The sequence below is a fragment of the Podarcis tiliguerta genome (genome assembly GCF_965153285.1).
Source record: "Podarcis tiliguerta genome assembly, chromosome: 1".
NCBI lineage: Eukaryota > Metazoa > Chordata > Lepidosauria > Squamata > Lacertidae > Podarcis > Podarcis tiliguerta.
Genome location: NC_139534.1, coordinates 39,824,298 through 39,896,386, shown reverse-complemented (window position 1 = coordinate 39,896,386; position 72,089 = coordinate 39,824,298). Strand labels below are relative to the sequence as shown.

Below are 72,089 nucleotides of genomic sequence, written 5' to 3'. Positions count from 1 at the left end.
CTTCTTTGAAGGTTTCCAGTATTATCCCAGAAAGAAAGGAGGAAGTTATCCTGCTCGTACATTTCAGCTGAGAATAGAATATTTCAAACACAACATGTGGCATCAATTGCCTATTGTTCTGGAGATGCTGGCAAAAAAAATAAATATTTCTTCATATGGTTCCAAGAAATATTGTGAACGATTACGCAAAGGCTCCACAGCGGAGCCAATTGACCTACCCAGCCTTAATAACTCCAGAACAAGGCAGATCATGGAAAAGAGAGGCAACAGTAAGCAAGATACAAAGCCCCCAAGAAATAATATTGGAGAACACAGCCTTGGAAGACCCACTGAACAACATCCAGCTGTCAGCTTTGCTGGATGACACTGAACTCATCTTTGGTTACACTGCAGTTGGCAGAAACTTAAAAACTTCTGGAAGAAGCTTGGAAGAGAGCAGAAAAGGGAAGGGGGGATGACTCAGTGTAGCTTCTACTACATGCACACACAAATCTGGAGTTAAATGGGATTTATGGGGACATTTGTTCTGAAAAGCTATGTCTTGCAATATTTGCTCTTCATTCTTCTGTTATATTGTGTACCTTTTCCATGTTGTCCACAAGTTGTGTTGATACCCTATGCATTTTGGGGCAAGGTAGAATAATTGTACCACTTGAGCATGTTGTGGTTATAGCTGTATCAGTAATATGACAGATGTTGAAATTGTTATTATACAACAATAATCACCCGAAATTTCCCATCGTGGGTCACGTTCATCACTCTTTCTTCTTAAAAAATCCCAACCAATCCCCTTGCAGACAAAACAGGATATAAATGCCATTTCCCTGCTATTTATCCCTAGCATATTATAGCTGGAGCTGTGCTGTCTGAGCATAGAAGCTATTTTGCAGCTATCGTGTATCTATGGCTAGCAGCCACAGCTACAAATAGATATATTGCCTGCGAATTTACACTGACTTGGACTGAGAGTTGCATGAGTAGAAGTCTGCTTGCCTACCAGACAACTTTCCATTCCCTTCCTCCCCATTCCCTTAGGGAGAAGAGGAGAAATAAGCTTGAAGAACTGTCACCATCTGGCTCCCAACTTCCTCCATACCCTGCAACTGCCACCACAGGGGCATCTGAGGGAACATTTTGCCCTGAGAGGAGGAGAGAAGAAGAATTAGACCCACTGCTGTGCAGTGTTGGACAATTTGGCAGGTCTTCAGTACTGCTGGCATGCAATGACTTTTCAGCGTGATACCAAAGATTAACCGTTATCAAGTTCAGAACAATGAATGATGGTTTATATGTTGCTTTTATTGAATTTAGCAGCTAAATGAACAACGTACAGCATCAAAAAAATGATATCCATGTTAATGTCCGGTTTATGAGGCTCTTCTCCCCTGATCCCTCCTCTCCAGTCATTGTTTCTCAATGAATTAGAATCAGTTTTGAAAAGGATAAAAATAATTTTATTATTTTACTACTAATATTAAGAGGGTGGTGGTGAGAAATGAAAAAATTCTAAAAGATGGAGAGGGGATTTGGGGAGAGATGGGAAAATTCCAGGAGAATATTAACATACACTTATATTGTTCCCTAAATCCATTCAGCTCTAGTCCATATTAGCTAGGCCTGATAGCATCTAAAATGACTATTGCTGATCAGATGAGACAGTGAAATATCTTACTAGAGTATTTTTTGAGGTTCAGAGGCAACTAGCATCATCAAGGAGGGCCAGCCTTCTGGAATATACACACTTGCTTCTCATCGTACTAAGATTCTGCTGAATGAAGTGTACCTACCTAGATCCACTGCAAATCTGCAGACGATGAAAGCTCATCCTTAGAACTAACGTGTTACACTTTGCCTCAAGTTAACCTAAGCACCCCCTCATCAATACTGTTAGCATCTAATCCACTGCTTTAATGCAGACTTTTGCAATCTTTTTTTTCTTTTAAGGTATCCTTATTTCTAGAGATGACAACATCTTTTCTTTGGTGTGGGCTGCCGTTAGTAATTCAAAAACTAGTTCCGCTAGCAATGATATTGCTCCCTTGTAAGTTTTTGTGTTGAGTATCTGCTGAGAAGATTGTCATTTTTAAAATTTTTTTTTTTAAAAAACTACCTTCATTTTTAATTGCAACAGCTACCCCATTCCCTTACTGCCTTTCTTTTTTTTTTTTTATAATATATTTATTGAAGTTTTCAAATAAAGCATATATTAGATAAGCACAACTTGTCATTGTCCATTTAACATCTCTCAATTGTTACATGGGACTCCCCCACACCTCCCGCATACACTTACATCATTATTAAATTAATTTCAAACAAATTATCATTTAACTCATCTTAATTAATAATCTTAATTTGGTTTGACATATAATTCAACCTTAAATCTAATTTAATGGTAGACAATTATCTGCACTGGCATCCAATTCAACACTCAGCCAAATTACAATATTTTTGTAAATAAATCTTAAATTCCCTCCAATCTTCTTCCATCCTTTCTTCTCCCTGGTCTCGAATTCTGCCGGTCATCTCGGCTAATTGCATATAGTCCATCAGTTGCATCTGCCATTCTTCCACAGTGGGTAGCTCCTGAGTTTTCCAATTCTTGGCAATTAATATTCTTGCTGCTGTTGTTGCGTACATAAAGAATGTTCTGTCCTTTTTTAACACACTCTGGCCGACAATACCCAGGAGAAAGGCCTCTGGTTTCTTAGTAAAGGTGTATTTAAACACCTTTTTTAATTCATTATATATCTTCTCCCAAAAGGCCTTCACTCTAGGGCAGGTCCACCAGAGGTGAAAAAATGTTCCTTCATTTTCCTTACATTTCCAACATTTGCTATCAGACGAATGGTATATTTTAGCCAGTTTAACAGGGGTCATGTACCATCTATACATCATTTTCATCACATTTTCCTTCAACGCATTACATGCAGTGAAGTTCAGCCCAGAGGTCCACAACCTTTCCCAATCTTCAAACATAATATTATACCCAATATCCTGCGCCCATTTTATCATTGTTGATTTTACCATTTCGTCATGTGTGTTCCATTTCAGCAGCAAGTTATACATTCTTGAAAGTACCTTAGTCTTAGGTTCTAACAGTTCAGTTTCTAACTTTGACTTTTCCACTTGGAATCCTAGCTTTTTATCATTTTTAAACACTTCTTTAATCTGAGCATATTGTAACCAGTCTCGCACTTTGTCTCTCATCTTTTCTAAACTCTGCAATTTCCAGTTGTCACCATCCTTTTCTATTATCTCCCAATATTTTGGCCAGTTGGCCTCCATATTGGTTCTTTTCCAAGCCTTAGCCTCCAGGGGTGACAGCCACCTCGGAGTTTTATTCTCCAGTAAGTCTTTATATTTTGTCCAGACATTAAAAACTGATTTTCTGACAATATGGTTCTTGAAGGCCTTATTTATCTTAGCTTTATCATACCATAGATATGCATGCCATCCAAACGCATTATTAAAACCTTCCAAATCCAAGACATCCGTATCTTCAAGAAGTAACCAATCTTTTAACCAGCAGAAAGCTGCAGCTTCATAATACAACCTTAAATCTGGCAGGGCAAAGCCCCCTCTTTCTTTCGCATCTGTTAATATTTTAAATTTGATTCTGGGCTTTTTGCCCTGCCAGACAAATTTAGAAATATCTTTCTGCCACTTCCGAAAGCACTCTGTCTTGTCTACAATCTGCAGTGTCTGAAACAAAAATAACATTTTTGGCAATACATTCATCTTGATGGCAGCTATTCGGCCTAACAAAGAAAGATTTAGTCTTGACCAACTATCCAAGTCTCTCTTAATCTCTGACCAGCATTTTTCATAATTATCTTTAAATAAACTCAGGTTTTTTGCTGTTATGTTTACCCCTAGGTATTTAACTTTTTTAACCACATTTAGTTCTGTCTCTTTCTGAAGCTGTTCCAACTCAGTATCTGTCAAGTTTTTCCCCAAAACTTTAGTTTTTTGCTTGTTTAACTTAAATCCTGCCACTCGACCAAAGTTTTGAATCAGTTGTAGTACTCTTTTCAAACTAGACTCCGGCTCCTGTAATGTCAGAACTAGGTCATCTGCAAAAGCTTTAAGTTTATATTGTTTCGCTCCGACCTGAATCCCTTCCACCAACCGGTCCCCCCTAATCATATTCAGGAGCACTTCCAGAACCGAAATAAACAGTAATGGGGAAATCGGGCAGCCTTGTCGTGTACCTTTTTCAATTTTAAACTCTTCTGTAACCACATTGTTAACTATCAGTTTAGCCTTTTGTTCTGAATATATTGCCTCAATCCCGTTCTCAAACCCCCGTCCCACTCCCATTTCTTTTAAATTCCCCTTCATAAATTTCCAAGATATGTTGTCGAAGGCTTTCTCCGCGTCTATAAAAATTAAAACTGCTTTAGTGTTTATGTTTGTTTGTAAAAGTTCCAATATGTCTATAATGTTCCTCGTGTTAGTAAACATATGTCTGCCCGGGAGAAAGCCTGCCTGGTCTTTATGGATTATCTCACTTAAAACTTTCTTAAATCTTCGTGCCAAAACATCTGCAAATATTTTGTAATCCACATTTAAAAGGGAGATGGGACGGTAGTTCTTGAGTTGTGTCTTTTCAGTTTCTGACTTTGGAATCAATGTGATAAATGCTTCTTTCCACGATTCAGGCGCCTTCTTCCCCTCCATTATTTCATTACTGACCTCCAACAAAGGTTGTATCAAATAATCCTTCAATGTCTTATAGTAGTTAGAGGTCAGTCCATCTGGCCCTGGTGATTTGCCCTGTTTCAGACTCTGGATGGCCTGTTCAATCTCTTGTCGTGTTATTTTGCCATTCAAAATTATTCTATTTTCTTCTGACAGCTTTGCTAATCCATTTCTCTCCAAAAATTGTGTAATCTCTATTTCATCTTGTGGCCCTTGAGTGTATAACTTTTTAAAATACCTCTGGAAGCACTTTCTAATCTCTCCCGGGTTCTGAATGTTCCTTCCTTCAACCTCTAAGTTTGTTACTGTATTTAATCTTTGTCTCCTTTTCAACTGCCAGGCTAGCAGTTTCCCACATTTATTTGCCGATTCAAAAGTTTTTTGTTTCATTATTTTAATCTTCCATTCTATTTCCTGATTTATCAGTTTGGAATATTGTGCCTGATAAAGTTTAATTTCTCTCAGAATCGGTTGGGACTTCGGGTTAGATCTTAACTTCTTCTCCAACTCTTGGATACTTTCCAGAATTTTATCTTTCTTTTCATTTTGCAGTCTTTTCTTTAAAGAATTCTGTTGAATCAAGAACCCTCTTACTGCCTTTCTTGAGTGGCTTGCGGCTGTGAAGATGCGTCATATCAATTACAGCTCCCTTATTAGCTAAAATCTGTTAGAAGCATCCTGCAGCACAAGCCATTAAAAACTAAAAAGCACAAAGGAAGTAAATTATTCAGAGATTTGGGCAAGTATGAATAATGATTGTTTATTCACAATAGATGCCAATTATTTTGGTACCTTTGCATCCTATCTTTCTCTACATGCAGGGCCAGCTCTAGAGGGTGGTAAGATGGGGCATTTGCAAAGGTCCCTAGACCTGCAGAGGAGTTACTGTTCAATAGCACTACTGTTTCCATTCTGTACTGGAGACCAGCTGCAGCCTAGCAGAATTCTCAATTGGCATGTCCTGATTCTTCCAGGCTATAGGGGCTCACTGAGGGCACCATGTTTGAGGTCTCCCCAAATCCACAACACTTAGGGTGCTATGTCGGAGGGGCCCCACTGTCTCTCTCTCTCTCTCTCTCTTTCTCTCTCTCTCTATATATTCATTCATGCTAGAGATAAACAATCACTATCTATGCAAGAGAATCAGGGGTTGACACTGTCATTGTGAAGGTCCCCTGAAAACCCTCAGAGGGCTCTGACCTTGCTTGTCCTCTTCCTTGCTGCCTATTCATCTAGGAAGTTCTCCTGGTGCTACTATTGTCATCCTTTTGGATGTTTTTATTCTTCCAGGCATTTGGGACTTAATATCAGGGCTTCCCCCCCCCAGCTGGAACTCCCTGGAACTCAGTTCCGGCACCTCTCAGGTGAGCACAATTGCCATTGTAAGAGAACAAGGGAAGCGTTTGTAGTGAGTTCAGGCATCTCTTTTTCTAGAAAAATAGCACTGAATATTATGCTTTTTGTGGCCATTCTGATAGGATCTAGGTTTCATCCTGTTATTAGAAAGGGGAATATATTTTTGTAATTGATTGTGGATGAACATTTTTACAGTGTTGGACTCTCTCATGTCCAGTGTAGGGCTATCCCATCTGTGCAAGGATTTTCATGTGCACAGCAAGACTTCCCACCCTCCTCCCCTAAATCTGTTCTGTGGGTCCTCACAACCCTCCGGAGCAGATGTAGAGAGGGTGCTGGGTACATTGTCCAGTTATAAATTATTGTGCAGAGGAGGTAGTTGCTTAGCACTAAAGTGGATGGAAGTCATTGTTTTAAATTGATAGGTTTGCTATATATTGAATTTTCTTTTTGTGTTTTATTACTGTTCCAAGTAGTAGTAGTAGTAGTAATTTTATTATTTGTATCAAAAGTTCTTCAGAGGTAGATAAGGACAAATGGAATTAATAAAAATAGACGCAAGGAGAAGGACCATCAGTCTCAATGCATCCTGCCTTCTTCCATAGGGAGCAATGCATATTGGGCTCAGAACAACAGGGCAACAGCAGGAATGATCCTTTCCCTGACACCTTTAGCTATATTTGCTCACCAAAATCCAGATGCACCATCTAATGAGATGTTAGCAACGCTATTGTAGCAGGCAGGCAGGTTATAGGAAGAAACAAGGAAATGGTACACGTTCATTCTGTGATGAAGAACAAGTGAAACTGGGAGCTCAACAGCAGCTTCGCTACAGCTTTCCTGGAAAGGCTTCATAGGCTGAGCTGAAACAACACATTGCTCCCCACATTCTCTTTATGTAGTGTGAAAATAAGAATAATAATACAAAAGGTAGTACTGTATACCAAACCAACCAAACTAAATATGACTTCTATACACTGTGGTACCTTGGAAGTCGAACAGAATCCATTCTGGAAGTCCATTTTACTTCCAAAATGTTCAAAAACCAAGGCGTGGCTTCTGATTGGCTGCAGGAAGCTCCTGCAGCCAATCAGAAGCCACAGAAGTTGTGTGGGACGTTTGGGTTCCAAAGAACATTTGAAAACTGGAACAATCACTTTTGGTTTTCAATCGTTCAGGAGCCAAAACGTTCAACTCCCAAGGCATTTGAATACCAAGTTACAACTGTAGAGTATTTTTTACAAGTTTCTGTTATATATGGACATTGCAGGGGTTGAACTAGATGACCCTTGGGGTCCCTCCTAACTGTACAATAATAAAAAAAAGGATTGAAGAAAGCTTAAAATGAGCACACTGCTACACTACATGCTGAAACTGCAATGTGGGCCATGTGTAGGCTCATTCATTTGTGGTTTCTGAACCATTAAATACGTTATTGACCAGTTTAGTTGAGTTGTATAAGGATCTCTGTACGTTCTCCCTCTTCGGTGAAATTATAAACCAGAAGCAATTTTGTGCTGCCATGTTAATAATGTTTCTGCAATTATTGTCAGCACATGAGTATATATAGCACACAAAAAGGCAATTGATTGCTGGATAAAGGTGAATAAGGGGTCTCTTAAGCCTCCAGGATATGACAGGAAAGGAAGGAGCTGATCAGCATCCGGGCTGAGTCTCTATGTGGCAACATACACCAGAGAGGAGAGGTTTCCTTCTGATCCTCACCTAAACCCCACTCCAATAGCCTTTTGGCTCAGCCAGTTGGCTGGGGAAGGGTACATGCATCATGGCATGACCACCATCGCACAAGAGAAGCATCATCACTCAGTGGTGCTGTGCACAGCAGCCAGGAGTGCATCAATGGGGGGGGGGGCGAAAGTGTGAGCAGATCCTGCAATCGGGCAGCACCCTGCACACATGCATTACTAAATTATATAAAGTGAGTCAAATCAGAGGTGGAAATAAGCCAAGGGAAATCTATGAAATGTAGTTAGGGGTGCCAGAACATGATCATATCACTTTTGGGTGGAAAAAGATTTGAGTAGGCATGGGGCCTATCCTTTGCCACCGAACCCATCTGTTGTGATTTGCAAATGACCTTGCATCAGAGGAAGGGGCGGGGGGGGGGGAGAGGCAGGAACAAACCTGAGAAAGGAGCACAGCAGAATAGCAATGGTAGGGGACCACATCAAAAAAGTGCAAGCCAATGGTTAATTTGTTCTTAGAGTTCGAAAACTGCTAGTAGGTGCAGGAGCAAGGGTCACTCAGGGTGAGCTGAGCAGCCTTGGTCCTGTCCAGAGAGACCTGGTTGCAAACTGGGCTCACAAAGGAAGGGATTGCTTGGCAAGTGGGTGGAGCCAAGGACGTTTCCTTCAGCCTGGGGCTTTTAGCAAGGCTAGCATGTTCTGTATATGCTAACCTGCAGTACTATTTTCATTCTGTTAGATACACAGGCACCGTCTCCTTGGGGCCGGGGCAGTTTCAGCCCTCCCCCAATGTTCTTTTTGTGAGGGGGCCAGGCCGCCTCAATGCTCAAAGGGTGTTTAGCTCTGCCCCTTTGCTCCTCATGTCTTCACATGCACAACGTCCGGATGTTCATATCAGGCACCCTCACCTAGAAAAGATGGCACCTCTGGTTAGAAGCCTTGCTCAGCTCGCTGTCTGACTAGCTAACTATGTTTGGTACACTTATTTGCAGCAGCTTCACTGCTCCAGTTTTGTTCTGCCTACCTGTTTATAACTCAAGTAAAGTTTGCCAAGCTCCTTCCTTTCTGGATTCAGCCTGCTTTATTTAGCCACTTCTGCTCCCAAGGGAAAGCTGCGGCTATCATGTCTACTATGATGGAAGTAAAGATATCTAAACATTCCCCAGATTGTGTCCTGGCAACCCTAAAGGAAACCTTTCATATAGGAAGATTTGGTCCAATGGATAAAACGAAGGGGAGCACTTACCTCCCCCCCCCAAAAAAAGTAGCAAAATATATTTGAAAGTAAATTGCTAATGCCATTATGAGGTAAGCACTGTATGTGATTTGCCAAATGGTACCAGCAGAGATAGGTACTCAAGGCCTTCTCCAGTGCAATTTAGGAGGTCAGAAATAAGCCACAATGCTGTATTAGGCATGTGTATTATTTGGGCGGGTTTTGCTGGCAGCCTAGATTTTTGCATTTTCCAGGTGAGTTATGCAGAGACTGAACTGAGTATGTTCAGAAAATGAGCTGGGCATCATTTCTGCATTAGTCTGATAACTATACAAACAGATCCAGATGCCCACTTTTCATCTCATGCTGGAGGCATGCCTCATTGGTTGATCATTGCATGAAAAACAAAGATAAGCATTAACTATAATTGCAGAGAGGTGTTTACTCTGCTACAATTAAGGGGCTGTCACTGTTTCTATTAACCTTTATGTTGTTTGCATTTTCCATTTGCTCCATCTGTATGGAATAGATGAGAAAGCAGATGAGAAAAATATCCACCACCTAAGGCTGCAATCTGAAATATACTTACTAAGGAGGAAACCTTACTGAACATGGGGCAGGAAAGTTACTTCCAAGTAAGCAAGCAAGTGTATCCCAGAGGGTCTCTTGTCTTGTTGAACCAGAAAGAAATACAAAGCTGCAAGTAGTTATTTTATAATACTGTGTTTTAACAGTATTTGATAATTTTATGTTTGCGAGCCACCCAGAGAGCAATATTATTGGGTGACTTTATATTAACAAATTAAATATCATTGTATTGATTATTATTTATTTATTTCGTTCATTATTCGCTTTCCATGCAGCATCCTGAAGCAACTGACAATAGCAATTACATATATAAAAGTGGCTAAAACAACTGCACATATAAAAACAATTGAATGAAATAAAACAATTATTAAAAACAGTTTTAAAAAGCAGCACATACATAAATTAAATTCAGACCCGGGACAGTTTCCAACTGGGATAAAGACTGTAGTTGCTGAAAGAGGAATGACTTCAGCAGATGCTGAAAAGACAGTGGAGAACACACCTGTCTGATATGCAATGAGAGGGAGTTTCAAAAGGGAGGTGCCGCCACAGTAAAGGCCTGATTCCAGCACTGTGCGGCATGGACCTCCTGATATCTGCAAGATTCCCTCTCCTGCAGAATGCAGTGATTGGTTGGATAAGTAGATGAAGCAGTCTTTTAGCTGGCAAGCCGTATAGGGTGTTGCATGCCAATACTAGCACTTAAACTTAGCCTGGTAGCTAATTATTACTGTACATATTATAGTATGGACATAGGAGCCAACTCCTAGGGGCCAAAGTCCCTTCACCGCCACCCCATAAAAACATTAGAGGGGGCCCCAAAGCTGATGAGCATTGCCATTCAAATTGTGTGCGCACACTGTATCATGTGACTGATTGTGTGGGGCAGAGCTTACCTCCCTGCCCCCCCATATTTTATTCAAGTTGGCACCCCTGAGTATGAATGAGGAGAAGTTGAATAGAACGAGTCCTTGGCTCGATCCCTGGGATCTCCAGTTGAAAATATCACATAACTGTTGACGGAAACAAACTGCCTAAATACCTTGATAGTGCTGGACAGTGCTGGTCTGAATGGATGACTAACCTGACCTGGGTTAAGGCAGCTGTTGTATTCTATTAAGCAGAGCTTTCTCTGCTCTTCACTTTCGCACTTAAAAGGCTGCCTTCATTGTTTACTTACCTACTTTTAACCCGTCAAATCTCATGCAAGCATTCTATTCAATTACTACCCATCTCTCATTTTCTCTGCCGCCACCACCAGCAACTAGAGATAATAAAGAGATGGGGCATTTCTAGCAGATAGCAATACGGTGGAAGGCAAAACAAAGGTAAGCACCGAAAAATGATGTTTGCACATACTGCCTGCATTTACGGTAATCGTTATAATATTGTTGTGCATTGATGATTTCTGAACACCTTCAAACTGAAATGCGTATTTCAGAAGCGGTTAGTGGAAAGTTCCCCGCAGAAGCAGAATATCCTATCCCAAGAGAGAATTTCTCACTCTTTCTTAAAAATGAGAGGAGGTGGGGAACTGCCTGTTGTTTCTGCCTCCTATACATATTGCTACTTAGGTGCAATGACAAGAATGAACTCCTGCAGCGATGTAATCAAAAATTCTATTTACTGTGGTGAAATGAGAGACTGATGCTACTATATCCAATGACACAATAAATCCCATCACCTCCGACTGCTTGAAAGAAATGAAATAAGGGACGATTTATTAAGGAAAGAAAACATTTATTTTTAAAAATTATAATAGAGTACTGGTGAAACACCACCAAGTCTTGCCGCTCTTCTTGTTACAAGATATTAAACATTCAGCGCCGAGTTCTTTTAAAACTTGGAATTGGGGATCAAGTGTCTGATAAGCTGAATGATGGGTTTTCAAACCAATCACATCTCATGTGAAAGACAGTAATAGAGGGTGGGGTGAACAGCTTACGGGGAGGTCATTGTGCCATTCTAAATGCTGGTATGGGAAGGAGCAGGTGGGGTTTCAGATGCTCACATGGATGGAAAGTCTAACTAGCACAGTCATGAGCCTATGTGGCGGTGATCAGCTACTTGCAGGGGCTGGAACTGAACTCAATATGGCACTTTTGCCCATCTGGATTATCTTTTCTGTTATTGCATTGATTACATATTTTCCCCACCCTTCCTCCAAGGAGCTCAGGACAGTATACCTGGTTCTCCCCACTCCCACCAATTTCATCCTCACAACAGCCTGATGAGAGTGGTCATCCAAGAGTAAGTTTTGTGATGGAGCAAGGATTAGAAACTGATCCCTGAGTCCAACACTCCAGCCCTGACACCAGAGCAGAAGCTTTCCTTCTTTACGTGTGCAGCCTCTGTGCTTGTACTCCAGTTGCCCATTTCTGAGCAACTTCTATATGACATCTAGAACATGCTTTCCTGGACATTAACCAGCCAAAGTTTGGCACTTGTCCCTCTGACGTCAGTGAACAAATGGTGCGTCCGTTAACTTGCTTATGTTGAAGTAAAGGGGATTCCACAGTGTTGAACTTTGGCTAGACAATGCTTGTGGTTTTTAGGACAATCCAACAAGAGGTTCCTTCCATCGCATGGCTAATAACACCATTTCCTTTGAACTGCCTTCCATAGCCTTTTCCAAGCCAACACCCAACCCTGCCCCCCCCCCGAACCCATATGTGCTATTCCACTTGCTTTCAAATTGATTTTTTGTGTGTGTGTGCTGTGCCAGATTGAGGGAATACACATCACACGGCTTGAAATTAATTGAAAATGAAAGGCTTCCAGTTAAAGGCAAATTGTTTAATGAAACAAATTGTTTTAAAAAAGCATAGCTTCTGGGCTGAGACTTTAGATAACAAGTTTCAGCCCAGAGTGAAATTTTATGCCTGAGTTGTAAACCTCTGGAAGGTTTAATGGAGATTCAAACAGACTATTAATTGTAACGGTGCCAATATATTACGTAGAACAAGAAGTGTGTGTGTGTTTTTTAAAAGCATTTAAGAGAAGCAACTTCAATTCTTCATGGCTATTTTTTAGGGGCTGATACTTTCCCCTGGTGCTTCTGTGTATGCATAAATGAGATAAAATGTACTAATATTAGCATAATCATTATTAGCCCATTTCTGCCATATGTACTTATGCAAAACTAAGTGGCTACACACCCATCCTGGCCCACCATTTATAAGTCTTTCGCCCTCCATCTCAAGCACATTTCAACTGCATGGGAAAAGCGAGTGTGTGTATCTAGCAGCATGCCTGTCTCATCAGTCTTACAGAGTCAGGGTGCAGTTTAATGACTGGAGGCATTCAAACAGAGGTGGGACTGCCATCTGTCAAGGATTGTGTCCTGCACTGAGCCGGGGGGGGGGGGTTGGACTGGCTTTTCTTTCAAATCCTTTTCAACTCTTAACACATCCACACCATGCATTAAAAGCATATGGTTCCCCCCCCCCCCAAGAATTTTGGGAACTATAGTTTGCAGCTCACAAAGCTACATTTCCCACCACCCATTACAAGCTGCAGCTCTCAGGATTCTTTGGGGAAACCACTTGCCTTAAATATACAGTATAGATGCAATTCCATGTTGGTAGAGCAGAACTTATTGTAGGGCTCAGTTATGGAGCACAGTAAACAAGAGTGCTCCTGAGGAGATGCAGAGTGCATTTTCATTATCACTTACTAACTACCAAGTCCCCACACTCCAAGGATTGCGGGGAGCAGAGCATTCAGACTGGATGGGCGCTGGTCTTTCCGGGCAAATCTTTTGCTGCATGTATTAATATCCTACTTGGAAAGCATGAGAAGTGATGCTACTTCAGGTTTGTTGGCGTGCTTAGAAAGTTTGAAAACAAATACTTCTTCCTGTTTGAGCAATGTGTTTCCATTACTGTGTGGAGAAGATTCTATTAGCAGGGTTATAAATTCTCAGATCATACAATCCATTCAAAAGCTTCTCTTTAAGGTATTGGGATCTATTCTTTTTCTATGACATATTGAAAATCTCATGTGCAATTTGTCTTATGAATGTGACCCTGAAAGATGCCTGCTTACATTTTTCAAACAAAGTGAATAACACGGCCTTAGCTTTTCCTTTTTACCCCCACTGTGAAGCTAAGAGCATTTTCTTTATATAGTTTTAATGTTTGCCAAGCTACGATTATAATTGCCCGTTCTGTTACATAGCTGTGAGCTATGTCATAACAGAACAGCAACGCAATACTAAAGCCTGCATAACTTTAATACTCCTGTAATCAATTCAGTGCTATTCTAGATAACCCTTATTTTAGTCAGGCACATAGTTACCTAGGGTTGGGCCAAACCACACCATGCTTACGGGATATCAGCAATCATGACATCTTGTGAATGGGCAGATTTGGCTAGTCATGTAAAATGGCTAGCAAGATCTGCCACCAAGTTTAATTTCCACATAGATTAGTTCACTTTCTCTACAAGAATGAGTGAAGAGCTGGTTGCGACAAGCCTTTCCGAAGATGAAGAAGAGTTTGGATTTGATATCCCGCTTTATCACTACCCGAAGGAGTCTCAAAGCGGCTAACATTCTCCTTTCCCTTCCTTCCCGACAACAAACACTCTGTGAGGTGAGTAGGGCTGAGAGACTGCAGAGAAGTGTGACTAGCCCAAGGTCACCCAGCAGCTGCATGTGGAGGAGCGGAGACGCAAACCCAGTTCACCAGATTACGAGGCTACCGCTCAACCACTAAACCACACTGGCTCTGCATGAGATGGAAAAACCTAATGCGGTATATTGTCTGGCTACTGTCAGATCAAGTGGTTTTTACCACTGGTCAGCAATGAATGGCTTCTTGGGTCTTATGTCTCGGCAAGCCTGGACATGCAAAGATGTTGCTGCTTATCTAGATGCGATTGTGTCTGACATCAGAGTAAACCTAGCAGGGACCAAACCTTGGAGGAAGATTACATTGCCTGTGTAGAAGTTGTTTGAATGGCTCCAGATCTATTGAAATGATAGCCAGCCATATTTTTAGCTCAGAGTCCCTTTGAATTCAAGAGTTGTCACTCCAAACAACCCTTATGGATGCACTCTCACAACCAGCCCATGTGTAATGAACACAATTAATGAGGAGTCATACCAAAGCAATAATATTTTAATTTTTTAAGAGAGAGAAAAATATTAATTTCAGAAGCGCACTCAGCTACTACTTATAAAAGCTTTAAAACTAGTTCTCCTAATTTGTTTTCCAGGATAGAAGTAGTTCTTCTTTTGATCACTGCTTGGATGAAACCTACATATCAAATCAGAAGTTTTCTATCAAGCACAGTTTGGATTAACAAAACATTTTCTTTCTTTCATGTTAACAGTTTTTAGTTTCATTTCTGTAAGTGTCACTGGCAGTTATGTTTCTCAAAATACATTGCAATTGAAGTGTTTGTAATTGCAGCGACACTGTAAATTGCAGCGGCCTGTCATCAGCACCTCGTATCCTTGGAGAACTTAGAATCTTGGAATTGTAGAGTTGGAAGGGGGCCCAGAGGGTCATCTAGTCCAACCCCTTGCAATGCAGGAATTTTGCCCACAGCTGATCCTGGGTGGGCTCGAACCACCAACCTTCTGGTTAACAGCCAGATGCACTGACCCACTGCGCTCCTGAACCCTTAAAAATGCTTTCCCCCAGCCTTGTATTCTGAGCAGCATCTGGAAGTTGGGTCTGGGCTCCACATTAACTTCCCATAATGCCCCAAAACAATGCTACATAAGAGGTATTGGGCTAAATGAAAATGGTGTCCAGGCCCAGTTGACTGGCAGTAAGCCTCCAGGGAACAAGGGTTGTTCACCAGAGACCACTTTGCCCATGACCCCTCTTAAACCTGTATATGGATCCTTCAAACCACCTTATCCACATATCTCCCTTTAAACTATCACCATTCTCTTAGACCTATTCCTGAAATGTGTCTGTGGTGATGGAGTTTGCACATTTTTTAAATGAATCTTGCCTGAATGAACATATGTGCATAGTTCACACCTAACTGCTGTGAGGGCTAGGCTATGGGCAACAGTTTCAGATGCACTAGGATAAAGCCAGGACTTGAGGACAAAGCATAAATCAAGAGATACTGAGAAGCAAGCTGGGAACAAAGGATACAGGAATACCCAGGAGCTAAGGAAGGCCTTGTTGATCAAGGCAGGCTTCACTGGAACAGGAAGCTCTCTTATCCTTCTTCTCCAGAAGGATATAAAGACAACTGTGGGTAAGTGGGCTCAGCCCAGGCGCTGAGGCTGCTAAACTGCCTTTACAGCTGCTGCAATACACAGTGTGGTGGGTCACCTCATTGGGCAGGTATAGGTGTAATAGTTTCCGGTTTGAGCCACAGAGGCTCTGGATGGTTGTGCATACGGTTGTATGTGTGAAGAGCCTATTCTCACTTTGTCTGGAGGTTCAGCGATCTGGGTTCAAGGCAGTGGGAATGCAGAGAGTGAAGAAGGGCCAGCCAGCATAATCTTACTACTTCTGTCAATCAGTGAGAACACGGCTCTATGTGCATATCTGTGTACAACTTTGTTAGCCAGAGCACAAAGACAGCAGTGTAGTGTTGAACACGTTTTGCTAATCTTTGGTGGTTTGGTAGCATTTCCTGTCTGGCTTTTTACACCTGCTCCTACCAGGCTAGAGCTGTGTTACAGGTACAATTTTCATATATTCAGAATACGAATCAGGCAGTTCTGTTGAGTCAATAGGAGAATTATCAAGTACTGCTGCCTCAAGAGCCCAGCTGTGAGTTCAACTGTAGAAGGTGGCCAAAACTATAGTTTTTATTGACATCTGGTAAAGGACATAGAAACCTGGGAAACGTCACTGGAATGGGTTCACATTCTAAGGTCCTGTAGAAAGCTTATACAACATCATATTTTTCAACATTGTAACACCCTTGTTAATTCCACTGTAATTTGTTTGGGGGCTTTTTCATTCAGTTTCACTTATTAAATACCCAATCCTTCAAGTGTGTGTGTGTGTGTGTGTGTGTGTGTGTGTGTGTAACAGAACAACAATGCATGAGTGTGCAGACCAGTTTTCAGCTGATAGAGTTGGAAGGGATCATAAGGGTCATCTAGTCCTACCACCTGAAATGCAGGAATCGCAACAAAAGAATCCAAACCCGATGGATGAATATGCAATCCTGATTGTCCTATATTATTATTATTATTTTATAAAAGCTTACACACCTTCCAATTCACATCTTAGGCTCAAACTATGCTTCACATTTTTAAGTTCCGACAAAATGAAGTCCGAAAGCGCAAATGGCATAAGGTTTTTTTATTGCTTTTAGGCAGATGTTACTTTTTCTCCCAAAAAGAAAGATATATACAGTACTGTATATGTTAGGGTTGTGTGTGGCCCCCTCTGATCTGGGGCCCAAACCAGGACTTCCAGCCACTTTTGCCCTCTCATTTTTGGTGAGTAGCAGCAATGCAAGGCTTTGAGAAGCCAGGTAAGCAACGTTGCCCTCTACAACCACCCTGCCAGCTGCTACTGCACATGCAAAATAAAATGGGCTTACTTGTTAAGAAGAATACATACAAGCCGTCCCTACTCCCCCCCACCCCCAACTCGCATTCAAGAAGATCTAGTGCTTTATTATTGCAGGTTTCTTCCCCTCCTCCACATCAGCACTGTTCATGGAAGCTTTCAAAACATTATATTCTCATTATTTATGCCTGTGATTAAAACGCACTTGACATTACTGGAGCACTACAAGATTGAAAGCATGCTGTATAAATTTCCCCCAACTAATTAGCATTAGGAGCATTCAGGAGGTTTGGTGACACACTTGAGAGAAAAATAACTAAAATGAAATCTTCATCTAGTTACGCTGTCTTGTGGTGGTGGTGGTGAATCTGTGATGGAGCTAACATCGCTCCTGAAGCTCTGCCAGCTCACTATGGCCGGGGTGGAAGAGAGCTGAGTTCAGTTCTTCCTTCTTTCTCTCCCTACCTCCTTCCATTGTAGTTAAAGGGAGAGATTGAACTATGCCAGATACACGTGTTTGTCTCTATTACTTCTTACTGTATGTTTGTCTTCCATACAGAATGAAACAGAATAAAACTGAATAAAAAGTATAAAGTGCTTTTCCTAAATGTGTATAAGGACTCAGCTATACAGCTGCAAATAAAACGTTTTAAGAGTGTTTTAAGTACAATATACAATGTGACACTAGATGGTGATGGTGAGCCTTATGGAAAATTCAATGTATTTTTAAAAATGTTTTTTTAAAAAAGTATTTTCAGAACATTTATACATATGTGGATTCCACCCAAGTCTGCCTAATGAAATTCCTTCTTTCCCATTAGGGAGGCTGTTCTAAAAATGCCCACCTCAGGATTTCACAGATGGCCAATGAAAGTGGATTTATGAAACCTTCAATGTTTTTGTAGAAGAAATATGCTTTAGTAATTCCAGATTCAAAACCAGCCTGCAGAGAGCCCCTCCGGAGCTCAGTAAAACCCTGTGAGAAATTCTTTGGTGAATATTCTTTATGTCACATCATTTCAAGGAAGCTTTCCTTATAAGTTTCCAGCTCATCCCAACTTTATTGTTAGTCATGGAAATTAAACTTTTCAGTTTTATATTGAATAATCAATACTTTCAATTACTCCTTCCTCCTCTTGAGCTTTCAATAGTTTCAAATTATGATTATTATTATTATTTTAAAAAACCTCTCTCATAGGAAATAGCATTGACTCTTAGTGGGAACCGAAGGAATTGGAATCTGAAGGGATACTTTTCTAAAAGTTATGCTCATTAGCAGACACAGCTTATACAAAAGGTCTGCTGAATCAGATGTGGAAAGTGCCACAATGGAAACGGGATGTCAGCAGCTACAAATGAAAGTCTGTACAGGCACTGAACCTATGAAGCTCCTTCAAGTTTAGTGTGGTTTACATGTATTCCTTATTCATTTGGCAGGGTTCCTCCCTCCCCCCACCTCCCATAGCTCAGATATGATAATTTATTGCATCTGTTCCCTGCCAAAAGAAAACCAGGCCAGTCCACACAAGTCCACAAGGCAAGTGGCCTGAACAACAGTCCCTTCCTCTCCCAATTTGCAGGCCCTGCCTCTTAGGGTTGAAATTTTCAGTGGTTCAGGGAATCAATGGTGTCGAATGTGCCCCGGAACTTCTTTATCTCATAATTGAACCTCATAAACTGCATACTGTGAGTTTGCTATTCAGCAATCCCATGTTTCTCATTGGTTTTGAGATAGTAGATGAAGCTAGTGTCTTCATGGTCACCACAATAAACTAAAGGTGATTCCAGATAACCTGTTTATTGAACATTTGTCCTGATTTGTTTGCTGGGAGGTTAAATGGCATTGTGTTAAAGCGAATGTTATCACACAACTTTCCAATGCATCTCCCCATCACTTTCCTTATTGCAAAATAATAATAAATCCAATATTTTGGCCAAGTGGGCATGTTTTGCAAGACATCCCAATCAACTATGATTGTGCAATATGAATTTGCCGGCATGTCACTGAATTCCACTCCGAAACAGCAACAGCCTGGAAGTGCCCTAAATGCCTCCTCTAATAACGGCAAACTGCTTATGTTGATAAGGGCTACAAATCTGTTATTTGAAAGCTGGTGGAGCAGTTGAAATCACAAGTCTTTGCTTCAGCTTTATTTTGATGAGGAAAGGAATCTAGAAATTGGTTAAAGAATCCTCAAGGATTAGAAATTAAAAGAACAGTGTCAAACCATGTTACTGATTTGAGGAAGGAAGCAGAGGGAAACAGTAAAAAACCCCGGTGTGGTTTCCCAAAAGTGCAAAAAACAAGAAGCCATAAATGAAAGGAAGAATGAGTCATACGTTAATCACTGAAGATAGAATTCCTAAAGTAAGTTTGCAACAAGAGTAGTGAAGTGTTTCAAGAGTAGATCGCAACCTGAGAAAGATACATGCAGCAAATAGCATTGAAAACAGTTATCCAACAGCGCCCTTCACCCTAGCTATTTCCCTGGGATTCCTCCTCCACCATCACTTCTCCCAGACCTTCCCACCAACAATTCACCCGTTCTTACCACCCTGTGTCTTGGTCATTTCCTCCTAACTCTGCACAGTCCTAACTTCATTCAAATCTCACACATATGGTGTTTTCTTCCTTCTTCTGTTTAGCATTTATTATGGGGTAATGGAGTGTGAAGGTGCGCAGGTGTCTATGCGATACGGCTCAAAAAGAAAAAGAAGAAATAAATCTCATAGTCCTGAGAGGAGGAAGCACCTGCGGAGAGGAAATGCATCAAGAGGAAACTGACAGTCAAACCAAAGCAAAAGAAAATGGGAAGAAGGAAAGCTCAAGGGTGTTACTGCAGACATAAACAAAGTGCCAGGGAAATTCCCCCAACCCACCCCGCTCGCCTTCTTTTTGCTGGTCTCATATTGTGGTTGGAGTAGCAGCCAGAGCAGCCTTAACTGAAGTCATATGAACACTTATTGGGTAAGTAATGTGTCTTAAGTGATTACGTTGAATTGCCTCTCTTTGACTGGTGTTGCTTCCTTACTTGGTGGACCATTGTTTAGATAATTATGTGGCTGTTTACACATAAGTAACTCTCACTGTGTGCAATGGGACTTACCCCCTGGTTTGTGTTTAAAATTACAGCCTTCAGAGTTTGTGCCATATTTTCGGAGAGCCCAGACATGGTGAACAGCGAGCACTTAGAGAACCCCTGAAATTGACCAGGGAAGCTGAGCTCCCTGCCTCCCAGGGATGCTCACATGAAAGGACTGATGCTTCAATAGCCAAGCCTTGACTACAGCAGCAGTAGAGGAAGAGTTGCACCACGATCTATTTAACCAGCAGAAAAGGCAGCTGCAGAGAGTGCCTGTGGCAGATGACCCTTCCTCCGAAAAGCAAAGTGTGGTCAAAATTAAAAGGTTCAGGAACCCAAACCAGACCAAATTTCATAAAATCATACACAGACTTTGCTAAAACAAAACTCTACAAAAGTGAAAAACTCCAAATAATTACACAGGTTAAAATAATTCAGAAGGTAGGAAAGCAACAAACACTAACTAATCCAGCTAAATAACACAAAAACTTACACTTAAATCTGAGTAGGCTGAGCAACGGAACAAGATGCTGTCAAAAGAGCTCCCACCAATCCAGGCTATATGGGAACTTAGACCACAGGTGTTCACCCCTTCCACCCAATTACCTTGAAGTCTTAACAGGAGACTGGTGTATGTGAGCTCATTATTTCTGAGGTTCTAACCCATTCCCATAAACCAGTCTTAAAGGGGTGATATCAGCTAGGTAGTGTCTGTGGTATCACTTGAATCCTGAAATCCTTGCCTTGCCTCATCTTTTACTTACTTTGTCCTGCCTTCCTCTGCCTGCCCAAACGCGAACTCTTACCTTGGGTCAGAACCCCTTTGCTGCAGAAGCAGTGGTTCAAAGCAGAAGAACCCCATGCTGCTGCCCATGAAGCTCAGGCCTAAGATGTGCTACAATTCTCTTGCTTACATGACAAGTTAGGAACCCAGACGGAACTTATTCGCTGCTGTTTTCTTTCTACAAAGTTTACATTTCTCTTTTGTAAATTATGCATTTTACAGCAAACTCCTTCTCTGGCTCCCCATTTCACACAGTATTCAGCTCCACAACCCAGGGTTTCATGTCCCATGCAAACAAATGACCTTAAACTCATGTAAATGCAGGGGAAGGAGAAAATATCATTAACTTACGAAAGCATGGAAAATTGTTTGTGCTTGCAAGACAAAATAGTAATGCCTGTATAAAGCTGGGAAGCTCTTGAGTCCTGTATCCTATCATTTTGAATGACTACAAAGGGAAGAACATGGCAAGGATGTTTCTGCAACCCCCACCCCAGAAGTGATCAGACATGGCATTCAGTTAGGAAAGTGGAAAGCTCATCTATAACTCTGGAAGAATATTGTTGCATGCCACTCCAATCTCCAAGCGGTGTTCCAGGCACTTACCCAGGGTTCGTGTTTCCTTTGCGAATGTAATATATGGTTTATTTACACACACATATATAACTTGAGCCTGCAGTGGAGGGGTTCACAGCATTAACACCCCCAAAGGGTCTTGTTTCTCCCATAGCCACAGCCTTGGGTTAAAAAAGAAATCAGTCATTGCTCTCTCTCTTTGCCTGGCCAGCCTGCAGCTTTTCTTCCAGCTTCTGGCTCACATAACTCAACTCTCCACTCTGGTCTTTTGTCTTTCTAGCTGAGAGACAGTTGAGGGAGGGAGGTCCACACATTTGACATCTGGCAGAGAGCCACTTCCTTTGTTACCTTAAAGGCCCATACAAAGCAGGCTGGCCTGGCTATTCCAGAAATTGATCTAGGAATTAGAATAGGGATGGGGGGGGGTAGGCTGTATGCCCCAAATTCATAACAATGTCTTCAAAAAGCATATTTAGATATTCAACTAAAATAAAACAACTTTTTAGTTGTTTCTATAAACTCCATTTTCCCCCCTGGAGATGAAAGGAGGGGAAAGGAATGAGAAGGTCTACTTTGGATTTTCACTGCCTTTGATACCATATTTCATCCCACCCCCTCATACAACTGCCATTATAAAGATACTCCACCCCCCATTAAAAAAAACCTATTATGCAGACACTTATGACAGATATGAAAATAATTTGTTCAAGGAAAAAGGATTCTAACCTTCTATTTCTAGGTAACTTCTTTGGCGATCACTCATAGCCAAGTAAAATCGTCTTCCATGAACACAGTCTTAACAGTGAGTCTGTACGTGACTGTGGAGGCCAATTCTGGAGCCATGCATCCTTCCACAGTGGGGACATAGGTTTCCAGGCAGGAGTTGATCAAGGTGAAGGTTTGCTAAACATGCCTTCCTCTTAGCGTGTTTCTTCCTTGCGTCCTTAGTTCAAGCATCTTCAAAGTCCTTCAGTAAAGGTTTTTCTTCAGTTGGAGAACTGCAGGCCAATGTTTCCCAATTGTTGGTGTTTAGATTTACCTTGAGAGAGTCTTTAAACCTCTTTTGTTGACCACCAGCATTACGCTTTCCATTTTTAAGTTCGGAATAGAGTAGTTTCTTTGGAAGATGATAATCAGCCATCTGAACAACATGAATAGTCCAAAATAGATGTTGAAGAATCATTGCTTTGACACTGGTGATCTTTGCTTCTTCCAGTACACTGGAATTAGTTCGCCTGTCTTCCCAAGTGATGTGTAAAATTCTTCAGAGACACCGTTGATGGAACCCTTTGACCTTACCACCTTGGGTGACCCTGCTGGGAGTATGAGATTCCTGACAGCTTCGTTCACAAGGGTCATAGGAACGTGCAAGCCCACTCACCATGACAAGGTGATGATCCAGCAAGTGCGTCTCCAGGTAGCATGGTAGATAAGGCTGGACCAGTGAGTTGCAAGGAACAACCACTATTCTGCCTTTTGCTACCTCCCTCTGCTGGCTGCTGCTAATGGGAGTTGCACTCCAAAACATTTGAGGGGCACCAGGTTGTCAAAGGCTGCTCTACCTGCTCTCTTTGGGTCCAGCAGGCCAGCCAGAATGAGCAGAAGCTGCTACTGCCTGTACTTGGCTGGCCTCTGCCAATCTCTGTGCAGTGCAGAACTGGGCTTGTCTAGGCTTGTATTTAACAAGGGATGGGAACAATTCTGAAAGGCTTGTCGCCAAGTAAAAACATACCTGTTCTATAGGGCCTTTGGAGGAAATGAAGTCATGCAGCCTGCCTAACATTTTTAGGTTTTATTTCTGCACAGCTGTATTTTACTAATGACTTGTTTTAAGTTTCGTATTTCAATGTAATTCTATGTTGAATGTAATTTATCTCGGAAATTGCTCCAAGATCACTATGGGTAATCATGAAGAGTGGTCTACAAATACACTCGTTGCCTGGTAGCAATAGGAATTATATTTAGGTGGGTGGGCTGTTGGTAGACGAAGCATGTTTGATTTCCATGTTGGCTGTGGAGGAAGAAAGCCTGTCCCCTCTGCTCAGCCCCTCCCCTACCTGCCAGTTGGTAATGGATTTTACAAGTCTGTGCTTGCCACTATGCTCAGTGTCCATTATTGTGCCAAAAAAAAAAAAAAAGAGTCAGAGATGGTGTTGCACACACTTGCATTGTATACCCTCCTTCCCTCTGCCGGCTGAGCGCTCATGGACAGCTGAGCAACGTGGGACCAAATCTGCCCTTCATGTTGCCCAGGGCAGGATAATTCTGTGATCAGCCACAGTAAAGGTTTGTGAAGCCTAAAAGACTAAATTTTATCATGGCCTAAAAGCATTTGTCAACTAGAGCCCAGTTCATCCGATGAACTCTAACTCTCACTTGGTGGTTAACAAATAATAATAATAATAATAATAATAATAATAATAATAATAATAATAATATATTCTCTCTGTGTGTATGTGTAAACGTGTAATTTGTGCGTGTTTGTATGTATGTGTATATATATATATATATATATATAAACACACACATATATGTATGTATATACAGTATGTGATACACACACAGGACTGTATTTGCTCCCAAAGGCAAGTTCCTATACGGTAATATGGAATTGGGCACGGACTCATACAGGCACCGACGTTCTTCCCTCAGCAGAACCGGAGCTTCCCTTGCAAGTACCCGGATGGAGGCGTTCAGGTCATTTTTTAAAAAATTAAAAATATTATAGTACTTTTATTTTTCTTCAAATAAGCCCTCCTACAGTACAGCGCAGCGCTTTTTGGTGGGAGGGGGGAACCACACACTCCACAAACGCGCCCGTGCCCCGGCTGCGTCATGACGTCACACACACGCCGCGTCGCTCCCGGAAGTGAGGAAGCGGCGGCGGCAGCAGTAATAGCAACAAGCAGCTGCCTACGGCCGCCGCCGCCGCCGCCGCCGCCTCTGTGAGGGTTTCTCTCTCGCTTGCTCTCTCCCTCCCACCCCCGTTTCCCTCCCCCCTCTTTTTCTTCCCTGTGTACGGGAGCCGAGAGGGGCCCCGCGCCCGTGCGCGAAGGTGGGCCGACCGGGCTCCTCGCTTTCGCTTCCCCACCTGAGGGGTGGCCGAGGAGGCTTGTGACGGGAGGAGAGAGAGAGGGGGAAATGCGGCTCCGCCGCCAGCAGCTCTGCCCGGACGCGACGCTTCCGCCACAGCCCCCTCCTCCGCCGTCTCCTCCTCCTCCTCCCTCCTCGCCCTCTTCCCCTCACGCCATCGTCAGCGGGGGCCACGGACTAGCGGAGCCCCCTCTTCCAGTCCCGTCAGTATGAGGCCGGCCGAGACCCCCCGCCAGCGCCGAACTCCGGTAAAAGGATCCAGGGGGGTGATGATTCAGTCTGGGTCGGTTATGGGGCAGCCCTTCTCTCTCCTCTCTGTGGGCGGGGGCTGCATTGGCACTCGGGTAACACACTTCACACACTTAGCGCTCTCTCACACATTATGCACACACGCACTTCTCACGGGAGGCTCCTCTTACTTCCTCCCCATGAAATTGTTACTGATGATTCTGCCCCCCCCCACCCCAAAAAAGAGAGGTTGGTGCCCAAGAGAGGTGGGTGGGGGGAGCCCTCTTCTAAGCAGGGCCTTTCGCCTTGCCAACCCCAGGGGCAGCCTGGGATGTTTCTGCACCTTTTCCGGATACTTTTTTTTTGGGGGGGGGGGAATCCCAGATGCCTTTGCATATTTATACACTTTTCTTTTATCGTATGCTTTCTGGTAAACAGACACACACATATATATCAAAGCTTCCTTCTGATGCAGTGCTGTCATTTTATGTCTAATTCAAACCTCTTTGGGAACGTGATTCGTTGGACAAGAGCTTTCTCTACTTGCTACTCTATGAGTCTTCCTCTCAATTTCTGCCTCTGTTTATCTCTCTTTCTCTCACCCCCCACCAACCTTCTTCCTGTAGTGTTTTGCTCTCCTCTTCATGTTTGTTCAGAAACTAAATATCAGCAGGACTTACTCCCCCTGTAAGATTGCAGCCTTAGAGGCAGGGTCAAGATGTCATTGTAGGTGTTTCGTGGCCGACTTCCGCAGGGTTTTAATTATAGGACAGTCCTAATCATTCTGTTGGAGAAGAGTAGTTGTGAAAAATACCCGGTGATCTTGTGACACCTTAAAGGCTAACAAATGTGCCTTAGCATAATCTTTTGTGGTCTGAGAACATGTGTCAGAAAAATCTAGACCCCAGGTGCTGCAAGAGTCTCATTGGTTAAGGAGTTGAGGCCTACAGATCTCACAGATGACTCCCCCCAAAATCCACACTTTGGCAATGCCTTTATTGGGACCAACCATAATGTTACAAAAGTGTGACAAGTTTTTGAGTTCTCCGGAGCTTGTCATCAGGCAGGATGTTCTGTAGAACTCAAAAACGTGTCATGCTTCTGTGAAATTTTGGTTCGTCTCAAAAAAGGTACTGCCCAAATGTGGATTTTGAAGGGGTTTTTTTATATTATTTGAAGGCATATGCTGCAGTATATTTGTCAAACTTGAAGGTGCTTTAGAATTATTTGTTCTTTTATATTTTGCCACTCTCCATTCTTGGTACAATATTGGCAGGTATTCTTGGATTTACCAAGGTATTTTGCTGTGAATTTTTACTCGCACTTTATTTCAAATCCTGACTTGTTATAAATTAAAATTCACATTGGTCTCTGGTGTTATTTTTCGCATTTGTTTCTTTTGAGGTCCAGCCTTCACTTGACCACCCTGTATTTCAGATGGACATGTTTAACTAGTCACTGTGTTTTGACTATTGTGTTTATAAAAGGGAAGTCCCTTAGAATATTGCCTGATACAGTTTTCTTATCATAATTTGAGCACATGCATTAGTCATGCTGGCCACATGACCCGGAAGCTGTACGCCGGCTCCCTCGGCCAATAAAGCGAGATGAGCGGCGCAACCCCAGGGTCAGGCACGACTGGACCTAATGGTCAGGGGTCCCTTTACCTTTATCCATTTTTTGAAGGAAGCTCACCTTGAAAACGTGTGCAGGCAAAGAAGACTTTTTTTCCCATTTGAGGCCTTGGAGAAATCTCCAGTCCCAAAGTACAGTACTAAACACATCAGCCTAGTTTATTCTTCCATAAAGTACTATTGATGTTCTTCTCAATGAGATGGTAGATACACTGATGCTCTGGATGGGTCTCTCTCTCCCTCTCTTCCACCCTCTCTCCCGCTTTCCCCTCCAGTGTGGTATTGACATTTTTCTGGTAAGTAAGTGGTTAGTTGAACAGGTCTTCTTTTGAACATGTAGGGGGGAAACTGAAAGACCAGTTCCTCACCCATTCCTGCCTTCTGTGTGTGTACTAGTAATTTTACAGTTAGCCAGCTGACAATCTGTATATGTTTTAGTTTCAGGGCCCAGTTGTTTAAAGTACTTAAATAAAAAATTGGCTGCGGTAGTTCAGCTCATAATTCTTTGTTGTGCATATCTCAGGAATATGGGTTTTCTCTACAATGTTCTGATGGCCTCTATTGGTTAGAATCTAATTTAGAATATATGCCTTGTAATTTAGTAAACAAAACCCATGCTTTGTTTACACATGCTATACAAATGTCTTGAGGCTTTTCCCCTCGGTAACTAAAATTAAATCAATTAAAATATTTGATTAGAAATAATATATTTCCCTTATTCTGTCCTTGTTTGCATGCAGTGCTTAACCATAGTGTATGAACACTTGGCTCTTCCCTTTCTGCTGACTGTAAGGGATGAAACAAGCCTCATTCTGGCTTGTCATAATGGGCAAAGCTGGCATTTCTACCTTTGTGTTTGTTTGGAGAGAAATAGCCATGAGCACTCATTTGCACAAGCAAACCCTGCTCAAGACAAGCTTGACTCTTTCTTATTTCTCTCCCTTTGCATAACAAAGACAGGAGTAGGGAAGCAAAAGCACTCATACATGTTAACCTATAGTTTATTTGTATTTGAAGTTGTGGTTTCACAGTGTTTACAAATCTGGGAATTATTTACATTTTATGGAAAGTTTTGAGGACTTAAACAGATGGTGTAATACTATTAGCATGCTTAAAGAATGGTACATTATATCTGTTTCTTGAGGGACAGTCAACAAAAAAAGTTGTTAATGGCAACTTTTGAACTTCCTAAATTGTTGTAATAATTTAGTTACTATAAAACTGTTTTTATAATAAATTCCCCAACGCCCATAGATACCTCTCCACCTTACTGGCATTCCTTGCCTTTTCTCATTATCGTTCTTTTAAAAATGCTTGAATTTTTACAGCAGTCTTTTACTCTAGCAAACGTTTTAAGCAGTGATCAGGAGACCTTCTCTGACATTAGGCCTGCGTTGAGTTCTGTAGCTCATGCATTTAAGAATAAATAAGAGACTGAGAACAACATTTGAAATAGCCTTTTATTTCAGAGGACTGTTGACTAAATCCGTCAGAATTAAAATGATGCATAAAATAGTTAAGATGAATGCTTGACTTTAAATCAGTTTGGTTCCAGTGATTTCAACAGAATTAAAGGCATGAGGCTGAAACTGCAGCTTTCTATCTATAAAACTGGTGCACCTTCACTCCCCTACCACTGTGGTGCTACTAATGAAAGTAGGATATTACAGTGCTCCAAGTAAATACAATAATTTTGAAGATAATTTGATCCCAGAATAATACAGGAATACAAAACTGACCTGCTTTTAAAAAAATGTGTATCTTCTAGTTATATTAAAATTCAGCTCTAGCTGGTACAAAAATGAAGGGTGATATCTAACTAAGCTTTTCTTAGAGTACACCTATTGAAATTGGTATAAGTCTATTGAAATTGGTAGTCTAGTGAATTCAGTGAGCACAATTTGAGTATGACTAACACCAGATATCAACCAAACAATTTTAGTTCATTTTGCACTATTAAAGAGACTTGGTTTGTATGTGCGAGAAGCTGTATGTCAGGAATCCCAAACTTCATTTGCAGAGTCTATGTTTAACAGTACAAAATTGTACAGTGCTCAGATACACAGTACTCACACAATACATGGATTGCATTTTGTTAAAAATATTTTCAGACCCTTTTCCTTTTTCATTGCTTTGAAGTGGACTGCTGTGTTTGCTATGTAACTCCTTGAGAGTGGAGAGGGTAGGGCTGGCCCAAGACATTTTGGCACCTGAGGCAAACCACACAATAGTAACCTCCTCCCCACCAGGGAAGAAGTGGTGAATGAAGATCTACATCATGAGCAGGGGGTGGGGTGGGGTGGGGTGGTGATAAAGATCTATATTGGGATCTGCTGCCCCTATGGGTCCTGCTGTCAGAGGCAGTTGCCCACCTTGCCTCATGGATGGGCCAGCTTTGACTGTGGGTATGGATTTGGAATGTATTTAACCAGACATTGGGATATGCAGACATTATGTTACTGGGTAGTTTGAAGTAGTCTAATGTCAGTTTTAGCAATTATCTTTAAGCACCCCCAGTCCTAAATGTATTTTTCAGGAAACCAGTTACATTGTTCAGCTGGAACTTCAGTGCATTTTGTTTGGAGCTTGAAACATTATTATTTATTAAATTTATATCTTGCGCTTCCTGTAGTGGAATCCAGCCCAAAGGAAAATGTGTGGCTCAAATTAATCTGTTTTGACCTTCCTCTCCTACACGGGAAATGAATTCCTATTGCTATTGGCTGCTTACACCACTGTAGTCATGCTGTAGTAAATGAATCACTCTTGTTTACTACAAATTATGTGTCTCCACCTTTCTGGCATGGAGGCCTGGATCTCTCAGTGGATTATTCTAATAAATGCTTTTTATATCCACTAAGTATTTCAGATTGCATTGCATTGCTTTGTACTCTCAACATAAAGGGAGTTTGTGTCATTTTGGAAATAAAATTCTCCCTCCAAAATTGGTATGTAAGTATGTAAATACTTAGTGCATCTGGCTTTATGTTTGTGAAGGGATTGCCAATTGCCACCTCCTAATGTAGATTGCTTAACAGGTTTCCTTTATTAACAATGTTAACCTTGAAGATGGTTTGGAAGCTGCAACTGACATAGAAAGCCACTACCTGTGTGTTGTCAGGGGCAATGTCAGAGAGATATGGCAAGCCGAATTCAAGGGGTTGGTACTAATATATAAAGCCCTAAACAGCTCAAGCTCTAAGTATATAAAGGGTCAATGCCTCCCAGTACCAGCCAACCAGAGTTTAAGATTTGAAGTGGGGAGAGGCTTTGGTACTAGTGCTGTTGATGTGTTCTTGGGGCAACCACATGAAGCAGTGCATTCTCAGTGATGGTACCCTGCTTATGGAAATTTGTCCATTTAGAAATCAGGCTGGTACCTACACTAGTTTTGTTTAGGTATCAGGTAAAAACTTGTTTATTCCTACAGGTCTCCAGCCTTATGATTGAAGACACTTGAAGTTAACACAAAAAAAACCCTGAGTAAAGTATTAATCTATAAGCGAAATGGATGTTACCTGCATCACCTGCCTAAATTGCTGTGTTATACCTGTTGCAATATATTCATTGGGTATTTGTAGTTTTAAATGTAATTTTTAAGACATTTTGTTAGCATGGTTTTATTAGAAATGTTAGCCACCCTGGGAACTTTCAGAAGGAAGAATGGCATATAAGAAAACAACAACAACAACAATAAATATGAATGTCTTCATTTAATAAGACATAGCAGCTTAGAGATAAATTTACAGGACTAAAATAAAACCCAAAATTTGGTCAAAAAGGCATAGACATGTATTTCTCTAAAATTTTAGACTAAAACCGCTTACAGCTCATATATTTATTGAAAGGTTTTTGCTATCCAGCCATACCTTGGTTCTCAAACAGAATCCGTTCTGGAAGTCTGTTTGACTTCTGAAAACATTCAAAAACCAAGGTGCAGCTTCCGATTGGCTGCAGGAGCTTCCTGCACTCAATTGTAAGCTGCGTTGGAGGTTCAGCTTCCAAAAAACATTTGCAAACAGGAACACTCACTTCCAGGTTTGTGGCATTTGGGAGCCAAAATGTTCAAGACATAAGATGTTTGAGAACCAAGGTACAACTGTATACCGCAAAACCTGGAAGGATCGAGCATAGCAGGCGTCATTTGAAGGGAATTTATTACATGAAGGGTGGGGACTGGATTTGGCCAGCAGGCTTGATTCTTATCTATCTTATCCCCCAAATTTGACAGATAGACAAGGCCATCCACCTGTCAGTCACATGATGTGCCAATGGAATTGGGTGACAGTGCTTTGAAGTCCCAAAAATCAGCTGATGGTTTGGAATTCAAAGCAAGGTGCAAAGAAAGCTCATCAAAGGAGAGACCTGCTGCTGATAAAAACTGAGCTCCCTTGAAGACAGCAGCATTCAAAGCAAGGTTTCTCTTGTCCCCAGACTAAGTGGTGGTTCTCATGCTTGATCTGTCTGAATTACTGTATTTTTCGCTCTATAACACGCACCCGACCATAACACGCACGTAGTTTTAGAGGAGGAAAATCCATAGGCATGCCACCTGTAGGCATTTCCTCCATAACATGCACAGACATTTCCCCTTACTTTCTAGGAGGAAAAAAGTGAGTGTTATGGTGCAAAAAATACGGTAATTCTGTACTCAGGATTACTTTTTGGTAAACTTCAAGCGTCTTCAGTCATATAATTTTGGGAAGTGCACCTGTATATGCTGCACACACAGGTTTGTCCTATTCATACTTGACATAATCTAAAAGTTATAAGAAGGAAGATAATTAAGTGAATTAGCTGCTACTATGAAAATAAAACTTGATTTGCTTCTCCGTCTCATGGAGTTGGTATAAGGGTCAGATGACAGAAACCCATATAAGCTGCCTTCAGTGTCTGGGAGATACACACACACACACACATATATAACCTATCTCACCTGAGAATGATATACAAAATCCAGTTTAAAAAAATCTTGTCTAATTTGGTAACTTGGTACTCTTATCTGCTCAGTTGCTTTGGCACTGTAGCATTTCTCTTTGTTCTGAACACAAACTGAACTGTGGTTTGACTGCCTTGAAGAAATACTCAGGACAATGTATTCTGCACACAGCTGTTTGTTGTACACTCATTAAAGAGAGGAGTAGGGATTGTATTGTAACCCTCCACTCTTTGTAGGAGGTCTCCAGGGCAGCATTTCTGTGAAAGAGGTAGACATTTAGAAGTGCAGTAATCCACTTGTTCTCCCTTTCCTGTATGTGTATTATGATTGCATGGATAAAAAAAGGGAATGCAAACTGCTGAGGTGAGTTTTCTGTTTGCTACATGCAGCACTAGGAGTTCTGTGTAGTTCTGTGATAATCTCAACAGTTTTTATTGGGTTAGATCTAGACATCACCATCCACAAACGGAAGGACTTCTTCCATTCATGGAAGAGGCTGAGATCCAGCAGAGGCTGTTGCTAGAGCAGGGGATGATTTTAACTGATGCCCCTGGCTCTACTTCCTGTAATGTTTTGGAAGCCCCACGGACCCTCCCAGAACTGCTTTTATGGAAATACAGAGGGAATGAGAAATTGGTATGAATATACCCTTCTTCCCCCCTGCAGGTAGTTTGGTTCCAAGTAATTGTGTGATATGATCTTATGTGGCATTGAATATAGACCTTTAACCATTGGACGAGGGGGAAAGTACTGTCATGTGACTAAAACAGTATGACGGTGTCACTTCATTGATCTCAGGGCTCAGTGATATAAATGTTTTCTCAAGGTAATTTTTTTTAGAGTTTTTTGCTTGCAAGGTTATTCCTTTGTAGTTTGGTGAGGGAATCTGCTTATTAGTACTTCATGTGTGTTGTGTAGTCCTAGTTTACTCCTACAGTTATGAGGAGTTGGAAAAGCACAGCAAACTCCACTACCCAAAGAAGGCCCCTGAGTTAAGTCTGTAAGAAGCTGTGTATGTTAATTCCTAAGCACCTGTAATTTAGCAAGTGCTAAGTCGGGTGAAGCTTTTTCTAGATACTGGTATACCATGGAAGCGCACCATATTATTTTTGTCTTTGGATGATGGATGGCAAAACGCAAATTTGCAATTAAGGTGCATGATGCTGTCATATTCATCTGGCTAATGCAGCAGCCTTTCTTATTTTGCCTTCCTGGATCCTAAGTTCTTGATGGTGCTACAGAGTTATTTCTTACATTGACACCACTCCATAAATTCTTATTGGCCAGCTAAAATTCGTTGCCAAAAGGTAACTGCATAAAAGCGGTTGCTTTTCAATACTGGATCCGTTCACCTGCAGCGGAGAACTATGGTTTGAATATTCATGTGCAACCTTGGGCTCCTGTGCTTCTTTTCCCTGCCCTGGATGCACCTGTTCCAGCTCTCATTTCCTGGTTTGATCAAAACATAGTTGGCTGTTGTGTCCAAATTAGGCAAAATGTGGCCTCATCAAGTTGGAAAGTGAAAAAGGGAATTTGCCCAGAGAAGGGACAGGGAAGTGCGTAAGTTCAAGGCTCTGGCATGAATATTTAAATTTTAAAGTGAGAGAATTGAAGGATATGAAGTGTAAGCCCAATATTCCAGCACAAACAGCCAAACAATTGTTTTGCATTATGTGTAAAAGGGGGTGTAAAGCCTGCTTGGTTTGATTGTCTAGGGCCAAGGTGCTCTGCCCCCCTTTACAGTGCCATGACCAAATAACCCTTAGAGCTGGGAAAGAGGCAGGGATTGCTCTGCAGCTTCCAGGCTACTTCCCAACCACTGCTGTAGCTTCCAGGTGAGACAGCTGGGGCTCATCACACCTGCCAGAGGTGGCGGTACACTCACCAAGGCAATAAGAATTATGGAAGACAGTTGCTAATGCTGTTTGGTTTTGGTAACTGTATAAACTTGCGTAATGATGTTTGGTGGCAGTATACCACTGTCTGGGGGGAAATGGTTTCAAAAAGCAAGATGAACTCTGATTATCAATTTATTTTGTAGTATGTTGATGATGATGATGACGCATAAGCAAAAATCCTAAGAAAATAAATATGACTCAAATGTGTAGACCAATTCTTTGACAGTTGACTTGAATTTGTACTAACTTCATTTGTCAGTTAGCACCTTTATGTTTTTTACACCAAGAGATATGTCTGTGTCTCTAGAGTTCATAACCTAGCACAAATCTGAACTTGACTTACTAAAAACAATCCAACTATGATCCTCTTGGCTTTGGTAAAATCCTAAAGCTAATAAAGTAGAGCTGTTTGTGATTAATACATCTTTTGCTCATACATTACTGAAACAGACTAAATATTTTAGTTTGATATGCAATTCATAATGCCTTTAAATTGGATTTCATGATCTGTATAATTATGTGCAGTAACTTGCTGTAGTGTTCATGGAGTTAACTGTGTAAGATGAGGCTTGTAGACTTGGCTAGATCTCTTTATCTGTATTTAAAAGATTGATCTATTGAAGTAGAACGTAAATAAGGTTCAGAAGTTTGTACTGCTCACTCTTTCAATTAAAATAAACATGCCTGTTCCATTTTGCATGTATAAACTTGCAGTTAACCTGTTGGAACAGCTTAACAATTAGAAGCGGGTATCATATTTCTCAAGATATGCACAGAAAAGGGTGCAGGTGGAGATCAGTGATCAATATTTAGGACTTTTAAATGATATTTCTTTTAAATGATAACATTTATTATTATTTCTATTTGTAGTGTGCTAGCCTAACAGTTAACCAGTGCCTCCCACCAAACCCAAGAATAAGTACCAGTACTTGATCATCTGGTTTAGCAGAATGGGAGCGTTAAGTGGCTACACCATCAGTATTACTCTTACATGTTGCTACTTGTGGTTATTAAATTAGATTAGTTCTGGAAATGTGCCCTTGTGATAGGTCTGGGGTGGGAGCAGATGCCCTTGGACTCTTCTCTCCCTTCTTGGAAATTTGGAAGGGTTCTTCTGACAGCTGCTACAAGGCACAGTGATACAGCCAAGTGCTTCCCTCCCAATTCTGTGCATGCAGAAGACTCTACTACTGTATATCTATACCTACAGTTTCCTAATTTTAGAAGTGTGCTAGTGGTTAGTGCATTTGTTCCTAGGTTTCAGAAATAGGATAGAATATGGATGGATATCTTATAGACAGATGTTTGGCTAAAGTTGACATTTTGTAAACCAAGTTTAAGATTGTTCTATTGCTTTTATTCTTCCTTGAACCCCTCAAATTGTTCCTTGTGGGCATGAGATGCCTGGAGAAAATGTTGAGTTGAGTATGTATATTAGAAAGGTTTGTTTTTAAGGAAGGTAGCATAATACAATATTAGTGCAAAGGTAAGAAGGAACTAATTTTAGTAGAAGTCCTGGTGATTAATATCATATGAGAAATCTGTGTGCACACACCCCCTCGGTTTTCCAGCTACAGCTGGTCATCTTGAGCAAACTATTTTCTTGCTAATGAGACTAGATCACTTCATTGCTGAGTGACAGTATCCCAGTTTGGTTTTGCTTGTAGAACAAAAGTTTGGCCTAATACTAAGGAGTCTTCCTCATTATACAACTAATTACATAATTCAGCAAATGCTGCATCTTTAGCCAGAGCTCTAAAACAATAAAGCTGATTCTTAATTTGTTATTCTTTTTAAATATATTTTAAATAAAGCATTATAATTTTTTTAACCATTAAATGTGTTAAAAGAAGAGCACAATATTTTATATTGGTGTTTAGCAAAATTTAGGAAACAGGATCTGGTGGTAAGATGTTAGCTGCTGTCCTAATGATACTGTTGAGTTTTATGTGCATTTCTGCATCTTTCCACCTGCATTTGTCTGCTTTATCTTGAGCACTGAGATGTTTGCAGCTGTGCCCATTTGATCAAACTTCACAACAAGTTTCTTCCTGTTCCCAGGGCACCAAATGCATTGAAGTACTTCATTGTAAACATATAAAAAGCGGATGTTATGTACCTCCTCAGATCAGATCTATCTTTAACAGCTTCCCTGTGCTGTCCTCTGAACCATGAAAGAAAGCTTGACAGTAGACAATTGTGAAGTGCTCTGACAGTTATTCATCTTAATCTTACTGTTACCTTGTCTATGTGTTTTGCGCTTCTGGTGTATATTGTCTTTGATCTTGAGTGGAGAAGACGTCAGTCATGCACAACACATAGCACAATGGGACTGCTAAGCATTAATAATGCTAGCACAAATTTAAGAATTAAGGTAAGAGACCACTTGAGGACAATTCAGCTTCATCTTTGAGGCTCTGGGCTGTTTGCTGCAAACAGAAGTGGCTAGATTTATTTTTGTTTTGTGAAATGAGCAACCCATACTGAACCTATGCTTTAGGAGTTCCACTGATTACATATCTACAATTACTTTTTGATAACTTCTGCAAGCAGAACATTAAAAAGCATAGCCTGTAACTACCAACAGAATTTCCATAGTGATTTTAGATGTTCGTACACATATTGCCAAAGCTTCAGTTTAAAGCTGTACTCTCTCATTCTTTCTGATAATCCACACTGTCATAAATCCACACTGGGCACAATCCAGCCAAAGTTAAGCACTTTTAGATCCCATTTATTTAAATGGAAGATGCTCAATGTGTACTTGAATGCTCCATAGAAATCAGTGAGATTTAAGCTGCAATCCTTTATTAGGAGCGAGATCTATGGAATGCAGTGGAACTTTCTGTTGAGTAGACATGTTTAAGAGGATGTTATAAATTGTTTAACTTGGCTGGGTTGTGCCTATTGTATTAAGCTTTAAAAAAATATATTTCTGAAGTAGATGGGACTATTGTTTCTTTATGGGCAAGGATAGAGTAGAAATTATTTTAAAACTAAAATTATTAATGCAAAGGTTATGGTATCTATTTTGCTTGTAACACAAGCTATATGGTTTGCAGCATCATTGGTTTCCAAAATATATAAACAACTAGGAGCCAATGGGCTCAGATTCTTAAAGCACAGATATTTGTATTACTACCAAATTGAATGGCCAAAATTTTGATAATATTTGACACTTAAAAGTTGTCAAAATATGTGCTGCTGTGTATTGTTATAAGTATTGTTGACCTTCCTTAAAAGAGATGGTGACTGGCCCAAAGTTACCCATTGAGCTTCATGGCTGAGTGGGGATTTGAACCCTGGTCTCCTAGGTCCTAGGTCCAGGGACACAGGTGGCGCTGTGGGTAAAAGCCTCAGCGCCTAGGGCTTGCCGATCGAAAGGTCGGCGGTTCGAATCCCCGCGGCGGGGTGCGCTCCCGTTGCTCGGTCCCAACGCCTGCCAACCTAGCAGTTCAAAAGCACCTCCGGGTGCAAATAGATAAATAGGGACCGCTTACTAGCGGGAAGGTAAACGGCGTTTCCGTGTGCGGCTCTGGCTTGCCAGAGCAGCGATGTCACGCTGGCCACGTGACCCGGAAGTGTCTTCGGACAGCGCTGGCCCCCGGCCTCTTGAGTGAGATAGGCGCACAACCCTAGAGTCTGTCAAGACTGGCCCGTACGGGCAGGGGTACCTTTACCTTTACCTCCTAGGTCCTAGTCCTAAACACTACACTACACTAGACACTTTCTTCCAATGTATTTTGCAGTAGGGTATCCCAAGCAAAGCTATGTGTTGCATCAGGAAAAGCACACTTTCTTCCTAAGCTTCCCTGGATTGATTTTCACTTGAGAAATCACATGTCCATCTTTTTTTAGCCAAGATGTTAATTCATAAACAAAATTTAAGAAACTTGACTGTTTTAGGGAGTATTTTTTGTTGGATTCCAAGCCATTATCAGCAGAAACTGGCAACTCTCCCAGGCACCCGGCTTGGAGTCCTGTTGACCTCCCGGTCTGCTCTCCCGGCAGGGACCTGGCAGAGGTCGCGATAGGCGATCCTTCTCAGCGTGAGAAGAACACACCACTCTTTCCTGCCCCCCCGGCAGGGGAAAGAGATAAGACAGAAACGTATTTACATGGCTTTATTCCTGTCTCTGCAGTGTTACAAAAATCATGTCTGCTCTCATCAACCTCCAGCAGACGACTCAACAAGCACTTCCTGTGCAGCTCATATTACACTCTGAGCTAATTCCGGTGCTGTCTGTTTCCCACAGACACTCCCAACATCACATGACTTTTCCAAGCAATCAGCTTGCAGCATCATTGCTTCAATATCGTAACATACTCCCCCATTTGATTCAATGTGTGCTGCGAGCAAAGCTTGACCCAGAGAAGAAAACAAACAGTTGTTATACATATAACACTCCCCTGTTGTTTCAGTTCCACCCTTGGAACTACCCGCCACTGGTTTCCCCAGTGTACCTCTCTGGTTGTCTGATTTCCAAGGAATGAGTGCATCTGCATTACCTTGGCTAGGGAATGTAGTGTTACGCTTAGCAACTCCCTGTTGTGTCTCTGTCTCTGACTTAGACACAGCTTTAACCTGTCTTGAGTTGTCAACAATAGTAACACACGCTACAGCTGAGTTAGCAAACTCAGGACTCTTTGGAGAACCAGTTCCAATAGTAAACAGTGGTTCATCCTTCACCTGTGAAGGTCTAGCCATTGTGTGAGATTTCCTCTCAATGACTGTGTCAACTGAGCTCTTTGAGCTATCACTATCACTCTCAGTACCACTGTAATCAGTAAAATCATCATCATCATCTGAACTGTCCTCAGTGGGAAATGTGTGAACAATTACTCTCTCCTGTTCAGGAACACTCTCTAGAAATTTTGTGAGAATCACCTGACCAGATTCAGACAAAATTACTCTGTAGAGACCCTTTTCATAACCCACAAAAATGCCTCTGGCATTCTTCACCCCATCTGGAGTTTCCGTTCTGATTTGAGATCCAAAAACCTTAAAATGCGTGACAGAAGGTTTTCTGTGGAACAGCTTCTCAAAAGGAGAACATTCCATACCTTTGGAAACCTTTCTCACCCAACAGTAACAATAACATGATAGAGCTTCAGCCCAAAACTCATGTGGCAAATGTGAACTCAGCAATTGCGCCTTCATCCCATTTTGCAATTCTTTGTTCACTTGTACACAGACACTTCTGTTCCATGCATCTGCTGAAACAGCAATCTTGTGCCTTATTCCTTATGCAGGAAATCCTGAAAATCCTGTAAAAGAAAAACTGGCTTTTCATCTGTGAAAAGACAATCAATGTTAGCATCATGAATACTCTTAACCTTGCCACAAAACTCTTTAAACCTTTCTAAGGCTTCTTGTGGTTTGTTCAATGTATATATCCAGACATAATGAGAGAAATAATCCACACACACAAGATAAAATCTTGCATTGCCTCTAGAAGGTGCTAGAGGACCAATCACATCAGCATACACTCGCTGAAAAGCTTTGGTTACTCTCGTAGTCTTCGTCGTACCTGCAAGAGAGATCATGTTAGATTCAGAAGCATTACATTTTATGCAATCACTTTCATCAAAAGTCAACAAATACAGTCCATCTTTCTCTCTGGCAGAAAGATACAGCTCTCCATCTTTGAAGATTTTGCAGCTTTCTTCATCATAGGACAATTTCAGTCCTTTCTTTGTGATCTGCGACACACTCAGCAGATTGTACTTTAAATCAGGAACCAAGTACACATTGTTTATAGTCAAGTTCAGACTTTCAAGATACACAGTTCCAAACCCGATCGCTTTCAGCTCCTGGCCATTGGCCAGTTTCACAGTGAAGCTTTGCTTCTTAAACGTTGAAAACAGTCCTCGGCGCGACGTCATGTGTTGCGTGCAACCCGTGTCAATAACAAAAGCGTTCTCCATTGAAATTTCGGCTTTTGTTGACAGCAATGCTTTTCCAGGTTTCATCTGGGACTTGGTACGACTTTTGCCTGACGCCTCAGGCTTTGCAGAGCTCCCCTTAGCTCCTTTCTGTTGACGTGGCTTCTTACAGTTCCGCTGTAGATGCCCAGTCTGTCCACAATTAAAACAACGGACAACGTTCAAAGCAACAGCCTGTTCTTCACTTGCAATAGCAGTGGGGGTGTCAGAACTCTGAGCTTCTCTCCCCCTGTCTTTGACATCTATTGCGGCAAGTCTGTCTCTTTCATTCAGAACGACTGAACAGATTCTCTCCACCGTTAGAGCGGCCGCTGGTAGGGAACCAAGCTGACTTGCAACGGTTTTATAAGTCCGATTAAGGCTGTTAATAATCATGAAGCAGAATATCTCTTCCTGTAGAGGGAAATTGCGTTGCGCCATCTGCTGGCGTAAGAATTTCATCTCTGTCAGATGCGCTTGCACATCTCCATCAGGCGCTAGCCTCAGATTGGTTAGCTTTTCAAAATGCAGCAACGCTGAAGAACCAGCATCTCTTTGATGTATTCTACGCAGCGTTTCCCAAATCTCACGTGCGTATTCCAAATCCTGAACATGCACGAGTTGATCATCTGAGACACACAGAATTATGGCCGTCCTGGCTTTAACATTCTGTGAATTCCAACCTGGCGTTGGTGCAGGAGGAATGGGGTTATCAATCACCCCAAAAATCCTCTGATTCTGTAGCAGGGCTTTCATCTTTACTGACCATGAGGCATAATTGTCATTAGTCAGTGGAGGTGGGTAAGGTAAGCCTCCCCCCTTCTTGGTATCCATTTTGAATCCAAGCTTCAGCTCTCACTCTCGAGCCTTGTAAAATCCAAGAGTCTATTGGCACCTGGCAGCTCTGGAAAGTCCCTCCAAGAGCAGTTAGCCAAAGACAAAACAAACGCTGGAATGTTTACCCAGTGTTTTTCCAGCCTCTTCACAGTCCCAGCCTCTTCCGGTGGCCAGTGAATTTCCACTTCCTCTTCAAGCTAACTATCTCCGAAGTAGCTGAAAAGATTGACGTCTCGTTGCTTAGCAACTGGACATTCCAAGCTTGAACAACAAGCTTCTTATCTATGCCCTGGTATGCGAAGTATGTGGCTCTCTCTCAGTGCAGTTTCTAATCCAAGAAACAGCTCTTGTGAACCAGAGAATCTTCAATCTGCGTTCACCCTTTTTGCCCATAAAATCAGCATACCTTGGGGGTTCCGTTGCTCGGTAGCTTATCAGCAAAACTGATTGCTCCGGTGCTCTGCCGGTCTTGCAGTTTCCATCCGCCCGCTACCATATCTTCCCTTATCTTTTAGCAGAGGATGAAGTTACGATCCACCAACCTCTTTCGCTGCTTTCATGGAATGAAACCATCGGCTCTTGCTACCAGATGTTCGATTCCAAGCCATTATCAGCAGAAACTGGCAACTCTCCCAGGCACCCGGCTTGGAGTCCTGTTGACCTCCCGGTCTGCTTTCCCGGCAGGGACCTGGCAGAGGTCGCGATAGGCGATCCTTCTCAGCGTGAGAAGAACACACCACTCTTTCCTGCCCCCCCGGCAGGGGAAAGAGATAAGACAGAAACGTATTTACATGGCTTTATTCCTGTCTCTGCAGTGTTACAAAAATCATGTCTGCTCTCATCAACCTCCAGCAGACGACTCAACAAGCACTTCCTGTGCAGCTCATATTACACTCTGAGCTAATTCCGGTGCTGTCTGTTTCCCACAGACACTCCCAACATCACATGACTTTTCCAAGCAATCAGCTTGCAGCATCATTGCTTCAATATCGTAACATTTTTATATCCCAAGGTGATTGTATATAAGGGTGAAAAAGTGTCCCAAAATAACACTACATTTGGGTTGAGTTTTGTGAGTTTTATTTGCTCTTCTTGGGATGTGTTTTGCTTCAGCTGCTTTTTTGTAAGTTTTATTTGCTCTTCTTGGGATGTGTTTTGCTTCAGCTGCTTTTTATTTACAGAAAGAAAACTGTAAATGATAACTGGCTGAAACTTCCATGTAGTTGACAATAAATTAAACTACTTTGTGGGTCTACTTTTGTGTAACTTCTATACTGAAAAGTCACCCTGAGTGGGCTACAACCCCATTTTCCGCATGGAATATTCATTTATAGGAACAGTAATGATCACAATGCAGCATGCAGAAATATGGCAAAGACATAGTAAGCAGAGGATAGTGTTTGAAGAAGCAATTATAGGGCTGAGATGCTGTTCATTTCATTTCTGCCTTATTTGATTGATCAACTAACAGTTTCCACTAGATGAAGTCTAGAACACACTTGTATAAATGCCACCAAATCTTTTTATGTGGTTATCTGATAGTAATAGCAGGAGTGGAAGCTTCTTGCTCCCCAGCCCTAGAGGAGTCATGACCTCTTCAGGGAAATTTTATCCTTTCTTCGCATTTAGCTTAGCTTTTAATGAGCATGTGCAGGCATCTTTGAACAGTAACACAATTTAGGGCAACTTGTAAATATGCCCTCAAAAGTTACCAGTAGTAACTAGTTACTAGTTGCTAGTTTGGAAACAAGCTAGTATTTTGTGTTTTCATCCTGGCCACAGAGGAGGCCAACCCCTCTCCTACAAGCTACTAGCCTTTTAGAAGGCTGTTTAAAAGATCTTCTTCTAAGCACATTGGCAGAAAAGGGTTGTGGCAATTTTTCCTTCCTCTGGCAGTCTGCTCACTTGTCTTCATGGAATTTCATATCCTTATATCCATGGAATTCTGGTCTCTTATGACTACCAGGCAAGTTGTTAAATACAAGACTGGTTTAGCAGAATGGAGGAATAAATAACACTGTTGAACATCACAGTAGCCAGGTTACGAGTGCCCAGGAGCCTGAACTAACCAATCATTTGCATTTAATAAGAGGTAGACTCTCCATATTATGTAGTGTGATGTTCTATAAAGCTTCTTGGAAGGTGTGAAGTCCTAGGAGGCAGCTTTTAAATAATCAAAACAACTGGCTGTGCTCTTACTATTATTGTAAATTGGGACAGGAAGGTTATTCATGAAGAATTGGTAGTACTGGTTGGAGTGTATAGATTTTGCTTTTTTGCTTTAAGACAATAGCAAATTACCTTGCTTTCAATTTGGGATTGTGCCATGTATAGACATGGCAGCCATCCTATAATAAAAAGTAAAGTCAATTTCACATAGCAGAACCTCTGAACTGAAGGGTACTTTTCAGTCAAGGACAGAGTAGAGAAGAACTTTTGGATAGACTTCATGAATGACTTCAGGTAGAAATATCTACTCTGATTCAGCTGCTGTAAAAGCCACCTGCTTTTCAAAAGATAGTCTTCACAGAATTTCTAATTGAGAAGAATAAATTTATTCTTCTATAGCACACATATAACTTAATCAGCCTCCCACTGATTTCACCCCCCCCCCCAGAGTAATACAGGTTTACTAATGTTTAGACAATCTCACTTTGACTGTGTCCCATCTGAAAATTGAGGGATGTCCTCCCTGGGGTACTAAAGCACAATATATCTTTCATTTACATGGGTGAAACACAAACTTTTGTTGGTCTTTGATAGCTGGTCAATAGACTTGTCTTACAATTGCCCTTGATATTTTTTCAGTAATTTATCTAACGTCTACCGTAAGTAGTTAAAGTAATACCTTAATAGTGAGTACTTGGCTGTACTTTTTCTAAATACTAATGCATTGTTTCATCTTAATTTTTGTAGGAAGAATACTGACAATTGAATTGCTGCCTTTATACTGTAAAAAATTGCAATAAAGTGGGGATGTCAAGAGTCTCCACTCCTCCACCACCTGGAGAGATGTCCAGTGGTCCTATAGCTGAAAGCTGGTGTTACACACAGGTAAGCCACATACCTGTATGTATATGTGTGTGTCCAGGTTTTGTTAATGGAATGTTTAATAGTAGGACACTTTCAGATGTAGCTTCCAACAGTAATGCAATGTGATACCCAGAATTCTGGTTCCAAGTAAAAGGAATAAGAAGGCAAAAAAGGTAATATAATAAAGAGAACCAATCAGAAAATGTAAAAAATAAGGTGACGGGTGAGATCAGCAATATAATAGGCAAAAATCAAATACTGAAGGTGATATCCAGTGATTGGGAGGATTTGCAAGGGTGAGGCCATCCATTGAGAAACATTCATTGTGCAAGCTTCCTTCTATTTGTACAGCTATTGAATACAACCAAAGGTTGCTGAGATGTAGGACAAATGAATTAACCACCTAAAGTCTACAATAATTCAACCTGTGGCTCTGAAAAAGCCTGCAGTTGCTGGTGGATAACTGATCAAATAAGGGGCCCCTAAGGAATGAATAAGGGGACGCGGGTGGCGCTGTGGGTTAAACCACAGAGCCTAGGACTTGCCGATCAGAAGGTCGGTGGTTCAAATCCCCGCTACGGGGTGAGCTCCCGTTGCTTGGTTCCTGCTCCTGTCAAAGTGCAAGCACGTCAAAGTGCAAGTAGATAAATAGGTACCGCTCTAGCGGGAAGGTAAACAGCGTTTCTGTGCACTGCTCTGGTTCGCCAGAAGTGGCTTAGTCATGCTGGCCACATGACCCAGAAGCTGTACGCTGGCTCTCTTGGCCAATAAAGCAAGATGAGCGCCGCAACCCCAGAGTCGGCCATGACTGGACCTAATGGTCAGGGGTCCCTTTACCTTTACCTTAAGGAATGAATCTTCCTCAAATGTCATACGTTTGTAGCTTATGGAATTCTATTCTGAAACTGGCTTATGGAATCCTATTCTGAAACAAGTGCACAATATAAGCTGCAGTGACTCCTTAATTCTATGAGATATCCCTCCCCCCAAAAAACCAATTTAAACCAGTTGAGGTTATTTCTTCAATAACTGCTTTAAAAAAAAATTAAGATGAAGAAAAGTGAATCTGGTGAATTTACGTGATTGTCTGCATCTCTTATTCAGGTTAAAGTTGTAAAATTTTCTTATATGTGGACCATTAATAACTTCAGCTTCTGCCGAGAAGAAATGGGGGAAGTTTTAAAGAGTTCTACTTTTTCATCAGGGCCAAATGACAAAATGAAATGGTAGGTATTAGTCACTTGTCAGTGGCTTCTCACTTTCTTTTCTTTAAGCATACGGTCTCTTGAGAATCTGTGAATATGTCATAAATAAAATGACATGTATGGTGGTTTATCCTCCAGTCTTAAAACTGTTTTTATTGTTGAAAGTGGGGCAAACTATCACTGATTTTCTGCTACATTACAGAGATCCGAACAGCTAATGGTTTGAAATACTATATAGTTTGTGGCAAAATAAGGCAAGATGATGCAATGTGTTGGATTAGGGCCAGAGAGACATTGGGTTCAAATCTCCATTTGTGAGGTTACTGAGAGCAATTTGGGCAATTCAGGGGCCCACTTTGCATGTAATACTAAGCCAAGCCAAGTTCGCAGAAGAAAGATGGCTGCAGCTTTGCTGCTCTTTCATTGCGGCTCCTGCCACAGTGCTGTGAGCAAAGCCATCGTAGCCAAGGTTAGCTGAATGACTTGCTGCCTTGTGACTTGTCTGGAGCAAGAAAATTATGGCTCAGCTCACATCCATGTGGGACTAGCAGGGTTCCCTATTTGTAAACTGCCCTGTGATCCTTGGATGAAGGGTGGTCTAGAAATGTAATAAACAACAATAATAATAATCTCATTTTGTTCAAGAGGGCCCCACCCTTCTGGAGAAGCATTTCAGGAGAACACCACTGTATATATGGTTGCTCCTTGGAGTATTAAAAGGTGTGACAGCAGGAGAAGAGCAATAGGGATATATAGATATGAGCAACTGGAGGTCATGGGTGTTGAATACATATGTAAGTTTAAAAAACTGATCTCCGGAACCCAGGGGACTTATTGTGTATGTGTAAAAAATCATATCACAACAGTACTCCAATTTTTAAATATCTTAGCAAGTTAGGCCTTTATGGATTGGAGAACAAGTTGATGTTTCTAAGACTTGCTTCTTATGTTCTTTATTTCAGGTGCCTGAGAGTAAACCCCAAAGGACTGGATGATGAAAGCAAAGATTACCTTTCACTGTATTTACTTCTAGTTAGTTGTCCAAAAAGTGAAGTGAGAGCAAAATTTAAATTTTCTCTTTTAAATGCAAAAAGAGAAGAAACGAAAGCAATGGGTAAGTGGATTTTAAAATGCTTCAAGAACAAGAGGTAGTTTTCAGTTTAAGGAGTAAAAGTTCTGTCAAATCAGATATTTATTTATTTATTTATTTATTTATTTATTTATTTAAAAGCTTGTAAACTCAGATTTATTATTTTGTGTCTGTACAAGTTCAGTCACAGTGTAATCGCTTCCTCTGGTTTTGGTCAATGGTATAGTTTGCAGAATGGTATAGTTGGCAATTCAGAGGCAATTCAGTTATTTAAATCTAAATGAGATTTGACTGTCTTTCTTTTTGTATGCATTTCCTATTCAAACATGATTACATAAGCTTTCCTAATGTTTTGTGGTATATTTATTTATGATATAATTTTTCAAGTTGCCATGACAAATATCCAGCTGTTGCCTGGGGAAAACAGAACAAAGAGGGACTATTCACTGTTTGACAAGTTCTTTAAAAATAAAATCTGCTCCATAGGGTGGGGGGGGGGGCTGGAGCACATGGAGTGGGGACAAAGGGGAGGAGGAATAATCCAGAATGCTTCCCTCCCCTGTTCTGCTGGTGGATACTTTCTTTCAGAAGGGGGGAATGTGGGAATATTAGCTTTTATCTACAAAACATTTTTGCATTTTAGCCAGCAGGGGTTAATGAGACTACCAAGTGTGTTTTGTCGTTAAAAATCAGTTGTTCTGTTTTACATATCCTGAATGAAACTGACTTCTGTTTTTCGAATCCCACTTTCTGAAGTTTAATTTTGTCCTAAATTATATCTTGCTAACTTGAACTATTATCACAAGCAAGAGAACAGAACCTGCTGTGCAATTTGGACATTGTGTGTCCGTGTGTGCGTGTTTTCAGCCATACTGAAAAAGAGTATGTATTGGAGCTGGTCTTGTGTGTGTCACCACATCTGGAATGAAACATGTGTCCTCTAGTATATGATGCGGCCTTGAGTATATGATTCAATAATAGACTGGTTCAGATCCTTTTCATTATAAACTTACTGAAGAAAGTGAGGAAATTGGCTGTTGCTTAACTCTGTATCATTCAATTATGGAAAAATATATTCTGCCCTTAATGGGATAAGGTTTGTAAATTGTTCAAAGCACTAAAATGCTCCTAAAATGTAACATCAGCAGCTAATTGCAGGAAAAATCCATTGTCTTTAATGGTCCAATTGCTGCTAACATTTGTTTTTAAAAAGTAATACTGCATTAACTTAGAACCAGTATAATGGGGGGTACCCTGTGCTGCCTTGGTGCTATGGGAATTTCACATCCCCACTGTAGCTCCCAGAAAATTTGTGGTAAGTGGGCATAGATGTGAAGTTGGAGGTTGGAATCATGTGGGGAAGGGGGAGAGGGAGGAATAAATGGAATTATATGAATTTAGCCATCTGCAGTGTCTCTGACATCAGTGGTTCCTCTGCTTCATCTGGGCTTATGAGAGATTTTGGGGGTGATTTTTGTACTTCCAGCTGAAACGTGTGGCTAGAATTCTACTCTTGCACTAATCTCCTGTACTAAAAGGCATCTCAGAAAAGAAAATGGTAATTCCACGAAACTGAACACAGTAGTCAGAATTATTATTATTATTATTATTATTATTATTATTATTATTATTATTATTATTTATATCCCACCCATTTGGCTGGTTTCTCCAGCCATTCTGGGTGGCTTACAGCATATATAAAACAGTAACATATCAAACATTAAAAAGAATCCCATGAGTTAAATGCATGGGCTCTTGCCCACATGAAGTCCTTGTGCTGTGTCTCAAACCTCTTTTGACTTTCTGAAGTTATGTCTACAGTGCTTTGGGTTCTGAATGTGAACATCATATGCTTAATTTTAAAATATAGAGTTGAATCCAGATGTGCATTCAGTGACATTCCATTTGCACTTAGGAGGTGATTTGTACTGATCCTTCCCACTGCAGCCCCTGAAAACTGCACTGGAGGGCTGGAGGACCCTACAGAATGACATGGGGTATGCTACCTGGGGATGTGGGGGAAACCTGTACTGGAACTAATTCCATCTCCAAACATAGTGGTGGGGAACCTGTGGCTGTCTAGCTGGTGGTGTGTTCCAATTCCCATCAGCACCAGCCAGCATGGCCAGGGATGATGGAAGCTGCAGTCCATTAACACCTGGAGGACTACCGCTTCCATGCCCAGGTGTAAACAAAATGAGTCTTTCTCTTAAGGTGCTAATCTGGATACAGCTCATATTTTGCATTAGTCTTTAGTGCAATTGTTATCTTATTAGGTTTGATTTGGCTCTTGAATTTCACTTATTGTGTATGTATATTAAAACTGTTTTAATTGAACGTACTTAATCTATTTTACTTAGAAAGCCAAAGAGCATATCGATTTGTTCAAGGCAAAGATTGGGGTTTTAAAAAATTCATTCGAAGAGACTTCTTACTTGATGAAGCTAATGGTCTTTTACCAGATGATAAGCTTACGTTATTTTGTGAGGTAGGTAATCAACCAGTGCTTTTTAAAATAGAATATTGGTTTCCATGGCTATGAATGAAGAATATTTTCAAATGTTATGTTTATCCCTCTGTGTTACAGAAATGCCCTGATAAAATGTTTTAGCATAATGGTTGTTGTTTTGATGCAAGATTTTACTAAAAATAATGTCAGCCATTGGGAGAATTCTTGTTTGGCATGTAGTGAAAGGAAAGCTGTAGAAGGATAAAAACTGCAGTAGTCTTGTTGGGGTGGAAGAAGGTGTAACATATAAGGCAGGGTTGTGGGATCAGTTTCCTAGGTTGGTACTCTATGATGGTCATTGTGGAGCTACAGAGAAGCCACAGTTGGTTTGTCTTTGAGAGGAAGTGAACTCCCTCTTCCTATGATTTAAATTAATATTATGTCTGTATTTAAATTGGCCAGTGACAACTGAAGAACAGGATTTTTATGCCCCTGACTGTCAGATGTAGGGCTGAATTTAACATACAAGTGTTAGTAAAATCTCAGTCATCTGGACATTATTATTATCAGTAGTAGTAGGAGTAGTAGTAGTATACCACTCTTCATCCAAAGATCGCAAGGAAGTTCACAACATAGAATTATAAAATGAGAACACAAAATGCATAATAAAAACAAAACAAACCAATAACACCCCCCACCTCCTACCACAAACACATTTAAAATGGTATAGGGTGCTAATCAGCCAAAGGCATTTTTGAAGAGGAACATTTTCGCCTTGTTCCTAAAGCTGTATACTGAAGGTGCCAGCCAAAGCTCCCTAGGGAAAGCATTCCTCAAACAGGGAATCACTGCAGAAAAGGCCTGTTCTCATGTTGCTGCCCTTCGGAACTCCCATTGAGAAGGCACATGAAGAACGGCCTCAGATGATGACCTCAGGATCCAGGTTGGTTCATATGGAAAGAGGGGCTCCTTGAGGTATTCCGGTCCTAAGCCATTTAAGGCTTTATAGGTCAAAACCAGCACTTTGAATTAGGCCCCAAAAGTAAATGGCAGCCTCTGCAGTTGAGCCAGGTTTGGTGTAGTATGCTCAAACCATCTTGCCCTGGTGAGGAACCTGGCTGCTGAATTCTGCACCAGCTGAAGTTTCTGAACCATCTTCAGTGGCAGCCCTATGTCTAACCTCGAGGTTACCAGAGCATAGACAACAGTAGTTAGATTCAGGTAGGTAGCCGTGTGGGTCTGATACAGTCGAAATAAATAGAATTTTTTTAAAAAATGTCCAGTTGCACCTTAGAGACCAACTAAGTGTGTTCTGGGTATAAGCTTTCATGTGCACTTCTTCAGATACAAGTGTGCATGCACACGAAAGCTTCTACCCAGAACAAACTTAAGGTGCTACTGGACATCTATCTATCTATCTATCTATCTATCTATCTATCTATCTATCTATCATCTATCTATCTATCTATCTATCTATTTTTATTTCAACAGTAGTTAGGCTATCCCTGTCTGGATAGGGGTGCAGCTGGGCCACCAGCTGAAGCTGATGGAAGGCACTCCGGGCCACTGAGGCCACCTGAGCATCAAGCAACAGTAAAGGATCCAGAAGTACCCCATCAAGTAACTCCATCAAGGGCAGGCAACTTCCCAGCCTTCCAGTCTAGGGAACTGCCCACTAATAGTGCCTCAGTCTTATCTGGATTGAGCTTCAGTTTGTTAGCACTCATCCAGTCTATGACTGAGGTAAGACAATGGTCCATCACATTCACTGCCTCACCTGCAGATGTAAAGGAGAAGTAGAGCTGTGTGTCATCAGCAGATTATTACAATGTATTCCAAACCTCTGGATAACCCCACTCAGTGGTGTCATGTAGATACTAAATAGCATACATAGGGGATAAAATCGAACACGGAAGAACCCCACATTGAAGGTTCCATGGGGCTAGAAGAGCACTCTCCAAGCACCCCCCTCTGGAAACGTCCATCCAAGGAGGACGGGAACTACCAGAAAGCAATGTCACCCACCTCTGATTCAGACAGTTGCTCCAGAAGGATACCATGGTTGATGGTATCAAAAGCCACTGAGAGGTTGAGGAGAATTAACAGAGACACATTTCCCCTTTCTTTCTCCCGACAGAGGTCATCATACAGGGCGTCCAAAGCAGTTTCTGTGCCAAAACCGGGCCTAAACCCTGATTAAAATGGATCTGGAAAGTCAGTTTCCTCCAAGAGCGCCTGGATTTAGTCTGTGACTACCTGCTCAAGAACCTTGCCCAAGAAGGGGAGACTAGCAACTGCTGGTAGTTACTTAGATTTTCTGAATTCAGGGAGAGTTTTTTGAGGGACCACCTCGCAGGGAGGCATTGATCAAGTCCCTGCCCCAAACAGCTGTCTCCTCCCTGCTAGTTGGGGTTTTTTTACAGTCAAGAGGGGCAGGGCTCCAGAGTACAAGTGGTTACCCTGAATGATCCAAGCATCTTGTCCACATCCTTGAGCCTTCCTGATTGAAACACATCCAACACAACAGGACTGGGGATTCTTAAAAGCGATTGTAACTTTCCATATAGTGATAAGGTTTCTACAGCAACGATCCCTTGATAGCATTAGATATTTAGAAGCAAATTTATTGTGGTACCCTTCAGACTTAAGCCTGTTAACACAACATTACAAAATATTGGCAACCCCTACTACACATGAGTGTTTAAGCAAGTGCATTTTACTTAGATTAATTGAAAAATCCAGTGGATATAGATTCTCTGGTGGAATAGATCTTTAGCCTGAGGGAGGAATATATGTAAATAGCTATAAATTATGCCGGAAACCTAAACAGTCTTAGTAAAATCCAGTAAGACTGCTTATGATACTTAAAAATGGAAGGTTATGATCCCAGTGCACTGAATGTTAAATATACATTGGCAGGTTATCACTGCTGCCCTGGACTGATTAGTGGCTTAGGAGGATGATAGATGCTCTAACTGCTAATAAGTTTGCTTTGATCTGTGTATTTACAAGAAATGTGTACAAAAAAAACTTGGCAAGATTACAACTTAATTATGTGTCATTATGCTGTGTAGGAAGAATAATTGAAATGTGGCCCCTGAGACTAAATAGTGCAAATATACTGCATCTTATTTTATTTAGATAGACAGGCTAAATTAGCTGTGTGATGAATTTGTTATGAATACAATTATTCAGTTGGTAAGTGGATGTAACACATGTCTAGGTCTGAAAAGGATCCTAACTCCTTAAAATATTTCTGGTTCAAATAGTTTTTGCTGTAGATCAAAGTAGTTTTATAAGTGAATATTGACCAAGAGGTCAGGGGTTTCTGTAAAAGATGAAATATTTTGCATTGCAGTGGTTTGACTTGGGGGGAATCAAACCTTGCCCTTTGTTTTCACAACTTTTTCAGGGAGTGCTCAGTTACTGCTTTGTAGAGCAAAGCAAGTCTTGAAGCATTAGCTCTGCATATTGGCTTTGAACGCTACCCATCCATGAATTTGCTAAGGCTGATCTTGCTTGCTGGTCAAGAGTTATTATAGGAACACAGGATGTGATCCAATAGTTTCACCTTGTGAAGCCATCATTTTGTTCCCAGCGCAAGAAGGTTGGATACTATCCATATGGCGCAGTCTTATTCCAGATCAGGCTATTTGTTGGGCATGGGTTTCACATTCTCTTCTACCTGATTTTTTTTTTTAAACATGTTAAAAATAAAAGCAAATAAATTGGAATTTCCAGGGATTGAACCCTGGCCCTTTTGCAGTCCTTCTCCAATGTGAACTTCAGCCAGGAGAGGTCATTTTCTACATCAGTGCCACTTCCTTCTGACCTTGGTTGGACCACCTGCATTCTGTGTTGTTTTATTGTTTGTTTGTTTTAAAAAAACTTGCTTTATCTCTAAATGGTACTATAAAATGTTAGCTAGCAGAACCTTTTCTGACCTATGAAAGCATTCCTGAGTGTTACAAAATTAATATTCTTCTGCTTAGCTTCTAAAGATATTAGCAGTGCAAACTCTTTTCAAGTCTGCTATATTCTTGAATCTCGCATTCAGGGTAGGAACTAATCGGGGTGCAAGTTGGAACAGTAGTACTGCGTGTTGCTGATTTTGTTGGTGGTGGATTTCAAAGAAATGTCCACCCCTGATTTTTTATTTCTTCTGTAATGGTTGTATAAAGAACTGTTCCAGTTGAGTGTGAGGTTTTAGGGATAGCTGCTTTTGTGCTTCATTTTCTTCTTCCAGCTTATATTGGGATATCGGAATATCTGAACTGAAATGAATTGTCACTGCTTGAGGACTGAAGAACTATCTATTTGTTTGTATTCTTAAATCTAAGTTAACCATAGGAGTTGTAACATTATGAAATGCATAAAATTACTGTTTTTTGCTAGGTGAGCGTGGTCCAAGACTCAGTGAATATATCAGGACAGTCCAGTACAAACACACTAAAGGTACCTGAATGCCGGCTAGCAGAAGATCTAGGAAATCTCTGGGAAACAACAAGATTTACAGATTGTAGCTTTTATGTAGGTGGAGAAGAGTTCAAAGCTCATAAATCTGTTCTTGCAGGTACCTCCTCCTTCTGTATTATAATTTGTTTGATAAAATTATTTCGACCTTGGTATGGTACTAATGCTTTTGTCTCTTGCGACAGCTCGTTCACCTGTTTTTAATGCAATGTTTGAACACGAAATGGAGGAAAGCAAAAAGGTGAGTGAATGTTATCGTCATATGATTTGTAAAGGAGGGTTTGTTTGTTTTTACAGAAAACTGTAAGCTTTTGGTGTAGATCAAGAATGCAGTAGCTGGGTAACTGGGTTAGGTTAACTGATTTTAAAAAAAACCCCTTACAATTAGCTTAAAAGGTGATTGAGATTTTAATTGAACATTGTTTAAAATGGCAATTATTTATAGTGCAGAAAAACTATGGGCAATAGTGCCACATTAGATGGGGCATTTTGCCTTCATGCTCTCCCGGGGGCAGGGGGTGGGCTGCATTTTTAACAAGACTAATGCATGGCACAAGATGGCCTAGCTGCTCCTGATACGGTCATTGTTACCAAGCAAATTGAGGGGCAAAGGATATAGTTGCGAGGATTTAATATTGAGAAGCATTTAAATAAAACTGGCATTGCATTCAAATTGGACCTTACCCTCAGAAATGGAAATGGAGGGAGTAATTGTATGAGAAGCATAGAATTAACATGCCTGACCCTTAAGATTAGAAGAGCTAGACAGATTCCATCCATTTCAGCAAGTGCAGTCTTATGGTTCAGCATGCTCTAGAAACCTGTCTGAAATGTATGTAGAGACCCATGGAACTAAGATGTTAAGAGTTAGAGTCTCCGATTTTTCCATTCCATTCGAAATCCATTCGAATAGGATTTCAATGTGCCCACCACTTAGAATAGGATTCTAAACAACTACAGCAGGAGCTAAATATCTCTTGTCACGTTACATCAGGACACTTTGGATATGAAATAGTAAGCTATTAGGAATTACACAGTGTAGATGGATTGTAATATTTTAAGTCGGAACCATGACAAGTTTTTTTCTGTTTCACCTAACAGAATCGTGTAGAAATAAATGATGTAGACCCTGACGTTTTTAAAGAGATGATGAGGTTCATTTATACCGGGAAAGCTCCAAACCTTGACAAAATGGCCGACAGCTTGTTGGCAGCAGCAGACAAAGTAAGTAATTGCCTATACAAGGGCTTTATAGGTCATTTGAATGAAACCCAAAAAGTGTTTCTTTTGGGAGATTTTTATATAGTTAAGAAGAGCACAGCAAGGAACTGGATTATTAGCAGTAGAAATGTATTAGAAGACATAAGATCCTATGTAGTTTAGCTAAATGCTTCCTCTCAGGTGTTCTGGGGGTCTTTAGAAAGAACTTGAGGAACATCTGTCTTTGTATGCTGTTGTGTGAATTGAATGGATTGTTTACGAAGAGTAAATATGCAAAGACAAGTGATAGAGGACTAATTCAGGCCTGTTGCCCATTACACTGTGTCCAGACATTATCACAGTGTCACTGATACAGAGGGGGAGCTTCAGATGTTGTTTAAAGCTTAAGATGACAGCAGCAGGCTTTTTATAGCTAATAGTGGGCAAATTGTATTTAAGCTGTATATATACATAGGTCCTCTTCAGATACAGCTGCTGGGTAACATAACCAGCCGGCACAGTCCCATTTCACCTCACGCAGCCACTGAATGTGTGTTTGAAGGGAGTCTGTGTATTTCCTTACATTAACACAGTTGGCAATTCTTTGAGGGGCCAATTACTTCACAGTTACTAGAAAGTATATACCTATTAGAAATGTCTGCTTTTTAGATTAAGGTAGGAAAGAACAAATGTGAACAACAACGGGCTTTCTCCCCTCTTTAGTATGCACTGGAACGGCTAAAGATCATGTGTGAAGAAGCTCTGTGTAGTAGCCTCTCAGTAGAAAATGTTGCAGACATCCTCATCCTCGCAGATTTGCACAGTGCAGAGCAGTTGAAAGCACAAGCAATAGAGTTTATTAACAGGTATGTAATTGGCTTCCTTTCTTTAAAAAGAATTTGCATCCCGTGAAGTGAAATCTCCTGAAAAATTAATATCTGGATATTCTCTCATGTCACAGGTGCAGTGTTCTTAGGCAACTTGGTTGTAAAGATGCGAAAAACTGGAACAGCAAGTACGTACTGGCTACGCTTCAAAGCCGTCTGTAAACAGTGTGTGGTATTTGGCACAAGTCCTGTAATCAGAGTAGACCTATCAAAGCTAATAGATGTGACTAAGGGTCATTAATTGGCTATACTCTGAGTAAAACGTGGTTGAATACAACCCAATCAGTTTTTGTTGTCTCGATCTTAAATTCTATCATAGCAGAATAAACAGTGTATACCAAAAACAAATAATTAGAATACCAGTGTCCATATAGATTTGTTCCCAACTTCCTCTTGCGAAAGAAATGAAGCCACTTTCTGTTACTAATTTTTTCCTGTATCTCCATTTTCTGTAGACTTAAGCAGAGTTGAAACTGAGACTATGGGTGGAATTCCAGGTCACACTCTTCTGATTGTTCCATCAGCGCAAGCATTTCTGCTTGCCAGATGGAGCAGTCCCTCTTCTCCTCCCCCCGCCCCAAATGTGTTCTTCTGGGGGTTTTCCTCATTCCCTAGAGCAAATTTGGGGGAGGGGGGGAACCATGTTTCAATAATGGGAGCCCTTCCCCCTGGCTTCTGCTAGCACACTTGAGTTGGTTGAATCCGGGCCAGCAATTCTTTCCTTGTGCATAGGGCACTGAAATTGACAGAGAATATCTTCCGCTGTTCTCATACCACAAGTGCAGCATCTTAAGTCACAGAAGATATTCTTGTAATGTCCATCTGGAACAGTATAGGGCCTGTGCTGAAACTTTAAACAAGCTTCCGATGTTGATCCAGGACTTGAAGATCTGAAAGACAGCTTTTGTAGTCATGGTCAAACTTAATCATGTGATTCAGAGAAGGCAATGTTGGACTGACTACAAATTTTTAAATTCTGCTTTGGTAGCAGGGTGGCTGGGGTGACCTAACGGGATGGGTGGGGTACAGATAACAAAAATTTGGCTTAAAATTGAAAAACAAGTTTGCTGCAGATTCTCCAAAAGCTAGATTGTCCTTTGCAGCCAAGTGCACAGCTGAAAAAATTATCCTTAATAATACAATGCTTACTCAGAAGCAACTCCCATTGAGTTAATGGGGCTTGCTTCCAGAAAAGTATGCACAGTATCACAGGTACTCTTCTAATCCATGGCTTAGATATACCAGCAAGCTGATTTACCTGGGAGCATGTCCCATTGAACTTACTGTAGTAACTTAGAAGTGGACATACATAGGATTGCATTGTCTCCTGAACCTGATTCTTGTAATTCTTTTATTGACAGCCAAGCCACGGACATCATGGAAACGGCCGGCTGGAAGTCAATGATCCACTCCCACCCCCACTTAGTAGCTGAGGCCTTTCGAGCGTTAGCATCTGCACAGTGTCCACAGTTTGGCATTCCACGCAAACGACTAAAACAGTCATGAAATCTTCCATGAACTATAGAGAATATAAGACTCCTCATCCCTGTCCAGAGGGGTTTCCACAGACCATCTGCCAGAATTTGCTACCCCCTGTCCACAGAACAGAAAGCTTTTAAGAGTGGATAGTAATATATGGTTTAATAATCAGCTTTAATTTAGACTGATAACTCTCCAGTTCACTGAAAGGCCTTAACGTCAGTTACTCTAGTTCATTTGTGGTTTTCTTTTTCCTTTTCTTTTTTAAATTGTGCCTCGTCTTTTTGACTCGGCTATGTAGGATTGCACTAGCTCCATAATGCAGTAATGCTGATAAATGAAGACCGTTCTTGAAAGGGATCTTCCTTTTTTAAAAAAAAAACAACAAAACAGAACCCAAAATGAAGAGTATAATTTGGTCTTGTGGTAACTGGAAGGTTTCAACTAGCCTCTTATTAAAAGCGCTTGAGTTGAGGGGCAGCAAGCACTCCAGTCAAAGTACTGTATTTAGGGTGCATCTGTCTACCTTCACAGGGTGCTGCCAGGCATGCTGTGGCAATATACTACTCTGAATATAATTTATTTTTCATTGGTTCAGGTGAGTGAGAGAAATATGCAATGTCTTGGCCCAGAAATGTATTTTGCTAGAATTTCTAAATGCTTACTCCGTGAGTGTCTCCATCAGATGTTAAAAGAAACACACAGTAACCCTTTTTGGCCTGTGTTCCTTTACGATTCGTTGCTATTTAACATTTACATTGTACTGAACCAGAGCGAAAGCTAGTATGGAGAGAGAACAAGTGATATATGCTAGGGAAGAAGTGGTTATTTCTCACATGGGATACATGGAAGGTCAAGGATGCATAAGAATGACCAAATGTAAATTTCAGAAATGGGCCAAATTATGGATTCTCAGTATGCACTTTTAATGTGTAACTTTTGTATGTTGTGTGGTACATATATATTTTGGTTTTGATAAATATGGTACAGCAATTGTGGCCTAACTTTTGAAATACATTAAGATGCCCACAGCCACATGGGATTTAGTTTTGTTACTGCAAACAAGGAAAGCATGACTTTAGAGATGTTGATTCAAAGTGACTATCTCAAGTGTTCATGTTAGAATCCATTCTATTTTCACACTTTGGGCAGGCTTAGCTATGTTCCTTTAGTGTGTGTATGCACAAGCCTGTTCACACTAGTGGAAGTTGCACAGACACACACTTAACAGGAAGAATAGGAGTCTGAAACGTCAGTATTTATAAGCACTGACTTGCTGTTTTTAGCATTTGCTATTGTACTAGCATTGTGGATGGTATTGAAATTCTGCATAATGTGAAAAGGATATAACAACCTGTAAACTGCTTGTAAAGGGCCAGTTTTTCTATACAAACCTTCGCTTTAATGCCACCACTTCCAGTGTTTTTGCTAGCTTTGTTTACAGTTGGGAGGATTTGTCTGCAGCAGTGCACATTTGTAAACGCTTCTTGAATGATTGACAGTGAATTTTACTTTAAACCTGGTGATGTGCTAGATCTGTTGCGTGGTAAAAGTTGTATTTAACCATAGGAAAAGGGAATTGCTCTGAATTTTTAACTAAATATTTTAATTGACCCGTTTGATTCACATGCGTACTCTATTAAGGTTTGTTTACCTTCTCAAAAAGTGCCTCCTTTCTGTTTTCAGTGAGGAGCATTGACATGTTTAAAGTTCTCGAGCATGTTTATTAATTTGAGTAAACATTTATTAAAGAACAGTTGGGGGCAAGCAGAGTGCTCCCAAGCCAGCACAGTGCTAAAATGTGAAACTTACCCACTTTCTGGCTAAACTCACTCTTTAGGGTGACTTGAATGCAGTATTTGAATTATCATCCTTCAGGCACAGTTAAAGGCCATTTTAATTGCACTCCTGGTGGTTTCAGTGGGCCTCAATATTACTCAGTGATCCAAACCGATACAGAGATGCATCATAGATTTTAACATTTATTGGCAGTTTCTCCTAATCCAAACTAAGGTCTTGTAGGTGTTTTATCAGGTAAGCTGTGTCCCTCCATTGCAGAGAAACTTCTGCTGCAGTGTAAGAAATTATCATAATGAGCAGCCTCGCAATGTAAAAGTTGCAGCTATAATATACAGAGTGACTTGACTATTTAATACCATAATTGTCCATTTCAGCTTATTCAGAAGCTGCTAGATAGAGCAATCAGATGGAAGATCTTAAGCATTTTGTTTACAAGTTTTTAAAAAGCATAATAGCACACTTTGTACCAAAAAATAATAATGAAAACACTGTGCTGTAAGAATTTCTACAACTCTATGAAAAGTCCACTTGTCAAATTAACAAATTTATGTCACATGGTACACTTAGCAGCCAATCATGATAACTGATATGCACGCAGGTCCCACTATGGAACACTGTTTATCTGGAATTTCAGTTATCTGTACACAAAGAATTATACCCAAACCTCACTACACAAATGGCTGATTCAGATATCTGAACAGCCAGCGTTTACCCACTTCCTTACTTGTTTGTGGTTCGCTGGTCTGCAGCAGCCATTTCAGGCAGACAGGGAGATCAGACAAATCATGGATTAGAAATGTTCCCATAGGAAACATTGGAAACCATCAGCTTGTTATGTGAACACTTGCCTATCAAACGATTTCCTGGAAATGCATTGTGTTCTGAAAGTAGGAGCTGTGTGTATATTGTTCCATACATTTGCTATTAAAAATACACAAAAAGGGTTAAACAAATCCACATCTTGCCCCCTGCCCCCCTTTAGTGAACCACATGCAGTGTCTTCACTCTTCCGACAGTGCTAGCAAGAACAATTTTCTCTGTCTTGCTGCAGTCTGATTACATTTCCTCTTGTTCCATATGAAAAAATCCTGATTGGAACTAGACTTCTCTTTCCAGAGAAGAGATCTAAAGTCCATTAGAGGTTCTCAGTGGGAAAAGGTGAGAAAGGTGATTTTTCACTTCCTTCCTCCTTTAGCCCCAGCGCTCCATCTTCCAGCTGTCCTGCAGGGTCACCTGACCCCATAGAGCTGCTTTGGGGGGGGATGCATGGGGCTAGGAGCAGGGGGAAATTGGTAGCAATCACCCCTTCCTCCACTGGAGGGCCCTGTTGATTTGGTTCAGCCCGTTGATAGCCTTGATCCTCCCCCTAGTGCTGCAGGAGAAAAGGTCTGTTTGCACATGCTTTCTATGGCTGAATACTTGACATTTGGTGAGAATAGTAACAGTCTACTCATTGGGATTTTCAGCACAGTTACCCAAGTGCCATGTTTGGCTTGCCAACTCTGTCCCTTCAATACCCACCGGCCATCACCATCAACCCCCGCCCCCCAAGGGAGCACCCTGCATGTGTTGTGTAATGGTGTGTGAGTTTTTAACAAAGATTTATTTTTCAGAAAAATAGGACTCTGTTGCTGTTAAAAGTGGCAGAGTTTTCACTTAATTGAAGTATGAGACAATGTACTTCAGTGAAGGAAACTTCAGTAACCCATCCAGATTTCGACAGTCCATTTACTGCATGCTGAAGTATGAATGCATAGTGCCTTTTTGAAATATAATGGGATGAATTTGTTTTTGAAAATTCTTGGAAAAGGTATAGAGGAGTACTGATGTATGAGGAATACATGAATGCAGAATAGAGTGGGTATATGTACGACAGTTTGTCTATCTTCAGAAGCTACAGATGCAAAATATTTTTCAGACGTATATTTTCTCTGTGCTCAGTAAACTCTGAATTCTAAAATGAGGTTATTGATAGAAGAAAGGCTTAAGATGATTTGTGTTGGGGTTGTGTGTGTTTTTTGTTGGCATGGTTTCATTATTTAAGTATGGAATTTCAATGAGTTTTTGATGACATCTGCCTTCTAAGAGTAACACAGAGTACAGTATCTGTGTTTGTCCCCTTATGAAGAGGCTGTTCCTTCAAGGTCAAGTCTAAATAATTGTGCTAGTAAAGTTCCTATAGAAATTGCGAGGTTAAACAGTGGGAGATGCTTTGTTTTTAGGCTATAACATATGATTTTTTAAACCAATTGATGTTTGTCCCAAGTTTTAATTCTTATTGGCTGGGTTGATTGGATTTTCTTAACACTTCCTACAAACTGTTAGGTACTGGTTTGTTTTACAACACAAGTACCTTGAATTGCTTGCTTCCTGCTTGCAGCAAATGGACTTCCCCTGAAATGGACACTCATTATTTTTGTCAGTGTTTGCTGTGGTTTGCGTTAATCATACTCTGTAATCTAGTTAATCCTGGATTTTGATATGTCAGAATGAAGGTTTCTCTTTAGTTCTGTTTTAGAATCTAAACATTGGAAGGACTTTAAACCTGGGTCTTAGCTGGGAGTTATTCACATTACCTATCATGTTAAACACTTGCATCAAACCATCCAGCCTTTTATATCCGCCTGATGTTAACAGTGAAATACTTTTTGTACCTTGTTGCTGAAAATATTTTTGCATTTCAGGACATCAAGTTACAATAAAGTTGTTACTTATACAGAAATCTTCTGTGTACCTTGTTGTCTTTGAGACACTGACTTTGCTACGTTTCCCTTGACATATAGCAACGTCAACGATGATCACAACGTTGTTCACTGTCTTGACAATTTTTTTATTCAGAAATCAATAGAAAACAGATCACTTTGTATACAGTGGTTTACAACTTCACACACACACACACACACTATATTAATGCTGATTTTAGAGAAGGACATAGGCTGCCACATTGTAGGAAGTGTCATAAAGAATCATATTCAAAATTTGGAGTGGCATCTATGGGTACGTCTGCACTGAGAGCTAGGGCACTGACCGCTTCCTACTGAATTTTCACTTGAAGAAACCTTTCCTAGCCAATCGAAGGTTATTTCAGATCTCATTTTGGGGGTTACAGTTGGGAAGGGGAGAGTTGTGGCATGTGCGCTGCCCACAGTAATATCTCTGGTCTGTCTGCAATACCTTTTACTAACTAATTTGCCAGTTTGCAAATGTTGGAAGATAAAAACAGGTATTTGTCATCCGTGACGTCCAGATCAGACTACTGTAATGAGCTCCAAAGCACATCCCATTGAAGATGACTTGGAAACTTTAGGTGGTACAAAATGTTGCTGTCCATCTATGGAATGAAATGAGCTGGTGAGAATATATTACTGTGTTTTCAAGCCACCAGCATAGGTTGCCAGTTTGGGGCCTGATTTCAAATCCTGACTTTTGATCTACCTAGAGCAGGGCTTTCTCTGTTGTGGCACCTGAGCTACAGAATTCTCTCCCTAGAAAATCATGTTTTGCCTTCTTTTCCTGGCCTCTTTTAAAATACTTTGGCAGGTGTTTGGCAGAAATCACATTTGTTAACTTTGACCATTTTTACACTTGTTGGCACTGAGTTGGAGCCAGACCTGTTATCCTACAAATAGAAGGACTCTTTCTGCTAGCAGAAATGTCTTGAATCTAGCAGAAGCTCCCATGAACTGGGTGCCCCCTCAGGCAGACAAGGAAGTGATATATGCCACACCCCACAACCCATTGAAGCATATTTTTCTTTTTGGGAAGGGGAACAAGGTATTTGCAAGAGTTACTGGAATTCTGTTCTGTGCCACTCTGGATATTAGTCCTTGTATTACTAAGACTTTTTCAGTATTCTTGTTTTAGTTTCACAAAAATGCAAAACGTTTAGTGATGATTTATAAGTATTGTTTATATCACACTCTGCAGGATCTCTAGGTATTTTCACCACACAAGTACTTTGATTGCTTACTTCCAACTTAAGAGATGCCTTGGCTGTTTAATTGCTTCATTATTAAAAGCGTCTGCTCCGAACCAATAGTTTAAGAGGCAGATATTCATAGCAGAACTATCTGCATTTCAAACTACTGGTTTGAAGCAGATGGTTAGCAATTTGAATTCCAGTCAGCATATTAGCACAAAACTTTTCAGCGATGGTCATCCTGGGGTAGATGGCTTCACCCAAAGTGTAGGCAAAGGACCGAAGAGGGAAGGGAGTATTGTGAAATAATGGCTTGAAAAATAAAACTGCTCCCTTTCCAAAGCAGGCTGGGTTGTGAGGTACTGCAAAGATTGATGCCCAGTTTGGGACTGAGTCCCTCCGCTTCCCAGCAGCACTTCATCCCATATTGTTTAGGAGGCCATATTGTTTAGAAGGTGAGTTTTTGAAAATGTATTTTTATATAACTCTGGATTTCTAGCCATAGTTCACCAAAGGCTTATGTCACGAATCAAGCTATGTATACAGTTTAAGGGTAATAAGTAATGTCAGTCATGCTGAACAGACATACTGAAATCTGAACTTCAATAAATGGGATAACCCCCAAAGTTTTTCTTAAAACTTCTTTGTCAATAACCTTCAACCCGGGGGGCGGGGGGCGGGAGGGAACACTCTGGTCAGGTCTGGTTAATTTGAAAGCAAACATTTAAGAGGCCGTAAACTGTACTATTTGTTGGAGGGTGAGGTGGGAAGTGGGTGTGGAGAGAAAAAATGCTCTCCAGTCATTTAGATATTAATAGCAGACTCCTACTTTTGACAAGCTGACAGAATTAGAGAATTGAAACTTGATGAATCTTAATGTTTTCTGTCATGTAGCTCAATTTCCCCAAATTATTTCTCCAATTAGTTCTAGTCTTTTGTGAAGGAATGTCTAATGATAATTAATACATTCTTTTCAATTTGCATATTCAAGCTCGAGCATGTCTAAAACATGCAGATTTGTTGTGAGGGCAAGTCAGAATTTCTGCAGAGGTAAAGAAACGTCGTAAATGCACACTACACGGATGAGCCCCCCAGATTTTAAAGTACAACCTTTCCCCCTTCCTAAATCCTAACAGAATGTTAATTAGCATACTTTGACTAGATCCTGTTAAGTGAGCTAGACATCAGTCTCCATTTCTCTACACAGGCATCCCCTCACTTATGCGGGCTTATGTTCCGGGTGCTGCACACGTAAGTGAAATTGTGTAAAAAAACACACCCACTAAATGCCTATTTTCCCCTGCTCTCCAGCTCTCTCCCGCTCTCCAATCCAGACCAAAATATCTAGAGTTGAAGCTCTGGGACCATCTAGAAGCTAACAGAAAGCACCTGCTGCTGCTGTGCTGCCCAGCATGTCAGCTGTTAGGCGGGGAAGCTGAGCAGCCTAAATAAAGTCCCAGTGCAGCTCAGATTTCTTTGAGACTTCCTCTGCCCACACTGACATCCTCTTCGGGCTCCGGAGAGGGTCTCCTCACAAACCACAAGGACTCTCCAGCTCTCTTCCACCATTTCCTGGTATGATTCTATTTGTTTGTTTCTCGGCACCATGCATAAATGTTGTTTAGTTGTTTAGTCGTGTCCGACTCTTTGTGACCCCATGGACCAGAGTACGCCAGGCACTCCTGTCTTCCACTGCCTCCCGCAGTTTGGTCAAACTCATGCTGGTAGCTTCGAGAACACTGTCCAACCATCTCGTCTTCTGTTGTCTCCTTCTCCTTGTGCCCTCAAGTGATCATGGAGCCCAAGAAAGTAAAATCTCTCACTGCCTCCCCCTATGCACATCAGGGGAACCCACATAAGCCTGCCCAGCCCCCATTCCTCTAAGTCGAAAAGGACCCATACGTGGGCAGTCACTTATGAATTGGACATGCCTGAAATGGTCGCTGCCTGTAGCAGAATTTGTAGGGTCCCTAAAGGGAGCAGTGTTTCTTGACAAGAAGCAGAGCCAAACTTCCTCAGCCAGGCTGAGGTGACGTTCAAGCACTTTTAGAGGTATGATTAAAAGGCAACAGATTGTCAATTACAGAGTTATGTTGTTGTCACTATTAAGGGGTGTTCTATGGATGGATGGATGGGTGGATGGATTATTTATTTATTTATTTGTTTATTTTCCTTGGGCGTTTATGATACATATTGCTACCTGCTCCCACCAGCTTCAACAATAAAAGTCTGAAACCTATCACGATGGTAGCATTTTGCCAGTATATACATAATACTTATTTAATTATTTAAATCATTCATTCATTCATTTATTTATAAACTCGCAAGCGGTTCACAACCTAATTTAAAGCATCAAATAAAGCTTTACAAAATAAATATTGCATACAAAGGTCAAATATAAATGACATATTTAAAGCAGCACAGTTAACAGTAAAACAAAAATATTATCTTAAATTTAAAAGCATTGCGGGTACAATAAACTCCCCTCAAAACAGCCTCGATCTTAATAAAATAAAATAACAGTGACACAAGCTTCACCCACACTTTCCACATATAGTAGGCTTAAAATCTGCATCCCTTGTTTGTGGCTTTCACAAAGCAATTTACTCCACATCACTGTGAAAAGCTGTTTACTTGTGTGTGTGTGTCATCCTTCTAGATGTGCAGCTGCAGGATGTGAAAAGTCCATCACATGGCGATAGTCACTGTATGGGGTGAATTGACACGTGACTATATCACGCAAAACAAGCCCCAGCTTAGCAGGGCCTAGAGTGGGGAACTCCTTTCCCACCTTGACCATTGGCTAAGGTGACTGAGGTTGGTGGGAATTGAGAATCCAACATCTGGAGGGCTTCAGGTTCTCCTCCTCATTGCACCCTTGACACCTTTTCACTCTGGGCTGTATTGAAATATTCTCAAGTGTTTGAAACACAGTTTGAGAGAGTTCCTTCTTGCCACAGATATCTAATTGGCCCGTGGTACTTTGACTAGGTCTTTTGAACGGAGAAAAAACTTCTCACGCCAGATGTTGGCTTGAAGATGGATAGGCAGCTAATTTTAAAAATAAAAACTTATTCTAGACAAATATTGGAGAGAACTTTATACTCTTGCACTGCATTTATAACATATCCTATTTAATATAGATTTATTACATTTTCTTTTTTATATGGAAGACCAAAAAAAAGAGAGAGGCTATGGCTTGTGAGTGGACAGGGAAAGTAATAACTTCTATCTGCCCGAAGTGGCCTTTGATTCAGGAATCTGTGCCAACAATAGGAGTGTTATCAGCTTTATTTGGACAGACTTTGCCATTACCTGACAAAGGGAGCAATTACGAGAGCCAATGTGAGCAATTTTGCTAATGCTACCTGACTTCATGCTTCTAAACAGAGCAATAATCAAATTTATTTGTGATGTGTGTTGGGGAGAATGCAAATGGAACACTCCACTGAACACTTGTGAACTGTAAATAGAGCATGAAATCACTTTTGCACAGTAATTCTAAAAAATCAACACTCTACCCCCCCAATTCCCTCCCCCCACTTTTTGCAATATGAGTTTTTCTGTGAGAATGTAAAATTAGGTACAGTACAATCTGTGACTGGACTAGGCATTAGGAAATGGGGTGTAAGTTTAACAAGGAGAAAAGATCAAGTAGAAAGTCCTTTTTGCACAAAAATGCCCCAGCTGTGTTCAGCATAGAAAGTTTATTGACCTTAAGTCCTATTGAAACAATAGACTAATAATGCACAAAATAATGGACTAAATAATGACTGAGTTATCTCACTGGTTTCAGTGGGATATACGGTGACCACCTTTTCTATGGAGTGAGGTCCATGGTTTACAGACTGCAGGTTGATGGACATGCATTTTTATTTTGGTGGGAGGGATCATGCTGTGGAAGGTTGCATGTACGCACACACATAATTTTGTATCCCAAAGCTGACCTATAGCAGGCACCCCCAAACTCAGCCCTCTAGATGTTTTGGGACTACGATTCCCATCATCCCTGGCCACTGGTCCTGCTAGCTAGGGATGATGGGAGTTTTAGTCCCAAAACAGCTGGAGGGCCGATTTTGGGGGTGCATGGTCTACAGCTATTTTAACAATTATGTGGCTGAAAGCCATGTTGTGTTATAAACCTTGTTATTTGGTGTTGTAAATGCAGTAGGGAGTCCTCAAACTTCTGAGTTGCCTCATTCTCCCCCCCCCCAATGCCTCTCTCCTCTTCTCACAAGCCTCCCCCCTCCTCCATTTTTTTCTTTTCTAATAAACTAAATCAAACTAAAGGAATTCCCAGCACTCAAGAGGGGATGGGGGTAGAGAGATGGGGGGGGGAATCTTTGCAATTTCCCCAGCACTCTCCATTCACAGTGATTTGGGGGGAGGGATGTTGAAGTAAAAATAAACAGAGGTGCTCTTTGTATGAGTTGTCATTCTCTTCTGAGTTTTGGTTGTGAAAGCAGTGTGTAAGCCGTGCAATTAGACTCTTGGGGTGGCCTGCTTAGTTCCCAATCTATTCTTTGTCCTAATACACAATTTAAAAACATTGCCCTCTTCCCCTACCTCACTTCCACGAAGGTGGAGGGTGGTGGTGAGAAAAACGTTTTTTGTAACTAAGTTATCTTTTTAATAGGGAAGGTACCCAGGGGCATCTCACTCATGTTCCCATTTTTCAAACTGATAGCCCCTAAAAAGAGGGATTCTGATTTCTATTTTCCAAGAGACCAGTTGTACCTGTCTTTTGGGAAATTGTCACACTTTGCCCCCTCAGAAGAGGCAACCATGCTAGCAACTTGCATCCAATTCTGACAGAAAATAAAAAAGTTAACGATTTCTTATTGGAAAATTTAACCTGAAAATTAGTGGGCTTAATCCACTTGAGGGGTTCCTTTGCCTGAAAATTTCATCCACTTGTGAAAAAGGTTAGCCATTTTTAGACTTCACATTATTATCAATGGGTACGAAGCAGAACTTCAGATTTAACACAGATCATATCTGGACCTCAATGTCAATTTAATTGGGATAACGGAGACAGAACTTCAGATTTAACACAGATCATATCTGGACCTCAATGTCAATTTAATTGGGATAACGGAGTGGCTCTAAAACAGATTGCTCTGCTTCCAATGGATACAAGCTTAATATTTTTGTCATTGCATACCCCTAAGGTAAAGGTAAAGGTACCCCTGCCCGTACGGGCCAGTCTTGACAGACTCTAGGGTTGTGCGCCCATCTCACTCAAAGAGGCCTGGGGCCAGCGCTGTCCGAAGACACTTCCGGGTCACGTGGCCAGCGTGACATCGCTTGCTCTGGCAAGCCAGAGCCGCACACGGAAACGCCGTTTACCTTCCCGCTAGTAAGCGGTCCCTATTTATCTACTTGCACCCGGGAGTGCTTTCGAACTGCTAGGTTGGCAGGCGCTGGGACCAAACAACGGGAGCGCACCCTGCCGCGGGGATTCAAACCGCCGACCTTTCGATCGGCAAGCCCTAGGCGCTGAGGCTTTAACCCACAGCGCCACCCGCGTCCCTTTTGCATACCCCTAGTATATGTCTAAGCCCACCTCTCTCTCTGCCCCCCATTGCTTTTATGAACTCCAGTCAAACAATATTCTCCCATCCCACTTTCTGTGATACCTTTTCTACCATGGAAAATTTTGCTGCTCTTCCGGCAGCCATCATTAAAGCTGAATTTGGCTGGGAACATGGTTCCTTTTATTGATTGCAGTGCCTATCAAGTGTCTTTATCTCACAATTTGCTAAGTTATCCAAACCTGTATAAATAATCAGTAGTTTGAATAGCTAATCAAGCATGATAATCACAAAGGTGCAAATGTGTGTTTGGAGGATATTTCTTTCATTTAGTGTGTTCCTTCTGTCGTGAAACGGAATGTATTTTTCCAGTACTCCGTACATTGTGCTTTCATATTCTGCAGCAGATTAAAATGTCAATCATCTTTTCCCTAGTTCATATAGTGTGTCCTCTAAGCCTCAGGGAAGGGGCGCGCATGTCTAGGTTTGCTTCTGCCCCACCAATAAAAAGAGCCGTGTGGAATGAAATATGTGTGAGGCGGCACAGCGAGATGTCAAATTTGTCCCGAAATAATGAGTTAGCACCAAATGCTAATTAAATATTGATGAAAGTCATACTTTCAATTATCTTCATTATGGCCTGATGTTTTATGTAGACTTTAAGGGCTTGGAGTAGGAGCTCATATTGTAATTAGTTGTGCTGTACAGAAGCACAAGGTATTTTTCTTCTGGGACGAACTGAGGGCTGGGCTGAAAGCGAAGAGGCACATTTTGCAATAATGTTCAGCGCTGTCAGATTTCAGCATTTGGTGGCATTTTTAAAAGTTAGTCATAGATCATTTGTATGCCCCATTTTCCACAGATTTGTGCTCCAAGCTGATTACAACACCTAACAAAACTGTTGCAGCACTAACAGTTCAACAATGAACAATTTTCATATATATGTATATGAAAATTAAGGGAGTATGAAGCTTACCAACAGGTCTTTTAATATCCCAATGGAGCCCTAAATCTAGTGAGAGCTTTTTCTCCGTTCAGAAGGAATACCTAGCCCAACTACCTACCTGATTAGCTATCTGTGGCAAGAAGGAACTCTCTCAAACTGTATTTCAAACACTTGATGATATTTCAATACAGCCCATAATCGGGGCGCTTCCTAATGACCTGTCTGTTGAGCATTCCTCCTGATTTGTTTGTAGAGCCATTTGATGATGTTGCGCCAAAGCAAGTATTAACCTACACAGCATTTCTCCATCAAAAAGTCCAGTTTGTGGCTCAAGATCTCCCAGTGAACTATAATTGTGCAACCTGAAATTGCTAGCCCATGAGTGAATACCACCCCAAAACCAGCCACAGTCTGGAAGCACCCCTTAGACTCAAAAGTCTGGAACGCATTTCACAGGCATTCTTGCGATTGTTCCCTTATGACAGTTCCTACAGCAAGAAGGAGCCGCCATTTCTCTCACTTTCTCAACCCTGACGAAAGGAGACAAAGGTACTTACCCATTTATAATGAGGCAAACCGAATCCAGGGACACTTTTCTACTCATTCTTGAGCTTGGGAATGTAGCGTAGCGATGTCCGCACATTCAGCACATGGCCTCCAATGGGCTGGGATAAGTATTCCCAGGAAGAACCTCCCACAGTAGTTGCCAAAGCAAGATTGCGGAAATAATGGTGACAAACAAGTACTACAGTTATCTTCAAAAATGAAACGGGCAAGCATTTGTCACATGTAACTCTGTTACAAAGACAATGAGACATGTGTTTAAATAGTATGCCCTACTTTGATAGATGAGATCAAGGAGAGTTTGAAAGAAGCCACTCTAGGCTCCAGGGAATCACTGTCCCATCCTTGGCAGAGGTGAGGAGGCAGGAGACACAAAAGCAAGCATTTTCTGTGGCAGCACCCCATTTTCAGGGAACATGTGGATTTGCCCCCACAGCTGAGTCATTGAAATGACATTGAAGACTTCTTTTTAAACTCAAGCCCTTAAGTTGACAATAGAACCAGCGCTGTGGTCTAAACCACTGAGCCTCTTGGGCTTGCCGATCATAAGGTCAGCGGTTCGAATCCCCGCGATGGAGTGAGCTCCTGTTGCTCTGTCCCAGCTCCTGCCAACCTAGCAGATCGAAAGCACACCGGTGAAAGTAGATAAATAGGTACTGCTGCGGCAGGAAGGTAAATGGCGTTTCTGTGCGCTCTGGTTTCCGTCACGGTGGTATGTTGCGCCAGAAGCGGTTTAGTCATGCTGGCCACATAACCCGGAAAGCTGTCTGTGGACAAATGCCAGATCCCTTGGCCTGAAAGCAAGATGAGCACAGCAACCCCATAGTCACTTTTGACTGGACTTAACTGACCAGGGGTCCTTTACCTTTACTTTTACCTTTGTTCTATTAAATAATTGTTATGATCTGAACTATTTTAAAGGTTGTACACAATCACATCGTTGCAAGGCATCCTGTGTCCTTAAGGGGGGATGAGTGGGGTAAAAATCTTACAAATAAAGAAAAATAAAACCACTTACAGAAATGGTTCAAAAATATTTTAGGTCCATCCCAGGCTAAGAAGGATTTTTTAGTATGTGAAGATGCCCTGTCTGAATCAGTCCATTATGCCCAGTATCAGTAATAGTGACTCTCTGTGGTTGTGACATTCTTAAGTGGAGCTGCTTTATATCACTTGGAGACTATTAGTACTACTTATTAGTACTACTTTTTATGCAGAACAATGAAATGCTTGAAGTGACCCTAAGAATAGATACAGTATGGTGCTTGTGGTTAGGTGAAAGAGAAAACGGGATTGCAGAATACTACCAGCAATTGTTAGACTCTCAACAGTGGAAGCTCTGAATAGGTTGAGTGAGCGCATCTCATGATGAGTTTGGGTTTCATCCTGCCTCACGGGAGACAAACCTCTGAAGCCCTGATCCCAAAGATTCAATGATCCTAAAAATTAAGGCAAATCAGCTGAAGGGTAATAATACAAAGTAAAAGGGAGGAGGGACTTGAGTGCCAGCTGCTGTGAGGGCAATTTCAACACTCATAATGGTTCCCTGCCCCCTCTTCGCTGTTAAAACTCCAACTTCGGAATTCTGCCATCCCACCAGGGGGAAAGAAAGCCTCAGACTATGAGAAAGGGATCTGAATATCCAGAGGCGAAAGCAGGCGGAATTAATGATAGAATAATATTCCAAGGGCTGTTTAATTAAACCACTTTTGTTAATAATGCAGTGCAGAGGATCTGTGTTATGTAATTAAAGATAGTACATTGGTAAATGATAACTATGCAAATCCAAGTCATAAAATTTAAATGTGATTGGTGTTAAACTTAATGCAAGAGGGAAGAGAAAGCCAAGTGAAATGAGATTCTGAGTTATTTCTTCCAACTATAAATGTTAATCAAAATTTAGCAACAGGATGTGATGAGTGTTGGTTAAATATCAAGTGTTTTAACCATAATTTAAAATATCAACTTAGTATTAGTTTGCTTTGGTCACCATTTTCTTACACAGAGTCATTGGCTTGCATGTTTCCTGACAGTTGTCAACATTTTGCTGGCTACCACATTTCACGGTAATTCACTGGCAATGAATAGTCTCACCTATCTATATGAGGTTCTTTACTGTGTCTTAATATGCTCCTTTTTAAAGCAGTGTGGAAAGACATTGACAAACCGCATCAGGGGCAACTTTAAAAATAAAAAATAAAGGCTCCCATCTGCACTATGCACTTAAAGCAGTACACCAGCACTTTAAAAAGTCGTTACTTCTCCCCAGGATTTATGGGAATTGTAGTTTATTAAGGCTGCTGAGAATAATTAGGAGACCCCTACTCCCCTAACAGACCTACAATTCTCAGAGTTCCCTGCGAAAAGGGATTGACTGTTAAGCCATTCGGATTGTTCTTACTAAAAACATGCCAATGCTGCTTTTGAGTGTGAGGTTCAATGGGGGGGAAATGCATACACAAAATGCATTGAAAATTCTGCGCTGGTGCATAGAGGGTGGAGCAAGCTTATTTTCTCCTGCTCTAGAGGCTAGGACCCAAAGTAATGAATTCATGTTGTAAGAAAGGAGAGTTCAACCACCAGGAAGAGCTTTCTCACAGTAGTAGCTGTTGGACAGTGGAACGGGCTCCCTTGTAAGGTTTTACTCTCTCCTTCTTTGGAGATTTTTAAGCAGATGTTGGATGGCCATCTGTCATGGATTCCTGGATTGAAGGGGGTTGGACTAATGACCCTCGGGACCCTTCCAACCTTACAATTCTATGATTCTGTAATTTTATGTTTGCCCTCCTCCTTTCACTATCAGGGGTCTTCCAATGAAGCTGAATGCTGGAAGGTTCAGGATGGACAGAAGGAAGTAGTTCATGCAGGGTATGCTCATGAGATGTTGGCCACCAACTTGGAGAATTTGAGGATTAGGCAAATTCAGGGAGGACAATGCTATCAATTGCTATCAGGATATTGCCTCCAGTATCGAGAGGCAGTATGGAGATCATGAGTGGCAGACTTACTGCTTGTGTGCTTCCCATATGGATGCTGTGAGCAAGGGAGGACTTTGGTAATCTCTTGTAATATGGCGCCCTGTGCGAGGTCAAAATTTGATACCCCAAAATGGATTTCTCGGTCATGAATCTTCTCAATTTTGGGTCCCCTCGGCTCAGCACCTTGTGTCAGGGAACTGCTGAACTAGATAGGCCTCCAGTCCGATGTCAAAAAGGGGCAGGGTGGGGGCAGAATGTGGCAACGGCAGAATGAGGGACTCCTCGCTTGTGTGCGTCTTGGTGGTGTGCACAGTGGCCCGGAACAGAACCTCTGTGTAAGTGGGAGCTCCCCTGTGTGTACCAGCAGGACTTGTCTTATGTTATGACATATTCTTAGCTGGCCATGAACTCTGAAGCATCTTTTCTTCCAAGACCAGTCAAAACCCAAGTCTGAGAATCTTCTGGA

General features: G+C 41.2%; 1 protein-coding gene across 2 annotated transcripts; it reads left to right on the top strand.

Moving 5' to 3' along the window:
• Positions 1-24,354: 24,354 nt before the first annotated feature.
• On the top strand, positions 24,355-60,404 carry SPOPL (speckle type BTB/POZ protein like). 2 transcript variants are annotated; one of them, XM_083412195.1, is made up of 11 exons: positions 24,355-24,853; positions 42,983-43,120; positions 44,204-44,325; positions 45,267-45,418; positions 47,755-47,882; positions 52,239-52,416; positions 52,502-52,557; positions 53,418-53,540; positions 54,240-54,382; positions 54,478-54,531; positions 55,765-60,404. In XM_083412195.1, the coding sequence occupies exons 2-11, from the start codon at positions 43,043-43,045 to the stop codon at positions 55,907-55,909; spliced, it is 1,179 nt and encodes a 392-aa protein (XP_083268321.1). In that variant the 5' UTR covers positions 24,355-24,853; positions 42,983-43,042; the 3' UTR covers positions 55,910-60,404. The 2 variants fall into 2 exon arrangements, with proteins under 2 accessions (XP_083268321.1, XP_083268322.1); XM_083412196.1 differs by having other exon boundaries at positions 24,389-24,888; positions 42,830-43,120.
• Positions 60,405-72,089: the final 11,685 nt, after the last annotated feature.

Excerpts from the sequence above, each read along its gene's own strand:
- SPOPL (XM_083412195.1), top strand. The coding sequence starts at position 43,043 with ATGTCAAGAGTCTCCACTCCTCCACCACCTGGAGAGATGTCCAGTGGT. Across the intron at positions 43,121-44,203 it reads AAAGCTGGTGTTACACACAG|GTTAAAGTTGTAAAATTTTC; the intron begins GTAAGCCACATA and ends TCTCTTATTCAG. Across the intron at positions 53,541-54,239 it reads TGTTGGCAGCAGCAGACAAA|TATGCACTGGAACGGCTAAA; the intron begins GTAAGTAATTGC and ends TCCCCTCTTTAG.